Genomic DNA, 71,609 nt, shown 5'->3' with positions numbered 1-71,609 from the left:
ACATTCAATATTATTTTGTACTAGAGGCCCAGTGCATGAAATTTGTGCACAGGTAGGGTCCCTAGGCCTGGCCAGCAATCAGGGCCAATCAGGTTCCTTGCCTCCCCATCTCCCCACCTCCTCCTTCCTTTGCTCCCTCAGTGCCCCACTGCTGCCACCACCAGTGCCCGCCATGTTCTGCGCTGCCCCCTGATCATCAGCACATGTCATAGCAAGCGATCAAACTCCCAGTCTCTACTTCACATATTAGCCTTTTATATATGTAGGTTAGTTTCAAGTGTACAGCGTAGTGGTTAGATAATCATATACTTTACAAAGTGTTCTCCCTGATATTTCCAGTACCACTTAGCACCATACATAGTTATTGCAATATTATTGACTATATTTCCCATGCTGTACTTTACATACCCATAAATATTTTGTAACTACCAATCTGTACTTCTCAATCCACTCACCTTAAGAAATAGATTAATTTGAATTTATCAAACTAAAAACTTTTGTGCTTCAAATTACACTATCAAGAAGTGAAAAGACAACCTACAATTTTTCTATAAAGCTAATGGTGCTCTAAAAAAATAAAGTCTAGTCGTTGTCTTTAAAAATTCACAAAATGGCCGAAACCGGTTTGGCTCAGTGGATAGAGCGTCGGCCTGCGGACTGAAAGGTCCCAGGTTCGATTCTGGTCAAGGGCATGTACCTGGGTTGCGGGCATATCCCCAGTAGGAGATGTGCAGGAGGCAGCTGATTGATGTTTCTCTCTCATCGATGTTTCTAACTCTCTATCTCTCTCCCTTCCTCTCTGTAAAAAATCAATAAAATATATTTAAAAAAAATTCACAAAATGAAAGGAATATTGCAAATCATATTTCTGACTAGGGACTTGTATCTAGAATATAAAGAATTATTTTAAAATGGGCAAAGAATCTGAATAGACATTTATCAAAAGATATTATAGAAATGGCCAAAAAGCCTATGAAAAGATGCTCAGCATCATTAGCCATGAGGGAAATGCAAATCAAAACCACAGTGACATCTCACTTCACACTCACTAAGGTGGCTATAATTAAAAAGACAAAAAACAAAGCACAGAAAATGCCAATTGTTGGTGAGAATATAGAGAAATCAGAACTCCCCGACACTGCTGGTGGGATGTAGAATGGTGCAGCTATTTTGAAAAACAGTCTGAAAGTTCCTCAAACAGTTAAATACAGTGTTTAAATACTATAGGACCCAGCAATTCTGTTCCTAGGTATGTATCCCAAAGAAATGAGCACATTCTACAAAAACTCCTGTATGAATGCTCACCGGAGCATTATTTATAATAGCCAAAACAACCTCATTGATGAATGGATAAACAAAATGTGACATATGTATCTTTGTGATGGAATGTTATTTGGCCACAAAAAAGGAATGAATTTTGATACATGCTACATACATAGATGAACTTTGAAAATATTACACTATGTGAAAGAAACCAGTCATAAAAGATCACAAATTACTATATGATTCCATGCATGTGAAATGTCCACAATAGGCGAATACATAGAGACAGAAAGTAGGTTAGTGCTTGCCTGGGCTGGTGAGAAAGGGAGGAGGCTGTAGGGGAGGCTTTGGAAGTGATAGCTAAAGGGGTTTCTTTTGGGGTGATGAAAACTTTCTAAAGTGGATTGTGGTGATGGCTCACAACTCTGCACATACTGAAAACCGGTGAATTGTACACTTTAAATGGGTGAATTGTATGGTTTGTGAATTATAGCTCAATAAAGCTGTTACCAAACAAACAAACAAACAAAACCCCCCAATACATATTATGTCAGGTGGTGCTACGCCCTATGAAGAGAATAAAGCCCCAGCAAGGATCAGTGCTGGAGCGAGCTCTGCACATGTGTGGGGGGAGAACGGGCCAGGCTGAAGGAACAAGTGCAAGGCCCAAAGCCACAGAGAGCTTCCAGGGCCCAGGGGCTGTGGGCACGTGGCTGAGCGGAAAGGGCAAGGAGGAATGTTAGGAACTGGAGTCGCAGAGGAAGGCACCAGGCGAAGCCAGATCACATAGGATCCGAAGGCCCGAGGGTGGGGTTCAGACTCCATAGTGTGAGGGAAAGCTGCTGGAATCTTTGAAACAGCAAATGGATTCACATTTTTAAAGTACTCTGATCGTGGAATGAGTGAAATGTCAGTAAAACAGCTCTCTGGGAAAAAAAAAAGAAAGAAAAAGACGCTGGTTTGTAATATTTTCTCATTTCTGTGGTGTAAATGCTCCTGCCATGGCCCATTTAAAACTACCAACAGACTGGCAAAATTCCCAAAAGCTTAGCAGTGGATTCTTGTGAGCCAGTGTGAGCTCCGGCACACCACTGGCAGGACACCAACGGAGAGCCTTCTAGAGCAGTAGCAGCGAGGTGAGAAACAGGAGTGAGATTGGGGTCTATTGGTAAAGTTTCCTTCTATTGTGAGCCGGAGTAAGTGATGTTCTTGTTATATCTCTGTTAATCCTCAGACCAGCCCAGGGCCACCTTTAGGCCACAGAGTACAAATTAGAAAAAGACAGCCCTTCCCCTGGCAGTGAGCAGCCCTGTGCCAGGTGTGGCGTTCAGGCTGGATGTCAGGGTTTCCGCCTCACTCTCGCTGGCTGCTCTGCAACCTGTCAGTCCATAACGCGGCAACCCTTCAACAATGCTGACGACGGTAATGTTACGGCTCCCGTTTCATAGATGAGAAATCGGTGGTCCATATTAGTGAAGTAACTTGCCTGAAGCAGACGAGTTGGAATTTAAATCCAGTTGGCCCAGTCTCAAAGCCTTGGACAGTCTCCCTTAAAAACATAACCCTAAGAGTCTGCTTCCCATCAGGACCCCAAATGCACTTCAGTGTAGCCCCACATTCCAAAGGGAATCTGTACGCAGGATTGCAAGGGCAGGGAGGTGAAAGGAACAGAAAGAATGGAGAAGCCGAGGTCATGGATTTTTTATGGCAAAATTTTATTCCTAGAGCTGTGGCAACTTAAGGTAAAGAGAAGGGATTACAGTTATTGAATTTCCACGTTATGTAAAGCATTCTAAATATATTCTCCACCATGTCAGGGTGAATTGAGCAGTACTTGCATGTGTGGAGAGCACAGGAAGCAGGCTCCTTGAAAGGGCTGTCCAATCCCTTTTCTTCACATTAATTTAGGAAGAAGAGAAATTTTAGATATGAGAACACTAAGGCTCAGAGAGGTTAAGAAATGCGCCCAGGGGCACCCAGCTGGTGATTGGCATCTGGGGCAGTGGTCTGTGCTCTTTCCCAGAAGGTCCCAGGCAAGCCAGCCCCTTACTGAAAGGTATAGGAACTTGACATCAAGCCAATGTACAGGGATTTTTTATTCACTCCACAAACTGTGAGTGTCTATTATTTATCAGTTAGGTATTAGGGCTGCAGTGATGAATAAGACATTGTCTCTGACCTTGTGAATTACTCTACACCCATGCCCTGTTCCCCTTTACAAACTGGGACACAAATCCCATTGCTTACTCCCATCTATCCTTGGCTTTCAGGGAACCCAGCAGCTCACGTGGTTTGACATTTCCCTAAGCAGCTGTGGGAACTGGAATCTGGACACATGGAAAGTGTCAAAAATTGCCACTTCTTTTTCCTTTGCTCAAAATGTTGTTTTGCCCCTTCCTTTGCCAATTCCTAAGCTGAAAAAAATCAAGAATGCCAACGGCGGGATTTCTAGACAGCACTGGGCCTGCCCTCCATTTGCACCTGCTCCTCCATTCTTGGTCTCCTTATTTTTGACCAGGGGGCAAGAACCTGTTTTGTGAGGATTCAGGGCACTTCCCTAGAGCAGGGCCCCTTCCTGGCTTTGGGAAGGACCAGAGGATTAGGCTGGAAGTTTTCTGTTTCTTTTTCATGGAAATGGAATTCAAATTGAAACCTTATGTCTGGTTCCTCTGTGCTGCAGGGCAGGGCTAGAGCCAGATCCGGCATCTGAAGGTCCCCTGCCTCTTGGATTAGCTAAGCTTTCTCCCGAAATGAGAGAAAGGGTATACCCTTTCCCTGTAAAGACTCATTTCTGGTGATAAGATAGTGAAACACCAAGCCTAGGGGTGTGTGTGTGTGTGTGTGTGTGTGTGTGTGTGTGTGTGTGTGTGTGTTTGTACATATATTTTGCCCCCTATTAGATAGACTGTCCTTGGGTTCAGGAACCATGACTATTTTGTTCATATTGTATATCCAGTGCCTAACAAAGCATCTGGTGCACAGAAGATGCTCAATAATCGTTTGTTGAATAAATGGATGAATTCCACTCAAGTCTCCATATGCATGGGAAGAGACAGCAGGCAATGAGCATGGACAGCCCTTTCAAGGAGCCTGCTTCCTGTGCTCTCCACACATGCAAGTACTGCTCAATTCACCCTGACATGGTGGACAATTCTAGTTCTTTTGCAGTTAATACAGCTTGAGGAGTTCAGGGCTCATAGAGTCCTATCTACACTATTGGCTAGGATAATGTAAAATGCCGGCAATAATTAATTTTGGCTTTTCAGATTAATAAGTTCTGGGAACAAATGGGAGACACAAAGTACTTTGAGATTTTTAGACGACAAATCAGTTGGAAATGTCCTCTACTACAGTTTTCACTTCTCCATGTTTTGGCTGTTAGTATAAGATCTTGTAGCCTCTGCCACTCATCTTATCCTCAGATGAGCTAATCCAGAAAGGTACAGGGACACTTTTGAATAGAGGGGAATAGCACCTGGGGTGGTAAGTGTGTTAGCTTTCTTCCTCCCACCCTCCCTCCTTCCCTCCCTCCCTCCCTTTTACCCTTCTTCCCCCCTCCCTCCCCCCTCCCTCTCTCTGGGGCTCTGTACACTGTAGCTGGTAATATCTGTCCTCTGCACCGCCGCTAAGAATGAGGTCCTGGCCCTGCCAGGAGGGGTGCAGAAAGCTCACTCCTCACCCGGCCTGAAGGGCCTGGTGGGTGACATCTGGGTCCCAGTGTCAGTAGAAAACTCTCATCAGGAGTCGCTGCCACTGTTGCTTTTGGGAAAATGCAGTTCTTTTTGCCGGTCGGGACAGATGCCCAGAGACCCTCTGACAGTGTATCCAGAATCTGAGGTTATCGAACTAGGACTATAATTTACTTCAGGCCGCAGAGTTCTCGCCTATAAATTCTTCTCTGTGCAAGAAAGGACACTGAGGCCCAGGGAAGTGGTGACTTGGGTGAGCCGTGGGAGTGCCAGGCCTGGAAGCCAGGCTCCCTGACTCCAACTTAGTGTTCATCCTTTGCGACCAGCTCACCGGGCCCTCTTCTCCCAATGCCCCCTCTGCACTCTGGCGCCCTCTGCCTCTGGACTCTGGCGCCTCACTGCTGTTCTGAGTGCAGGCCTGGATGGAAACACATGAACATTTCAGAGAAGAGGATGCAGAAGGGAAGAAAGAGTATGAAGGGTGCTTGGCGTGGCTTTGACCTGTTCAGTGTGAGGACGCTAAAGAAGCACATCTTCCAGGTCCCCATCTCCCAGTGACCTGGGAGTGTAGTCCCGTGGGGAGCAGAATGCCAGAACCCGCACTCTGGCTCAGGTCAGCACCGTCACCCCTCAGTGGTCAGAGCCCAGCTGCCCTCTGTAAGTTGTGTCTGGGAGGAAGTGAGGTCCTCCTTACACCAGGCTTCCTGAACTACCCAGAGCACTGGGAGGAGGAATGAATATTTTATAAAAGGCCATAAAACATAATTTGTTACTTGGAGTGAATTAGAATCTGTAGTTAAAAAAAGAGAGAAGTTACCATCAGTGGGCCAGGAGTTTTGCATTATTTAGGCCCAGCTATTTCATTACATCAGGAAAGCAGAAGAACCAGAACATTAAATCACACCCTCTGCTCCTCAGGAAGGAAAGCAGCATCTGGGAGGCCCAACTCCATGCAACTCAGGCTCACTCGGCAAGGGGCAGTGGCCCTCTGCCTGGGCACCGGCCACCCAGCCTCCCCTTACCGTTCCCATGTGTTTACATCAAAGAAAGGTGGGGAGGGGAGTGGGCGATGCTAGAGGAGCCTCCTCTTTCTATTAGAATCCTCCCTCTACTCCCCCTTCTCCTCTCAAGAAGCAGCCCTTGCATTCCCCAAAGATGGAAGGGGAACTCAAGCCCAGAAGAGAGAACAGCCTAAAAGTGGACATCAGACACCCCTGTTCTAATCTCTGTATTCTACCCGACACAGTGCCTTACAGGGGACTGGCTTAGAGCCTTGTTGACCCATCCTATTTGGGGACTTGTGCTATTCAACAGAGAGCCTTCTCTAATTTCTTCTCTTCTATAACTGTAGGCTTCCAAAATCATTTCATTTTTGATGTGAAGTGGTTTAATTTATTTTGTCTTAAGGCCTCCTTCACAAATCATACCCTGGGGTTGGCCATTCTTCCATATAAAAACAAAGTTTTCAGAACCAAAAGAACTTTCTATTCCATGGACTCCACATTTAGCAAAATCAACAATAGATATAAACTTTGAGACTTCATTTTCTTTAACTGTGTCAAAGGTTCCAGACCAAACTCTTTGTGATCTTATTCAAAGAACTTGTACTTCACTTTGGTTATGGAAAAGGCAGGAATACATTTTTTTCTTCTTTCCATATTCTGCAAGTCATGGCTCTTTGTTCCTCCATTACTGACTGGCTTTGGCACCCCTTTACCTATATACCTGTTATTTGGGGCAATGTCTTTAGTTAGATGTGATTTTCTGTGTCTAGTCCAGCTCTCCTTTCTTCTGCCATCCAACCCCTTGCTCTGTGACCGTATGTATGTGCACACACACACACACACACACACACACACTCATGTTCACATATACAGCTCTACAGGATTTGCTTTAGCTCCATCAGTGCCCTGAGAAGGATGGTGTTATTCTAGGTGAAGAGAGATACTTTTGGATCTTGTGGCCTTTATGTCACATGTCACCTGTTTAGTAACCAACACACTCTCTGCATAGGCCATGGGCTCTCTTCATAACTTCTTTCTGGTTACATTGTCCCCCTCCCATTCCTCCTTGTTACTCATCAACTAACATGAGAAGCAACTGCTATGTGAAGGGTATTGTGGTAGGCCAGGAGGAATAGATATAATAGACAGGGTCCTTGTCCTTATAATGATTGGAATCTGTGGGAACTTGTACTTCTTTCTGATCTGCACTTCACCGCAGGAGAGTTTGCTATTGCTAACCTGGGGTAGAGACATCATGCTGACAGGAAGCGAGAGATCTGGGTTCCAATCATGGTGCCCTAGGCGGTGGAGAAGTCATTACTCCTGCTGAAGTCCTGTTCCAGCATCAGCAAAACAATGCAGCTGAGTGAGGTGATGTTCACTGTCACTCCTAATGCTTGGTTTCTATGATTCAATTTTTTCAAATTATGTTCTACAACACACAGATCTTTCAAAATGTAAGCTTTGGTGAAAAATAGGATCCCATAATTGGGTTAAATAATGTTAAGGGGTGCAGCAGAGCCTTTTTTTTAATTGTTGAGAGTATTACAGATGTCTCCCAATTTTCTCCTCTTCCCCTCTTCTTCTAGCCCCTGCCCACCCCAGGCCTTCACCACACTATTGTCTGTATCCATTGGTTATGTATACAGTATATGTATATAAGTTCTTTGATTAATCTCTTCCCGTCTCCCCCTTTCCTCCTTCTGAGATACGTTAGTCTGTTCCCATGCCTCCATGCCTCTGGACCTACTTTGTTTATCACTTTATTATGTTCATTAGAGTCCACATATAAGTGAGATCATGTGATATTTGTCTTTTTCTGCCTCGCTTATTTCACTTAGCATAATATCTTCAGGTCCATTCATGCTGTTACTAAGGGTAGGAAATCCTTCATTTTTACTGCTGCATAGTATTCCATGGTGTAAGTGTACCACAACTCTTTATCCACTAATCTACTGATGGCACTTGGGCTGTTTCCATATGTTAGCTATTATAAATTGCACTGCTATGAACATAGGGGTGTATACATTCTTTCTGATTGATATTTCAAGGTTCTTGGGATATATTCATAGAAGTGGGCTCACTGGGTCAAATAAATAGCTCCATTTTTAATTTTTTGTGGAAACTCCATACTGTTTCCTATAGTGGCTGCACCAGTCTGCATTCTAACCAGCAGTGTTAGGGTTCCCTTTTCTCCACATCTTTGCCAGTACTTGTTTGTTGATTTATTGATGGTAGCCATTCTGCAAGGTGTGAGGTGATACCTCATTGTTGTTTTAATTTGCATCTCTCTGATGATAGTGATGTTGAGCATTTTTCATATGTCTCTTGGCCATCTGTATGTTCTCTTTGACGAAGTACCTACTTGTTAATTGGGTTATTTGTCTCCCTTTTGTTGAGCTGTATGAGTGTATCAGAGCCTTTTTAAATAGCCTTTATTATAATGTCTATTGTAAACCTCTGAGTCAGTTGAAGTATCAGATTCTAAAACTCATTGAATTGGGGAGTGTGTGTGTGTGTGTGTGTGTGTGTGTGTGTGTGTGCGCGTAAACATCTATTAACATGATGTAAAATTAGAATTATATAAAACACAGTTTGGGAATAAAGAACAGGGTGCCTGTAACACAAGCTCTGACAATAAGACTGCTTGCATTTGAAGTCTGCTCTGGTACGCACTAGTTCTGCAACATGGGAAATATGTAATTTCTCTGTGCTTCAGTTTTCTTATTTTTATAAGGAGGTTAGGGAAAGTTATTGCCTCACACCTTCTAGAAAAGTGCTTAGAATACAGTAAGCATTCACTAAATTCATATATATAGCTATTACTATCCTTAGTTAATATTTAATAAACACAACATTTTATCATGAAGATTTAGCATAGTCCATGATCCCAAGATGTCAGCTAGGACACCAGAATTAGACAACAGGGTTTTGTTACCTTAGTGGTACAGAGTTAGGTCAGAAAATGGACAAAGAAAAACAAAAATGTAGACTAGTTCCATATAAACACATGAGAAAATCTCTACAGAATGATATGGTGGGGGGAGAAGTAAGCAACAATAAGAACAAAAAAGTTGGCTAAAGTTAAGCTTTTGAAATGAATTTCATGATCCATGTTCAATTTTCTTTTGTAGCCATAGAACATTATGATTTCTGTGTCATATGTATCTTCCAAGAAGGAAAGCAAGTAAGTGTATTGGTCAGGAAAGGCTAAGTTATGCTCTAGTAACACAAATACCATAAATCTTAACTCTCATTTATATCAATTAGTCTGTGGTAAAGTTGGCTGTGTTATACGTTGCTTCACTTAAAGTCTTAGAACCATCAACAATGCTAAGTGAGGACATACTGTACATATCCATGACTGACGTTCTTGGGATTCTGCTTTATGTCTTCCAATCTGGGTCATAGATTGGTGGGGCAGCCACATTCTCCACCCTCTTGAGTGCTCTGGATCATTATGGCAGAGAAAAGAGCTCTGGTAATGAGTGCTGCAGGCCAGATATAGCACATGGCACAACTCATCAGCTAGCATAAGCCACATGATCTTACTCAACCACACGTGGACCAGGAAGGACACAATCCTAGCACATGTCCAGAGTGGGAAGTTAGAATGTATTTAGTAAATAGCAACAGTGATCAACTGTCCTTCAAATAAAAAAATGTTTGGCTTCCATGGCAAAATGTACTAACTCCCTAAGGGAGACAACCCAGAAGTTCTATGCAGTCCTGGCATCAAATTGAAGTTCTAGGATCTCTAGTAATATAAAGTATGTTATATTAGGGGGTGACATGTTCTGGTCTCTACATCAGTAATGAATGTGGCTCCTCCTAATTCAGAAATGGAGGGAATAAAAAAGACAGGGTATCCTTCCCTCTCCCAAGATATAACAAACAATGGTTGATTGGGAAAAGGAAAGCTTTAATCAATATTCCTATTCAGAAATGGGAAAGACAGAGGAAACACAGCCATCGCTGCTTTGCTGTGATTCTGAAACCCCGCTAAGTAAAATTGGGTCTCATTTGGCTGCTTGGGAGGGGCTCCCCACCCACTGTCCTCTGCCCCTTAGCTTCTCCCTCCTGAACATTTTTTTCTCTCCATTGTTCTCTCATTGGTCATGTCTGAGATTGGCATTGCAGGTGATACCCTCTGTGGGAATTGAGCAACTTTCTCAATTTGCTTCTTGAACATAAACATTTAGGAGCCTAATGTTTTTTTTTAAGTCTTGAATAGTCATGAATAATTTAGTCCAGGTCATGGTTCCTTTAGCAATATGATTGTCTTAAATATTCTCAGGCTTTTTCCTATCTGTATCAGTTTTCTGTAGGAGATTAAACCTCTAGCCCCACCCCACCCCAAAACCACTTTGTCCATCAAGTGATTTGTCTGGAAGCTATAGTTTCAAAACTTTAATTAGGTTTTGCTCTAAAACACCTCATTCCATTCAGAGGTATTAGCAATGGGCATGACTGCACTATGCTGATTTGTTCCATAAATTAAGCCTAAATACTAATCAGCCTGCCTCATACAGAGATGTTTTTGTTTGTATACTTGTTTTTTTTTTTAATTTCCTATTGGGGATGAGAAGCAGTTGCCTCTGTCGACCCTAAAAATCCCAATATTTTTGGACTTTCTCTTTTCCATTTCATCTCTGCTTGTTAACTGGCCAGTGTTTTTCTGAACTCATCAATATCTTGTATTACATTGTCAGAGTCAGCCAATAGCAGCCACTATACAATACTAACAGCCTGCTTTTGAACTTCTTCCAAGATATGCAAATTTTAGGTAGATTATCTGCCTTCTAAGTTATCACAGATGACAATTTTTCAAATATTTTGCCACTCATGACAAGGATTGCCCTTAGCAGCCTCCAGTGAAGTTTCTGGCCATTAAACCAATGTCACTAAGTTTCGGTTTTTGGTTATAGCTGCTCCTCATTTCTGGGCCCTACTACTGAGTCAGTTTGAAGAGCTAGATTATGTTTTAGTAACGAGTCAATCCCCAAATATCAGAGGCTTAGAACAAGGAAGGATTGTTTCTCACTCGTGAACATTGCTTTTGCTTCAGCTGGGCTTCCGTCTCCATGTCACCTCACTCTGGAACGCCCTCACTCTAAAGAACAGCCACCATCTTGAGCCACACTGGCCATTGTGTCTGGGATACAGAAAGCTCTGGAGGCTTCCTCATTGGTAATTAAATGTTTTGGTCTGGAATCGACACATATATCTCTGCTTACAGTCAGAGCTGCTTGCCTGGTCCAACCGTAAGTGAGCTAGAGAACTGGAGACATTTAGAAAACAGCACTAATGACTACCACAGTAGGGAAATGAGGTGAAGAAGCAGATTGCAAACTTGTGCTGCTAAGAAGCTCTCTTGGGATGCTCCCTGAAAGATAAGGAGTCCTTTACAGATTTGTTTCTTGGCGTGGTTAGTCATTTCACAGGCCGGGTGATTGGCATGGCACAGATGTCTAATGCATTCCTTTTTTCATTATACAGCTTCACTCAAGAAAAAAGCTGTTAGATTTTTCTCTGGTGAATTCATCATCACCATCAGCACTTCATAGTTGATGTCATCATCATCATCCTCCTCCTCCTCCTCCTCATTCTCCTCCACCTCCTCTTCCACATCATCAAAACTTTGTCTAAGCAGCTAATTATAAGTGATGCTTATTAACAGAGTATATATTTGCATTTGTCCTTCCCTTTCTCCACTTTAGATCCAGAAGGAGGGAAGTGGTCCTTGTGCTTCCAAAGACTAAATTAATAGAATGGACATTAGGTGAAAGAGTTATCCTATTAAGCATGGGCAGTGGACATCAATTAGTTTGAATAATCAATAGGTGCTATTGGCAGGAAATTAGCCCTCAAAGTTCAAGACATTTATTTCTTTTAAATGTAATTTATTGATGACCAAATTTGTGCGTGTGTGTGTGTGTGTGTGTGTGTGTGTGTGTGTAGAGGGAGGAGAACAAGAGGAAAATAGCAAAAATCCTGTGCTAAATATAGAATTGCTCATTATTCTCCCATTTACTCCAGGATTCAAAGCCTCCTTCCTTTATATCCCCAGCAAAGAAAGTGGGGGAAGGTTAAGAGAATAAGTATAAATGACCCAGGAAGAAGGGGGCTGGAGCACGAGGGAGACCGTCTTCTGGTCAGAGGAACTTCCACATTGCCCATCCTGAAGAACAGAAGGTCTAGGGCAGTGAGCCTTGCCCAGAGGTGAGACAGAAGATGAAGGACACAGTGTCTGACTCATCTCCCTGCCCTCAACAATCACTGTGTGGCTTGCCCTCTACAGTGAAAAACAATAGAGAGAGGCAATTCTTCTTAACGAGGGTGTGTGTATACTTGTGCACAGGTGTTTACTCAGTGGGAACTGAGGGAGTTGGCCACTTACCACTCTTTCCTTCCACAGGGGCCTGTGGGTGCTAGGACACTGAAAAGAGCCATTCCCAGAGATGATTCAGAGGAACAAGGCGAAGCTTATGACCACTATCCTCTCTCCCCAGAGAAAAACTGAAAGGATCTTACTGCTGGGGTAATGACAAGTGAGTGTACATGTGTGTACACACACACACACACACACACACACACACACACGCGCGCGCGCGCGAAGAGCAAGGTAAAAATGTACTAAGAGAAGCCTGGAAAATAGAATAAAATGATCACTTGTTATACCTGGAATAAGTACATTTTAAGGTTCAGGGCAGAGATAACAATATAAGTAATTATCAAATTATGTGCACATTATATGCACTCATCTTGGATGGTACATACATCCACCTTAAAATGATTCCTCCTTGATGGCACCCTTTTCTTCCCACCATATGTTCCTGATATGATATAATTTGTGTTCAGCTGGAAGGTCAGCATTGGCCTGGGAGGATGGGAGCCCTGGGGTCTGGTCCCAGTTCTTGGTTTTGGACATCTCCTTCTCTTGGTTTTCCTTCTACCTCATGACATTCCCTTGGTCTCCTTTGCTGGGTCCTCTTCCTCCTAAACTTGAACTGTAAATTGTTGAGTATGTGAAGAACTTGATCTTGGTTATGTTCCCTTTCATTGTCCACATTCTGTCTCTCTAGGAGACTTTAGTGCCATCAGTTTAAATATTTTTAAGTATTTTAAATTTATAAATCATAAATTTATCTATCATAATAAGCAATTCCCTCCTTGATGCCTTCATTTGCATGTCTAATTTGCCTCTTCAATTTAATACATCTAAAAATGAGATCTTGATTGATCCCCACTTGTTTAACCCTTTCTCTCCCCTTTCTCAATAAATAGCACCTGGCATTCATTATTTATTTCTCATGCTCTATTTATGACAAGTTCCTGATAATTTTATCTCCGAAATACCCTCCCACCCTCTCTCCTGCCTCCTCCCCACTCTATCTCTGTTCATCCTTTACCTTTGTCCAAGTCACCATTATCTTTCCCCCAGACTACTACAATTTCCTGGTTTTTTATTTATTTATTTTTGCCCCTCCATAATTTATTCTCTGGACAGCCTCTATGTTAATCATACCATGTCTCTCCTCTGATTGAGAACCCTCACGGTTCCACACCCATCACCCTTAAAGCAAAACCTGAGCACCTCACCCTGCAAGAATGTACCCTTTGCTTCCTCTTCAGCCTTGTCTTGCAGGTCCCTTCTGGTGTCCATTCTCCCAGCACATCACCTTCTCTGTCATCCTTGAACACCCACGACCTTTCTAGCTCAGGGCTTTGCACTTGTCTCCCAGAATGCTCTCCCCCTGTTTTTAGCAAGGCTGGCTCATTCTTGCTTTTGAACTCTCAGTTGGAAGACTATCTAGTCTAGCAGTTGTGGATCAGTGGTTGAGCGTCGACCTATGCCCAGCTGGATTCCTGGCCAGGCACATGCCTGAGTAAGGGCTTGATCCCCAGCAGGGGTTGTGCAGAAGGCAGCCAATCGGTGATTCTCTCATCAATGTTGCTCTCTCTTTCCCTTTCTCTCTTTCTAAAATCAATAAAAACATATATTTTTAAAAAGAAAGATTCTCTCTTCAGAGGGAACTTTCCCAACCACCTTTCTCAGGGTTGAATCCTTAGGTTCATTTCTGACATAACTTGTCATTTATTTTCTTCAAACATCTACTACAATATATTGATATCTTCTTTAATGTTGACTGCTGAAATTTTATACCTAGAGTGTATTCATTGAATGAAAATGTAAACTCATTAGAACAGATATTTTGTCTAGGTCACTCCTAAATCTCCAGCACTTGGCACCATGATGGGCACCTAGTAGCTTCTCAATTAATGCTTTTTAAGTGAATGAATGACCCCTACTGTCATTGCAAATATTCTTCTTGTATATTGAGACACAACAAGAAAAATCTGTGCTGTCATGAAAAATGGGGCAATGCTGCTGGGAGGGGGCTGTATCCCTTGTCTTCCTTCACCTGGAACTGGCAGTTCTGAAGGTGTGATTTGACTCACCCTCACTGTATGCTGGGCAGGAATCATCTAGGCAAAGGGCTTTTCTAACGCTAAGAAATGAGTCTCTTCCACAGAAGAACTAAGAACAGATTCTGATTCATGACTTTGCTAATGGCTTTTCCTTCCAGGGGAACCTCCCTGTGCACAGTGAAACCTCTCTTGGGGCACAGCCTTATGCCTCACATGAAAGTAACCATGGAACATCAGCCCTGCTGGTAGCTTGGCAGGCTTAACCCGAGGGGCACTCAAATGGTGGTTCCTGCCACCATGTTAGACTGAGCACCTTCTGGAAGAATGCCCGGTCCTTCCCATGTTTCTCCAAGGTTTGTTTGGAGGAGTTGTTGGCCTAGTTGATAAACTGGTGGATAAAAATGGCAACAACAAAAACAAATATGCAAATGAATATTTCATTATAAATTTTGAAAACAAAGACAAAAAGAATCATAAGTAATCAATTTACAACCCAGAAAATATTTTCAAATTACTGGACAAGGGTAAAAGAGTATCTTCTATGTGTCGTTGTTGTTGGTTTTCTTTTCCTTGCCTTAAAATTATTTTTGAATGAACAACATAGTTGAGTGAAGGCTAAATTGCCCAATTACATAGCCTGCAAATGGGAAAACTATTAACTGGATGACTTGGAACACTTGCTCTCTCTCGCTTTTCACTGAAACATGCAAGGTGAGAGTAGGGAGTGGGAATGAACAGTACAAACACAGAAAGGAGACAGGCAAGCCTGGTGAGGGATGAGACTGGAAAAAATAGATGCCATGAGATGCCGGTCTCTCTCCTACCCCCTCATCACGGGACCTCTTTTCTACACATCCAGAAAACGTAGTTCCCCACTCCCCCACTCCCCACTCCCCCACAACCCCACAACCCCACTCCCTCACTCCCCTGGGAGCTAGCCACTGTGGTTTTAAAACACTGTGCAATGCAAAGCATTCTTATGTGTATCTTGTGGTTTGAGAGTACTTTTATGAATCATTCCCATCATTATCTTCAGTGAACTCTTACTAATGATCTAATATGCAGAAGAAGAGACACAAAAACACCCCGTATTTGTCAGCCAATTTGGTCCTAGATGCCCCCAAAAGAGAAAACTGGGGCACAGAGAAGCAATTGTTAAGCCTACCTGGAAGTGGCAGTCTTAAAAATCAGACCACCTCTCCTCCACCAGACACTAACCTGTCTATTCTAGTGACAAAAGACTATATGGTCTTTGGCCAAAATGGATGGAAAACCATTCTCACCACCTCCCTCCCGGAGAGTTCTGGAAAGAATCTTTAACAGCAAACTTTGGTCCCTACCCAAATATGGCCAAGTGGGTCATGTAACCTAGAGCAGAGGCCATCTTTGTCACAGGGTTGTAAGGCCTGAGGGAGAAAGCACCTAGATTGTAGCTGGCACATAGTAGATGCTCAGCAAACACAGTTATTTATTTATTTATTTTTTTTATCAACACTCTTACATATTCTTTCCACTCACCCCTTTTCTTGTCTGCACAATAAGCAGACATCCCAGATGCCTTCCCAGGGAGGCTAGGAGCAAATGAATTCCAGGCCGTACTTCCCTGGACCACAATACCTCTGAGATGCCACCATCTTTGTTTGTTTGTTTGTTTGTTTTTTCTTTACCTGGTCTGCTGCCCAAGTTCCCAGTACTCCTGTCAAAACTTCTGATGGGAAAGACAACAGGAGGCCTCCTATCCCTTTCTTTTCTGGCACTATGCCTAAGGAGACTTGCAGCCTCCCAGGTTTGCAAAGGGAGGTATGGGATTCTCTGGGGGCTTACATGGAGTCCAATTTAAATTGGAAGCTCTCAAGACATCTCAAAAAGCTGCCTTTCCTTTTTCCTATTTTTTTTTTCACTAGAGATTGGAGATGCTGGCAAATCGGTCTTTGTAAACACAGGCGGACAAAATAGGATTTGATTTTCTCATTAAATTTCTGGATGAGTGGAGGCACAGTGCTCCGTGCATGTGGCGAGTGGGGTGTGTTTTCTTATTGATGAAATGCACTGCGCAGGTCAACGCTGTAAACTGGCATTGAGAAAAGCTGATTGGGGGTGTGGAGGGGGTGTGGTGTGAGGCCATTAGTGCTTGTTTAGGGGCCTGGAGTGTGAATGTGCGAAGGGGAGAGGCGTGCCCGCAGAGCGCGGGAAAGATTACCTGAGGCAAGTGTGTGTGTCTATATATTCTCACAGCGCCCTGGCTCGCGGCACCCCTGGCTGGGCGAGGGGTGTGCTGTGGGAGTGGGGTGGGAGGGGGCAGCAGGCGGGGCCTGCCACGTCACTCCGGGAGTGTGTGTTGGGAGAGAAGGACAGAGCAGAGAGCCGAGCCGCTGCCGCTGCAGCTGCGGTGGCTGCAGTCAAGGCTTGAGCGGTGGGGAGGTGGGTCCCCGCGCTCCGGCGCCGGGGCAGCCCAGGGCCCTCTCGGAGGCCTGAGGGCAGACCCACAGGGAGGAGGTGGCGGCTGTGGCGCGGGAACGGCGACCTTGGCTGGACGGAGCCAGCCCGCGGTGGACGTTGGGCGAGGCCGAGCCCCGCCAGGAGTCTTTGCGGAGCCGGAGGGGGAGGCGCATCTGGCGCTTGGGTTCCCGCGGCAGTGGCGGGGCTGAGCTGTTGGAGGCGCGCAGTGGGAGCCGGGGAGTGCTAACCCTGCGTCCAGAAGCCCAGTCTCAGGCACGGAGGTGAGGGGGTGAAGCGCCGTCTTTTCGGGCACCCGGTGTCACACGCGCCAGTGTGCGATTTCAGGTATCCCAGTAAGCTCCAGCCCCAGGCGCGGACCGCTGGAGGCGCGGGGCCAATCCTCTGCGCCCAGGGCACCTCCCCGGACCTACCCTTGCAGGGACCAGGGGTTCAGGGCTCACGGATCCCACCGCAGGTCAGCCCGCCAGCTCGGAGGACCGCGGGCCCCACCCTAGACAGAGGGCGCCGCCGGCGCTGGGAAGCGCTGCCGCTCCAGAGGTGGCATCGGGGGCGCTGTTGCCGTGGCGGGGAGCGCACCGCGGAGAGGACATGAGATCGGAGAAATCCCTGACGCTGGCGGCGCCGGGGGAGGTCCGCGGGCCGGAGGGCGAGCAACAGGATGCGGGAGACTTCCCGGAGGCTGGCGCGGGCGAGGGCTGCTGTAGCAGCGAGCGGCTGGTGATCAACATCTCCGGGCTGCGCTTCGAGACTCAACTGCGCACCCTGTCGCTGTTTCCCGACACGCTGCTGGGGGACCCTGGCCGCCGCGTCCGCTTCTTCGACCCGCTGAGGAACGAGTACTTCTTCGACCGCAACCGGCCCAGCTTCGACGCCATCCTCTACTACTACCAGTCGGGGGGCCGGCTGCGGAGGCCGGTCAACGTGCCCCTGGACATCTTCCTGGAGGAGATCCGCTTCTACCAGCTGGGGGACGAGGCCCTGGCCGCCTTCCGGGAGGACGAGGGCTGCCTTCCCGAGGGCGGCGAGGACGAGAAGCCTCTGCCCTCCCAGCCCTTCCAGCGCCAGGTGTGGCTGCTCTTCGAGTACCCGGAGAGCTCGGGGCCCGCCAGGGGCATCGCCATCGTCTCGGTGTTGGTCATCCTCATCTCCATCGTCATCTTCTGCCTGGAGACGCTGCCCCAGTTCCGTGCAGATGGTCGAGGCGGTAGCAATGGTGGCGGTGTGAGCAGAGTCTCCTCAATTTCCAGGGGGAGTCAGGAGGAAGACGAGGAGGAAGACGATGCCTATACCTTCCATCCTGGCATCCCCCCCGGGGGAGTGGGCCCCTCCTCACTAAGCGCTCTCGGGGGCTCCTTCTTTACCGACCCCTTCTTCCTGGTGGAGACCCTGTGCATCGTTTGGTTCACGTTTGAGCTGCTGGTGCGTTTCTCCGCCTGCCCCAGCAAGCCCGCCTTCTTCCGCAACATCATGAACATCATCGACTTGGTGGCCATCTTCCCCTACTTCATCACCTTGGGCACGGAGCTGGTGCAGCCACAGGAGCAGCAGTCAGCCAGCGGAGGGGGTGGCCAGAACGGGCAGCAGGCCATGTCCCTGGCCATCCTCCGCGTGATCCGTCTGGTGCGGGTGTTCCGCATCTTCAAGCTCTCCCGCCACTCCAAGGGGCTGCAGATCCTGGGCAAGACCCTGCAGGCCTCCATGCGGGAGCTGGGCCTGCTCATCTTCTTCCTCTTCATCGGAGTCATCCTCTTCTCCAGCGCTGTCTACTTCGCAGAGGCTGACGATGATGATTCGCTCTTTCCCAGCATCCCAGATGCCTTCTGGTGGGCAGTGGTTACAATGACCACAGTAGGTTATGGGGACATGTACCCCATGACCGTCGGAGGCAAGATTGTGGGCTCACTCTGTGCCATCGCTGGGGTCCTCACCATCGCCCTACCAGTGCCCGTCATTGTCTCCAACTTCAACTACTTCTACCACCGGGAGACCGAGCAGGAGGAGCAAGGCCAGTACACCCACGTCACGTGTGGGCAGCCTGCGCCGGACCTGAAGGTGGCCGACGGTGGACTTGGCAAGCCTGAATTCTCTGAGGCTGCCCGGGAGCGGAGACCCAGCTACCTTCCCACTCCACATCGGATGTATGCAGAGAAAAGGATGCTCACTGAGGTCTGACTGATGCAGGCAGGTTCTACACGAGAAGGGTGACACTGAGCAAATAATTTCTTAGGCTGCCTTCTCGTTTTCCATGACTCTCACCTGAGCTCTGGTTGGCTCCCTGACTCCTTCCCTTACCCTAGTGCATGGCGTCCAGGACCAAACACCTGGACTGTCAACCTTGTTACTTGGGCCCCTGCAGCATTCAAGTTTTAGCCATCTAAGTGATATTTTTGAAATTCTAATGGTGCCACCCATTCATGCCATCTTCTGTTATGTGGATGAGATTTCTGTCTGACTTTCCTTCAAGATTCTGGTTTTTTCATGTCTGAGACTTCTAACAGCTGTAGGTACAGAGATGCCAATAGGATGGAAACCAGGTTATTCCTGGGTCTCTTTTCTCTCCTCAGTGCCCTTTGCTTTGGGGCATGCACCTGTCTTAACTTCTGGCCAGGCGGTACCTGGCAGAAGCTGGAGGACAGAGACAGGACTCATCTTGCTGTTTTATTCCAGGGCCCTGTAACACCTGCTGGTCATCCTGTAGAAGACCCATTAGATGCACAGTCTCAAGTGGAATTAGAGAAACTGCAATTAAACTTGGCCATTTGGAGGACGTTAGTGTGAGTCCCGGACCAAAGGGGCCGATGTTTTCTCCCAGGTGTGTTCTGGCACAGTAGACACCAGGCTTTGGTCTACATTTAGTGCCCCCGATGCTGAGCCCCTGACTCTCTTTCCCTTCCAGGAAGGTTCTTTCTCAGATCCAAATGCTCGGTGTGCACGTGCCTTCCTGTGCAGAGGGACTAGCAAAAGGCAACCACAGAGCCGGGAGAAATGGCCGAATAGAGTCAGGCAGCTGGCATGTCCATGTCATCTGAAGAGAGGTGGCACTTAAACAGATGCTGTCATCTCAGAGGGGCAGTGGACTGTTGTTACAGATGGCAAGTTTCTCTCCCTCGCTTCCCCGCAACCTCTCTAGCCCTCCACCCTTCTTCTTGGGAATTTGATTTAGAACAGTTGAAGGCTTTCTAAAACCAACTCCAGCTTAGACCTGCAGACAGGTAAAGCACACATTGGATGCTAGTGCGGGTGTCTTCCCATCTTGTTGGGAATGGAATAGCTGGTTTAGAGTAAGGAGGAAGCCTTATGTCTTTGCTGACAACCACACAATTAGAGGTTTTTGGCCGAGTCAAGCAAACACTCGCCTGCTCTGCCCCTCAGAGCTGCAGCCGACTTGCTCTAACTGGTAAGGTAACTTGGTGGTGTCACCACCACCTGGACTAAGCCATCTCCTGCCATCGTGAAATCCCTGCCTTCCATCACACTGCCCACTTCCCCTCACTTCCCTCCTGGTAACACCGTCATTTGTTTGTTGCCTTGATAAACTGTGATGTACTGTTCTGAGCTCTTTTGGGTACAGTTCAGAAACCAAAAGGACTGTTAACATATTTTTAATTTTATATCTATGCTTTAAGACTCTTGGATAAGATTTTTTTTTCTAAATTATTTTCTTGAAGAGCAACTTAGGAGGGGTGGTCTTTTGAGGGTTTTCTTGAGATACTACAGCTCTGTGAGTGCCAGATCTCAGTCTGGATTTTGCCACAGCTTTACAGGATAACTGGCACCATCCTCTTAATGCCTCAGTTTCCCCACCCATTACATGGGAACATTAATGTCTTCCCCTCCCTACCTCATGGGGAACGTTCAATGAACTCATGTGGGAAGTCGGGGGTGATTCTATGCAAATGTGTGAATTTTAGTAATAGACTTGACTTTTAGTTCATTACCCTGTGTCCCACCTCCCATAGGCCAGGCCTCCCCCCAGAGTTTCTGCCTTGGATCCAAAGCCCAAGAATAGGCCATTCTGGACCATGAGCTCCTTAAATCCCTTCTTAGCCTCTTGAGCTGGGCTGCAGTCTTTCTTCTTACCCTTCAGAAAGGAGGGTGCTCTTTAGGCAGGTTCACTGTGATCCTTAGGACTGGAGGCCACTTTGATTGGAGCTCAGCTTCTCCAAACCTGAAATACAGTGGGAGATAGAGGAGTTCATGATTCAGAAACCTGCTCTGAGGCCATGAAGTGCTACTTTTCCAAATCTCTTCAGTTTCTCTTGGGTATTTAGGGAAAGGAGAAGGGCCCAGCTGAGGGTAAATGTTGGACCATGCAGGCGTGTATCTCCACATGTGTGTATGTGATCACCTTCATCACCATTCCTAATAAATTTCTGCTCCAAGTCCGAGCATGCCCGGAAGTAAAGGGTTTGTGGAGCACTGGGCTCTCCAGGGACTCTGGTTGCCGTAGCAACCTTCCAGACTGTTCTCTCTATTTTCTGATTTGGGCAGCAAGGGAGACCGGGAGACTACATATCCCCAGCTTCTGAAGTGGGAGCACCTCCCCCACACTGGGCCAGGGACTGGGAGCGCCCGGACAGGGATGTGTGACCTTTGAAAAAGCAGGTCCCTACAACTTCTGCCTGGACCTTTCTTCCCGGTTTCCCCACCCAGACATGGAAGCTGCCTCATTTCACCTCTGATTCTTCAAAGAAACTTGAATCCTAAGTAACTGCCAGTTAAACCAATGTCAATATGATCTTTTTCAAATGACAAGGGGAGCGTTGCAGGGGACTTGATCCTCAGGAAGCCACCTGGGCCTCGAGAAGTCCTAGTGGTTTCAGTCCACCCTAGCACCAGGAACTTTCCATCTCCTAGGAGAGAGGCTCCTCCCAGCTCTGAGCGATGGAGGGAAGCGACAATTCTTCCCCACCAGGGAACAGTCTAGCTCCTGGGAGGAACTTCATAGGTGGCTCTTCTTAAGATGTCGAAGAAAAACCGAGAGGCTGTGACCTGCCCTAGTTTCTGTGGAGGATTTTGCCAAGTGATCCCTCTCTGACTGGGCCTCTGTGCGGATTTGTGCTCTGAGAACCAAGAGAACAGCACCCCATGTTGCTGTGACAGCTGGGCTACGCTCTCACAGCTGCCGGCACAGGCCAGGACTCGGCCCGCAGAAGCTCCTGGAGGCTGTCCTGGACCTGTTAGGCTCCACAGAGACACAGGCTAGTCCTCCCGCCTGACTACCCCAGGATGTGAGGGAGGTGCAGCTGGCCATCTGTGCATCTGAGGTAGGTCCTACTGTTGGGGAATGTTGCATGGGCTCAGTCCCTTGGGCCAAATTAGAATCAGGGTGGGGAGGGGCAGAGAGAGGGTTCGAGGGAATGCGTTTGGGCAAAATCAGGGTTTGGATTTCCACAGCGTCAGCAGCACCTCGCTCTCAGTCTGTGTATGTATTTTATTCCACCTGCTTTTGTTTCTTCTTCTGTTTTTCTTTCCCTGCAGCTGTGCCCCGCCCTTCCCAATCATCTCCTTTTCTCTGCATTTTCCCTTCCTTTCATTCTTACTCTGCGTTTTTTTTTCTTCTCACATTTCCCCTGTGTTGTTTTTAATCTCTTCTTCCCTCTGTGTGTATCTTGTCTATCTTTCTCCCCCTCTTCAACTTTTTGGTGGCTGGGAGCCCCTTTGGGGTTTCTGTGGAGCTCACACTTTGGACTCTAGGACTAGCTGTGTTTGCTGAGACTGTTGTTTTCCAGCCGGAGGAGACCTTTTCCCTGGCATCTCAGTAAACCACCTTTTCCTACCCTGCTCACCTCTGTGGAGGGCAGTCCTGAACTTACGAAGCAAGAGGAGATTGCGGTGGGGTCAGAAAGGTGTCTCCCAGAATTTCCTCAACCTGCAAGGAAGAGAGAGAGAGAGAGAGACAAACACAGAGAGACAGAGAGAAAGAGAGAGGATCTTATAAGTGTCTGATAAAATACTCGGCCATGTTGCACTAAATATATTCACCTTAGGGTCCCTCAACCTTGAGAAGCTTACAGAGATGTTTAAGACAAAGGAACAGTAGAAATAGTAAAATACACAGAGAAAAGATGACTTAGGAAGGTGTAAGATGGGAATTAGCCTAGAAAGAGCCTTAACTCAGGGGTGACCCTCTAACTGCCTTAGTTCACTGGAAGGTTCTCACAGTACCCAGCAGTCTCTTGTGCACTGAAGGCAGGACAAAAGCTAGGACATGAATCCCAGTGGTGCGAGGTGCAGGGGCCTCTCCTTGACCAGCTGAATTAAGATTCCCCAACCAGTCTGTGAGAGAGCTGTGCACTCTCCTTGCTGGAGGTCCGAGAGCATAGGGTAAGTCCCACCTGCAGTGGGACATGGGGAGACTTTGGGAGTGGGATTGGAGGTTTTCTATTTTTTTAAAAATATATTTTTATTGAATTCAGAGAGGAAGGGAGAGGGAGAGAGAGATAGAAACATCAATGATGAGAATCATTAATAGACTGCCTCCTGCACGCCCCCTACTGGGGATGGAGCCCGCAACTTGGCCATGTGCCCTTGACCAGAATGGAACCTGGGACCCTTCAGTCCAGAGGCTGACGCTCTATCCACTGAGCCAAACCATCTAGGGCAGTGGTTCTCAACCTTCTGGCCCTTTACATACAGTTCCTCATGTTGTGACCCAACCATAAAATTATTTTCGTTGCTACTTCATAACTGTAATGTTGCTACTGTTATGAATCGTAATGTAAATATCTGATATGCAGGATGGTCTTAGGCGACCCCTGTGAAAGGGTCATTCGACCGCCAAAGGGGTCACGACCCACAGTTTGAGAACCTCTGATCTAGGGCGACTGGAGGTTTTTTAAATCAGGATTGTGGCAAGAGTTGTACAACTCTATAAATTAAAAAAAAACTCATTGATTGTGAAAAAAAAGTGACAAAGCTAATACCAGGGAGAAGTCACAGCGTGGCTGGGGGAATGGCTTGGATCCCTAAATCTAGGAGTGCAGCATTTTTAAAGATGGACCAGACTGAGTATCCAGGATGGAATAACAGTTTTTCTCTTCTGCCGCAGGGGGACACTTTAGATCCTTCCATACAGTTGCTCCTTGCTCCTCATGTACAGCGCTAAAGACTGATTTTTTTTTTTAATACAATCAAATCATGGTGGGATTTGCGTATGTGTTTGTTTGTTTTTGCTCTAAAGATAGGTCAAACTGCTTTTGGTAGATGCAGAGCATAATTATCATCATTAAACTGCAATAAGTATGTTGCACATTATTTATTACATGGGACTAAGGCAGTGAATTTGCCCAAGGGATTTATACTTTGCTGGCAAAACAGAAATAAAAACAACAAAACCTCCACAAACAAACCAAAACCCCGCCTAATCTCTGCACCTGTGAACACAGACTTCCTGAAGAAATTGCACAGGAGTCAGGACTGTACTCCCCGGACTCCTCTCTTTCCCTGCGGCACCCATTCCCTTCCACAGCCCCTGGGTGGGGTCCCGCAGTGGGGTGCTGCCTGCACACAGAAGTGGGGGAGCCGCCTTCCCGCAGACAGTTCTCTCTGGCTCTTACTTGCCTTTCGCTCATGAATCCCTGCTTTCCTCCCCTTGGTGCTTTTCCTCACATGACACCTTCTAGTCCTCTGCTTATCTTTCCTCCTTCCACTGGCTGAGCCCTGGCTCTTGGCAGTATTTCTGTCACCGGCACCTGCACGTAAATGCCAAGTAGAGAATTTTGTCCTCCCGGGACAGTCTGGCTGGAACTGGTGTCCGGCTCTGATTGGTTTTGACTGCGTGTTGTTGCCCCAGGAAGCAAAGTGTGGTCTCACTCTAGCTTGTCAAGATCTCTTAGGGGAGGAAAAGAAATGCATTCTTTAAGCTGTAGGATTGCCTCCCTCCATCCCACTTACACCCGCCGCCCGCCCCAGGTTGCACAGATGCTCAGGCCTGGAGCTTGGGCTTAGCGGAGACAGAGCGTCCGGGATGAGGCCACGGGAATAACGGCAGATGGGCTCTTGGTTCTCATGTTACCCTGCCTCACCATGAACCACTTCCCCTTCTGGACTCGAGGACTCTGTGGGGTTGGGGAGTGTCAGGCTCCTTAGGTCTGAACTCCCAGAGAAAGGCGTCCACCCTGCCTCTCCATCCCTCCTTGATCGTCATCTCCTTGGGACCCTGAGGAGAGTGGTTTAAACCTAGCGGTGGCTGATCCAAACAGAACAGTGACTCCCTTCTTTCCAGAACAGAAGAGAAAAGGGGCCTTCATTATAGTCAGTATCATCAATATTGGTCTCACCGTGGCTACCACTTCACCTATCTGGGGCTACCCTTGGTGGGGTTTATAACAACAACAACACTTTTAAACACAACTCCAAGCTCATCATGGTTACTGTGGAGAGGGTTTCCCCAGCAGACACTTTCCGCCGGCCCCTAGCAAACGTCTTGGAACCTTCAGCAGCCTCCGCTGCCGCTGCCGCTGCCGGCTGCAGGGAGCATAGACAGACCCTGGCTCTTTTGGCGAGAGCGAAGCCGACATTTCAAAAGGAAATTGCAGCCACGCAGTCTGCTGGCGCTGCTATTTTTGACATGCTTGCTGTTCTGGGCTTGACAACCGCTGTCTCCAAGAGACGGACAAACCCGCTCTTGGCAGCAGAGACACTTTGCTTTGAAAAGGAGCATAGGAAGACAGCCCTGCACTGGGACGGCCGGAGACCTGCCATTCCTGCCCCCTCCCTGGGAAGCCTGGCCCTGAGGAGCTGGGCCAGTTCTAAAGCTGGAGGTGCGGTTCTCTCCCCAGGAATTCTCCCTCTGCTTCCCTCCCCAGTGGGAGTAGTTCTAACAAGAATGACCATGCACCGTTCATTTAAAATGCACAGTATGTCATACAGCAAAGAAGTTAGGAGCATGGACTTGGGCCAGATTTTGGGGTTCACATCCCACCTCTGCCACTCACCCCACTGGCTGACATTGAACAAGTTCTGAAATCTCACCGGTTTCCTTCTCTGTCAGGTGGGGGGTTGTAAGAGTACCAATTTCACAGAGCTGTTTTGAGGATTAAGTGAGTTAGTATATGTGTAATATGTAACGCTAGGTACATAGTGTAATATGGAACAATGTGTAAGCACTATACAAAGATAGGCTGTTATTGTCATTGTTATCTTACAACAACCAGGAGAGGTGGGTGGGGGAGGCACTGTTTTCCTCTTCGGCAGGTGGGGCAGCTGAGGCTTAGAGGGCACCATCAAGGGCAGTAGCTCATGTGTGGTCCATCGTCCTCAGGAGAGATATAATAGAACAGAATGCAGTGAGGGTCTGGTTGGCAGCAAGCAAGAAGGCGTAATGGACCTGAGGTTCCTGGAAGTCTATATGAGCTTTTATTTACATGCCAGTTTCGCTCCAACGGAGAACCAGTGTGTGTGCTCTGCTTCTTCCCCTTGGGCGCTGAGAGCCCGTAGCTGTCTCTACATCTGTCCACGGACTCTCCTCACTCCCCTCGCGCTCCCCTCGCCTCACAACTTAGCATTCCCAGGGGTTGGCACTCCACCAGAGCCTTCCTCACCCATTTCCTAGCATCTTCCTCCTGGGGACAAATGCAGGGCCTCACAATTAGCCCTGGGGACAGAATCCATAAGCCAGACCCTGGCTCAGACGTTTCGTACACTGTTCCAGTGGCTTTCCAAACCTGCCCTGGTTCTCATCCTCGGCACCCCCCTAGGCACACCCCCGTCTGTTCCCCGGTCACCTTCACACCCACTGCACCCTCCCCCTCACTGCAAGGTGGGGACACCCTGGGACATGCCTCAGGTGTGTCCCAGGTTCCCTTTCCTCCTTTCAGGTAGAGGAGTCAGGAGACTCCGGGGTCAGGAGAAGCCGGCTCCCCCTACTCCTCTGTGTCCCTTTGATTCCACTGTGACTAGAGAACTTCGTTAGCCTCATCGGGGGTCCCACCAGGCCAGAAGGCCCTCGTCCCCCCAGCTTCCCACAAGGACCAGCCCAGGAGGGCGGAGCGGGAGGGACTGCCTCCCATTTCAGCTCAGAGCCTCTTGGCTGGCTTGCCTTAGGAGTCTGGTCTGAATCACCGCCTAGTAGCTGCACCTTATTTAACCTTTCCAAGCTTCAGTTTTGTCGTCTGCAAAATAAGAAAGCTAATTCCATTTGCTTTCTGTGAGGTTGTGAGGCTTACATGAGGCTGCAAGGGAGAGGGTTTAGCAGGAAATAAACTCTCTGCTGAGTAGGCTCTTCCCTCTGCCAGGCAGCTGGCGGGGGGGGGGGCGGGGGCCACTCCAGACTCTGAATAGCCACTGGGGTGGGGCTGGGCCACCTGCACTCTCAGAGAAAGGCAGGGTCCCTGCGACTTCAGCTTTGTTCTCTCAAACACACATTGAAACCAAATATGACATAAAAAATCAACTCAAGATAGCTAGCTGTTTTACCAGAAGGCTCTTTGCCTAAGGATTCACAGCAGCATCTCTTTAAATAATTTCACTTACCACGTGATGTGATATGTAGAAATGCAATCTGAATATATCTTGTAAGGATAGAATGATATACTGGTAACTAGAGGCCTGGAGCACAAATTCGTGCGGGGGGGGGGGGGGGAAGGGGGGACACGGACCATGGGAGGTTGGCCCCACCCCAAGGAGGGAGACGGCCCTCACCCCCCTGGGAAAGGGGCCACATTCGCTGCCACCTACCCCTGGTTCCTTGTCCCAGCCTAGGCCCAAAGGCCCCAGTGGGGTTGGGAGAGGAGGCGACGGTTGCTGGGCCAGGCGTGGAAGGAACGGACACCAGACACCGATGCCACCATTGGCACCCCACCACCACATGCGGTTCCCTGCCTCTCCTCCTCCTCCTTCCCTCACCGCTGAGCTGTTACCATGGTAGGCAGGCGGCCCCAGGGGAAGGGAGAGGACGGGAGAAACCCTTGTGTCGAGGGCTGACTTTCAATAGATCTGTGAGGGAGCTGCTCTGCTATGAACAAAACCCCGACCCAGAAGCAGGTCTCTATGAATGGTTTAGCACCAGGGGCCACAGGAGGTTGGCTGTGGGAGCGCACTGACCACCAGGGGGCAGCTCCTGCATTGAGCATTTGCCCCCTGGTGATCAGTGTGCGTCATAGCAACTGGTCAACTGGTCGTTCTGGTTGTTTGGTTGTAATGGTTGCTTAGGCTTTTATATATATAGATTTTTTTTCAACAGTTTTCAACCAAAGTAGAATGAGAGATTCAGTTGCCCCTTCCCAGGAGCACCAGAGCATTGGGAATGACAGTGCTGAGGCCACAGAGGGACAGAGTGTGGGAACTGGAAGGGGCCGGAAATGCCTCCCTCATGGAAGCAGAATCTGAGGCCAGTAAGTCGGATGCTAGCCTCCCCTCACACAGGCGATGGGGCAAGGCTGAGTTTAGGACTCTGTTTTCTGACTCTGACTTCAGTATATTTTTTCATAGAAAACAGAAACCTAGGGATTATTTAACCATTTTTTTAAGCCACCTTTATTCATTTCCTTCCCAACCAGGCTCCTTACCTGCACTGTCCACGGGAAATGGTATTCAGTGCTTTTATATTTCATCTCTCCTCCCTGACTTTCCTGGGCACAGAGGCAGCAGGCCTGGCTAGAGGAATCCTTAATCAGATAACCAGCTGCTGGATGTTGGAGGAAAGATTAATAACTGTCCCTCAGTCTAGACCAGTGGTCGGCAAACTGCAGCTCGCGAGCCACATGCAGCTCTTTGGCCCTTTGAGTGTGGCTCTTCCACAAAATACCACGGGCACGCATGTACAGTGCGGTTGAAACTTTGTGGCCCATGCGCAGAAGTCGGTATTTTGTGGAAGAGCCACACTCAAGGGGCCAAAGAGCCGCATGTGGCTCGCGAGCCGCAGTTTGCTGACCACTGGGAGAGTACCAAAGGTACCTGCCCTGTGCAAAGAGAGGCTGGGCCCGGGCTCTGGCGTGGGCGGCATGCCCTCAGCACCCAACCTCACTGAGTGAGGGCCTCTAACCTTTCAGGCCTTTACTCTTTCTGCTAAGTGTCCTGGCGGGGCTGCAGGACACTGTCATAGGTTGGAAACCAGGAATGCAGGGGTTACTCAGACTTCTGTGTTTTAGAGAGGAAGGAAGGAATGCAGAAAGTTAGCATCTTACCCACGCGTGCCGGCTTCTGATGCCCGGGGAACAGAATCAGCTTCGAGGCTCTTCCCTGCCCTTTGTTGTCCTGGTAGAAAAAGAGAAGTCACTGCTGTGTTACAGATCTCGGTTATAAATCACAGGGAGAGCCAGGTTTCCAGAAGCCATGGCAGCTGAGCCATAAGTCAGACAGGCACTCCCCAGCGCTGTGGAGGCAGCTGGCACGGCTGGGAGGAGAGAAGCCTGGCGTGCTGGACACACAGCGTGTGTGCCCCCAGGACTGCTCTCTGCGCTCAGCACGTGCGCATGGGAACCAGGCCCTCACTCACTGGCCAGGCTCCGCTGCTGGTGGTCACCCTCTCCCATCTGGAAGTGTGCTTCTTTCTTTGTTTTGTTTTATTTTATCTGCATCTGCAACCTCTGACTCATACTTTCACATGCCTGCAGAATTCCAAGTAGCAACCACAGAGCGTGTAGCCTAACACTGTGCCGGCTGCTCCTGACACCCAGGCTGGGGTCACTGACTCCCGGCCCAATGTGACACGACATTATAAATACTGAGTATGACAATTACGTTTCACTAAAGCCGGGAATACATACAATAAATGTTGGAATATTTCACATGCAGTGCAGGATTTTTATTTTTTCTTGAAAAGCTATAGGTCTGGCCTCATTGTTCTTGCATTTTGACTTTGCAGCACCAGCCAGCAGGAGCTGAGCGCAGCTACACCTTCAATGGGGTGTGGGCTGTCTTTAGCCCCGCGCCCACTGAGGCCGGGCCATCTGTCATTTCATGAGTCCACAGTTGTTTTCCTGTCGGTGGGAAACACTTCCCTCTGTGCGCATTTCTACTGCAGGTTAGAAAATCAGACGGAAGGGCGCCACTTTTAGGGCAGCTGCACCCGGCCTGCCTCATCTGGTGACTCTGTGGACCCCGTGCCAGAGCCTGCTCGTGAAGGCCTTCCTGGGTGATGCCATTTCACAGAGTCACAGTGGACTGTTAAATGGGTGGAAGCAGGTGTGGCTGTTAGAGACAGACAGTGAGAGCAGAGTGAGGGCTGGCAGCCTGCGGAGGCACAGTCACAGCTCCCCAGGGACAGACTTACGCGATGGCCTGGAGAGCAGGGGCCTCCTGGGAACCGGCATGTGCTCAGTTGTGCTCTCTGCCCGATGCAGAAGGCGGGGAGGTGTGTGATGCAAATAAGGATTTCCACCTAAAGTGATTAACATGAGAAACAGGCAAACTTCGGTGTTTGGGTATTTCCTATTTGAGGATGACGTCCTACTTGTGTGATGCCATATAATGAGATGTCACTCTGTTCCTGCCCCTGAGGAGGGGAGAGAGCAAGGAGCGGGGTTCACAGGCGGGATGTGTGGCTTTCCCGGCGAACGGGTGGCCGCCAGCCACCAGCTCTGCATCTGTGGGTTGTCTGCTCCCCGCAGGAAGGTCTGCTGCTCTTGTCTGCTCCTCCACCCGCTGGCCCAGGATTCAGTTCTTTCTTCCAGGGCTTCCCTACTGTGCTCAGAGATGAAAGGAGAGAGGATGTAGCTATTCTTGACCTGCTGTTGCCTTGGTACCTGATCCTTTTCTGGACATCTTGGGCTGAGGAGGAGTTTCTGATATATGGTTGCTTCTTTCATCATTAAATCCACTAAAAGTTAGAGCAGGTGGACTCTGGGGAAAGTGGGAATAGCATCTAATTCTGGGTCCATCGCTCACCTGCTGTATGACCCTGAGCAAGTTGCCTGCCTGGCACGCAGCAATGTGAGCTTTAATGTTATTCTCTGGCCCATTGTCTTCATCTGTAAAGCGAGATGGTTGGGTCAGACAACTTTTGAATTTCTGTTCAAATAAGTCTATGGATGCTCAGCTTATTCATTAAATGTACAGCTGGGTCCCTTGATTCCTTGGCTTTTGCCGCCAGAGTGATCTTTTTGTTGTTGTTAATCCTTACCCGGGGATATTTTTTTCCTTTGATTTTAGAGAGACTGGACGGAAGGAATGGAGGAAGAGAGAGAGAGAGAAATATCGATATGAGAGAGACACATAGATTGGTTGGTTCTTGCACGTATCCTAATGGGGCCGGGCATTGAACTTACAACCCAGGTAGATGCCCTTGACCAGGAATTGAATCCGTAACCCTTCGGTCTGTGAGCTGATACTCTATCCGCTGAGCCACACTGGCTAGAGCCAGAATGAGCTTTTAAAAAGGAAGTTGAAGTTACTAAAATTCCAACTTTACACAGAATCACTGAATTTCAGAGCTCATCTTCTCCAGCCTCTTATTTTTTAGACAAAGATCAGAACTTAACACTTAAAAAAATATCCTGAGCAGTTCATAGCGCCGTTTTGAAAGAGATATAAAGTTTTTATGTAATACATTGCTTTGCTCTGCTTTGCTCTTACTTTCCCGCCCTCCTGCCTGCCTATTTTTCTTTGATGAGGTCCATCTTAGTTATTAAGTGATTCCAGATCTCTTCTTACTTTAAGGTTGCAAAATAAACATTCCTTGGTTTCAGTTGTGTCAGCACCTTGGCCTCATGATTGGAAAAATGTTGGGTACAGAAAGGAAAGGCATTTCTATATTAAAGCAGCAGGAGAATGCAGACCGGTAGGGGTGCTAACCAGTATTTCCTGGGGCTCTGGCTGCCCACTGCAATGGAGTCTGTTAACAGACAAAGGGTAAGAAAGTTGGTACAATTTGTATCCTCAGATAGAGTAGAAGCTGGCTCTGTCCATTTCTGGGAAAGAGCAGTGACTGCTCTCCCCGGGCCACCCAGGGGACGGGCATCGAATTAATGCCCCTTTGTGACCCGCAGTGGCCCTGGACCGAAAAGGCTCAGCTGGATAGAAAGCATCTGGCTCTGCAGGCCCAGGCCAGGCTCCCCTCTGAGCCGCGTCCCAGTCCTGCCCGGCTGCACCAGGTCCCACTGCTTTTCGGTGTTCGGTCACCCCCCTCACCCATTCAGCGTCCCTTCCTCCTGGCAGCGCAGGCTGCTGAGGCAGCAGGCCCTGGGAGGGATGGAGGGCCCTCCGGGCTGCTGAGGCACTGCCGCACCTTGAGCCAATTGCCTGAAATAAACGTTTTATTTTCTGACTTTAAAGAGTTAGCACACTTCAGAAAAGTATAAGGGAAAACAGTGAAAGTCCCCACGACCTCACAACCAGAGACATTCAGTGTTTGCCTTGTATTGGGTTTTTCTTCTGGATTAGCTCTGTATCTACATCCCTAGAGAGATCATATTGAGTTTTATTTTAGAAACTTTATTTAGAAACTCAATTCTGCTTACAAAGGTATAATTGCTCTAATTCATAGGTTGCTATGTATCTACATCCCTAGAGAGATCATATTGGATTTTATTTTAAAAACTTTATATTATGTCTCTAACTTTCTCAAGCATTTACTTATTACATAACCATCCTATAGATCAGTGATGGCGAGCCTTTTGAGCTCGGCGTGTCAGCATTTTGAAAAACCCTAACTTAACTCTGGTGCCGTGTCACATATAGAAATTTTTTCATATTAGCAACCATAGTACAACAAAGACTTATATTTTTGATATTTATTCTATATATTTAAATACCATTTAACAAAGAAAAATCAACCAAAAAAATGAGTTCGCGTGTCACCTCTGACACGCGTGTCATAGGTTCGCCATCACTACTATAGATGTACCATTAGTTTGGTAACCTATCCGCCTTATTGGACATTCAGTTTATTCTAAAACTAAGTGATGCTGCCGTGACCATTGTTAGCATGGATACTTGTTCACATGTATGACTATTCCTTAGGTTGTATTCCTATGAGAGTCAAAAAGTACGAACAAATTGAACGAATCACTTTCTAGACTTCAGCTTCCTCGCCTACCATAAAATAACAGAAGCTACAGCAACTGAGAGCAGCTGTCACCTCTCGGCAGACATGTGCCAGGCACACTGCTGGGACCTCTGCACCTACTAACTCATTTAACCTTCCTGCAGCCCCGATGGTGTTTCCATTTCACAGGAGCCGCTTGCCCCAGTCACACAGCCAGTGAGGAGATGGTGGGATTCAACCCGGGCCTCTGGTTCTGGAACCCTAGCTCTGAGCTGCTGTGCTAACGCTGCCCCTATGAGAGGAGAGGACTAAGTCGAACATAACCCCCAGGGCCCCTTTCGGTCCTAACATATCTGCCTTCTTCACTTCTATACTCGTGATGTTTCCAAGTAACACACTTGCCTGGTATCAGTTCTCTGGCTCCTTTAATCCTCTTCATCCCCCCATTTGTGTGTTTAATGAGGTTGCAGTCTCTGTGTGTGTGAATGTGTGTGTGAGTGTGTGTGTGATGTGTGTGATTGTGAGTGTGTTTGTGAGAGTGTGTGTGTGAGTGTGTGTGTGTGAGTGTGTGTGTGTGAGTGTGTGTGAGTGTGTGTGTGTGTGTGTGTGTGTGTGTGTGTGTGTGTGTGTTTATATAATCTTATGAATGGGACAGAGTCAGCAGAGAGTGTGAAGCAGGAAAGCCTGGACAATCCATGGGCTAATCAATAAAACACTGGTAACCTGTGCCGTTACTTATAGAACACTCATTATGGTTTCTTTTTTATCTTAAGGCTCTCAGACTCTTTGGCTGGGAAATTTGTCGTTTTATAATTGGACTGTCCCCAGGGGAGCAGGAGTGAGATTGGATGTGGCCATCTAGTGCCACCTTCTCCCGGAAGCACACGTCTGCACACGTCATCTAAGGAGGACCCCTCCCCTGAGCTGCTGCTCTGCCCTGCTGCCAAGAGCATTGCTGGGTGTCACTACTCATCCTGCAGGGAAGGGGAGCGCTGACGGACTCGCCCCCGAATGACATGTCCATGCTGTTTTCAGATTGCCGGGCCTCCTGGAAATCCCGATTCCCTGGATCTGAGAAAAGCCAAGAATCTGCTTTTTAAAGATGTGCTCACAGTGCTTTCTCTTCAGGAAGCTTGGGGAGTCTGGGCAGTAGGTCTGAACCTTCCCAGGGCATCAGAATCACCAAAAAGTATTTTTTCTTTTTAAGTACCACTTCCTACCCCCCTCTGCTGTCTTATCTTACTCCTCTCCCAATTTGAATAATTGATCTAGGGTGGGGTCCAGGTGTAGCATTTTTTATAAAAGCTCCCAAGCGATTTCAGTGTGCAGCCAGAACTGGGTACCACTAGTCTAAGAAATTCTAAGGATGATAATAAAAGAGCTTGCACTTCACATTTTACAAATCTCTTTCACGGTTGAACATCATAGCAATCCACTAAGGTCAGTAGAGCAGACATTATGATGTTTGCCTTGGGCCCAGAGAGGTTGATGGAGTTGCCCAAGGTTGCACAGCTTCTCCCTCAGTCAGCAGCAGCTGTTCTCTGCCAGCCCAGGCCAGTCCTGCCAGGCCCTTTGGAAAAGAGCATCTCCCACCCCCTGAAGACCTTCCAGGATGAAATCACCTTAGCTCCCATCAGCTGCCTCTCCTAGTGCTGCCGGGCAGGAGGCCCTTCCTTTTCATTCTCAGCCACATCCCTTCTACTGCAGGGAGCCGCTTGTGCAAAGCACAGTCAGGTTTTTCTCCCAAACGCCACCCCACCTCGCAGTTAGAAAATGGCACCTGAGGACAGGAGGCCTGGGCACCAGGACAGTGCACGGCACCCACGGCAGCGGTCTGACCTGCAGCCCCAGACCTAGCCCCTCACTGCTGTCTGCTGCAGAAAGCACAGCCATTGCAGGAGCAAGGTGTGTTATTTCCAACAGCAACTGCCCAGGGCCAAGTTCAGTATCCTCAACTGTCACCTTCCATCCCGAATAATTTCTCTCATTCACCACCTAAACTTCTCTCCCCTGCACCCCCCTGCCCTGCTGCCCTGCCCCAAGTAGTCTGAAAGCCCACCTGCGTCCATCCTGTGAGGCGGCTCTGAGTGCTGGAGGCCCTTGCAGTGCTGCGTCCCCAGCCGGGACATCTGGAATGGATTTGAGCTTAACTAGGCAAAGAAAAATCTAACCAGGTCACCGCATGCACCCTCTACCATCCTCCACCAGCAGCCAGCGATTGGCTCAAACTCTCTCCTGACTCAAACCAAGGACTGTTTCCCTTCACTCTTCCTCTCCTTGTTCAAACCTTGTCCTTTGCACAGGCCAGTCCTGGAGAGGCTCCCAGAGACTGCAGGCGCTCCTGTCAGAATCCTGCAGATTCTCTCCCTGGGGTGCTGGGAGGAGGGACTGGAGGAGGCGGGGTTTTGCCTCAGGCAATGCAGGCAGCAGAGCTGCATGCTGCACCAGGAGGGAAGAGGTCAAATACTGATCCCCTGACTTCCCTTTATGTACCCATTTAGCAGCCCCCTGACTAAGATAGAACCACTACCCAGCAGATTCCTGCCGCAATGGCATTCTTCCCTTCTCCCAGGGCCTGCCCACCCTGGCTTGTTAGTTGATGTGCTGGGTTAGTGCAGAGGATCAATCAATGTCCTTCCTTGATGACTTTTGATGCCCCACCCCCGATGACTTTCTGGAGAAACACCTGCTACGAAGGCTACCCCCCACCCCTGTGTGGCTTTTCTGCCAGGTGGGAGGATTGGAAGGAGGGAAGAGGAGGATGGGAATGACAAGCTCTTTTCCCCAAAGCAAAGGATGCAGTGCTGTAGTTTTCCATGGCCCAGAATGACTGGCATGGTGAAATTTTAGCATTCTGGTTGGATGTCATCAGATAGAATGGTTTTCAAAGGGTCCAAGAGCCCTTCACAGTCACTTCCTTAACTGCCCTGTCACCTATGAGGCTGGGCCTCCAGCAGCCAAGCGGGCACTGTTGACCTGTCCTCTGACGTGGTGGAGGGCTGCGGCTGAGGCACTCTGAGCCTCTTTCCTAGAAGCCCTGACTTAGGACAGAAGGTTCTGGTTCAGCCTGGGCTAGTCTCTCTGTGGAAAACCTCCCAGCCATGGGAGTTGAAAGGGGTCTGCTCCACCATTCAGCTTCACTTTCTCATTTTATAAATGAAAAAAAATCATTGAGGTCCTGAGAGATCATTTGATTGGCTCAAGGCCACATGACTATCATGGCTCCTTTATGACAGAGTTGGTTCTGAAGTCTCAAGTGTTAGCTCACTTATTCCCTTGGCTGAGATGGGACACCTCTACAAGTAACCTCCTAGGAAAGCCTTCATTCAGCTCAGACTTGGAGAAAATCACAGTAGCCAGGCACTGCGTGGGGCTTCGTTGGGGGGAGCACAGGCGTCAACTGTAGTCAATGGAAGCGGAGGGGTGGACTATGCAGTAAGTGATAGTGTGGCATGGAGCAGGGCTCTAGGTGAGGCAGGAAGAATGATGAATTCTTCCTGGGCTGGAGGCAGTCAGGGAGGTTTTCCAGGCAAGATTACTAAAAGGAAAATTCTAAATAGAAGGAATGGCTTGAACAAAAAAAAAAAGCATGGGAGCCTGAAAACGAGCTGATGTGTTCAATGAACCAGGAATTTTGGACACGTGAGGAGGGAGAAAGGATGCAGAGGAGGCTAGAAAAATCGGCTGGGCTCAGATTGGGAAGAGCCGGAAGCTGTGAGAGGTTGGATTCATTCTGAAGGCCGAGGGAGAAAGCAAGAGTGTTAAATTACGGGCTTCTCATGCTCAGATCCCATTTTGAAGTGATCCTTCTGGCTGAAGTGAGACTAGGAGTGGGAAGGAGAGGGAACAGTGGCTGGCATCGCCATAGCGGGGAGAAGTGGTCCACTGTAGTCTGGAGGAATACTGTATCACTGACATTGTTTATAATTGCTGGAACATGTGAAAAAAGGCAGTTTTATTCTCGTTTTTAAATTCTCTGTGGACAATGTGTCCCTTTATTGCAGCCGTGGGCAAACTACGGCCCGCGGGCCGGATCCGGCCCGTTTGAAATGAATAAAACTAAAAAAAAAAGACCGTACCCTTTTATGTAATGATGTTTACTTTGAATTTATATTAGTTCACACAAACACTCCATCCATGCTTTTGTTCCGGCCCTCCGGTCCAGTTTAAGGACCCATTGTGGCCCTCGAGTCAAAAAGTTTGCCCACCCCTGCTTTATTGCCTGTATGGGGCAGACCTCTCTCAACACACTGACCTTGCTGTGCCACTAATGGAAGGCTCTTGCAGGAATCACGGTAGAAGAGGTTACAGTCACTTACTGAGCATCTGCTAGGAGCTCATGGGTGGATGGGCTGAGTTGGGCCCTGAAGTTCAGAGGTGGATTTGCAAAGAACCTTTGTATTTGGGGTATTGCTAGGCCAGGCTGCAGAAACTCTTCTCTACATTTCTCAACAGTGAAAAGCACGCCTGTGCACTAGGAAGCATGGAGTGGAGGTGGGGTGGGGTGCTTGTCATCATCCTATTGACCTTGGGGGTGTAGTGTCACAAATTCCATCCCCTTCAGCCATACTGGTCGCCTGTTGACCCTCTCTAGGAGGCTGCAGCTCTCCCCCAGCCCTCTGGGATGGGGCTGTAAGGAACAACGTCTCTTTTGTTCCTGGAACTTCCTCCATAAAATATTCAGGGCTGCCAGGAAATTGGCAAGTGGAGATGTTTGACAAGTAGATTTATTCAGAAACAAACCAAAAAGCTTCGCCTGCCAGCCTCCATCCCTCCAGGCTTCTATAGGAGCCCCTGGTCCCTGCCTTTGCTGTCTTTCAGGGGAAGTAGCAGCATTATGCCACTGACACCCCAGGTTGCAAATGATGATTGTGGGTGCTATTGCTGGAGAGCAGAGACTGAGGACGGCAAGAGCACAATGAACTGTGTATGATGACCCAGAGGATTCAGTCACTTCTGGAAAGTGAGAAACTTGGTTGTATGTGTTTGCTATTGACCATCTGACTTTGAGCAGAACTAACTAATCCTCCATCTGCTGTACCTGAATTTCTTGAGAGGTATGTTGGGTTACTGTGAGAAATAACTAACACAAGATGATTGCACATAGAATGTCATGTTACAGGTTAATGTGCGTGAATCATTTTATTTATATACTAGAGGCCCGGTGCATGAATCCGTGCATGGGTGGGGTCCGCAGCAGCGCTTGCCAGCCATGAGCCCTGCGTCTGACACCCTCTCGAGGGGAGTGGCCTAAGGGATCGGGTGAAACCGGCTCCCTGACATCCCTTGAGGGGTCCTGAATTGTGAGAGGGCACAGGCCAGGCCGAGGGACCCCACTGGTGCACGATTGAAGCTAGAGAGGGACTGCGGGAGGGCTCCAGGGCATGTCCAACCCTATCTCACCCAGTCCCAACCAGGGTGATTGGGGCTGGCTGGTTGGGGAGGGACGCAGGAGGTTGGCCAGCCGGAAAGGAACCGCAGGAGGGCTCCAGGGCGTGTTCGGCCCATTGGGCTCAGTTCCAATCGGCTGGACCCCAGAAGCAAGCTAACCTACCGGTCGGAGCGTCTGCTCCCTGGTTGTCAGTGCACATCATTGCGAGTGATTGAATGGCCTTAACATATCATTAGCATATTACACTTTGACTGGTTGAACAGTCGACTGGTTACTAGCTGACCGAACACTAGACGACCGGACAGTTAACATATTAGGCTTTTATTATATAGGATTTTTATATATTTACTAGAGGCCCAGCATGTGAATTCACGTGAGACCCAGACCCCTGCTGCACCGGCGGGACCTGGGCTCCTGCTGCGCCGCAAGACCCAGACCCGCCGCGCCACGAGACCCATCAATGCACCTCTTGGCAACCGGTCATTTGGTCATTACGGTGTTACAGCCTCTGGCCTTTTATAATATAGATAAGAATCAAATTATTTCTTGGAAATCTAGTGATTTCCTTGTCTCAGGTCTGCATGCATATGTTCATGTCCAGCTTGCACAGTTTCAGGCAGTGTTCATATGAAGTGGAAAATTTGCAGTTATCCAATTAACTTCAACAATGGAGTTGACTTTAATTAATGCTTTGAGATTGCAATGATGCTGATTGGTATTCAACATGACTCAGGTGAGCCAACTAGTTGCTTTTGTATCTTTTTTTTTTCAGCCTTGCCAAAGCAAGGCCTCCAAAAATTAGGTTGCCTCCCCCCCCCCTCAAAATGAGAGAAGATTAGAAATTAGAGAAAATGGTAGTAATAAGGTGACTTCCTTTGCCCACTTTAAACTGAGGCTATTTTTATGCAGTTTTCATATACTTGGCTTCAAATCAGAGCTATTGTGGGAAGCTAGATTTTCTGGTGGTTATTTTAGCTCAACTGGTAGTGAACCCAAGCCCAGTAAAAGAATTCTTTCTGTGGTGTGAGATCTGAGTGCAGAATCCAAAGTCTAGACTAGATGGTTCAGTGGAAGAGTATAGATTGGAGTCTGACATCCTGGTTCCATCCATTTAGATGAGTGATTTTGGGGGAATTATTTAACCTCATGGAGTCTCACGTTCTTCATTTGTGAAATAGAGAAAATAATGTCTATTTCAAAGAATGGGTGGCCTATGCAAAAGATAATGTATTTAAAATGTCTTAGACACAGTAGGTGATTAATAAAATGTAGCTATTATTATAATTAGACTAGAGGCCCAATGCATGAAAATTAGTGCAAGAGTAGGCCTTCCTTCCCCTGGCTGCTGCACCAGCTTCCCTCTGGCACCCGGGACCTGGGCTTCCCTCCTCCTGCCACCTGCAGGCACCCAGGACCCGGGCTGGCTTCCCTTCAGCCTGGCTTCATCAGGAAGGATGTCTGGAATGATGTCTGGAAGACATCTGGTCTAATTAACATATTACTCTTTTATTATTATAGATTATAGAGCTTAGTTGTTGATGGTCCTGTAATTAATTGGGTCCAGTTAGCTTTCTTTTGGTTATAAGAGAGTAAATAAGGTTTAAAACAACTTAATCAAAAAAGGGAAATTTATTAACTCATATAACTGTCTAAACTTGGGTTTCAGTTGGCAGAGATCTATAGAGCAGGGTGAAGCATGGGAGGTTGTAGGAATTGAATGACTGCTCAGTAAAGCCAGCAAATTTAGTAAATGCCCAGATTAATTTGAGATATAGCTCTAACTGCTGAATTTTTGGAATTTATTGAAAAAAGCTGAATACAGGACATTTAGTGTGTCCTGAGAAAGCCAGTACAGAAAGTAAGGCAAAATGATTAAATACAAGACTTGTCTTGTATATACAGGATGCTCACCAACCCTACTCGTAAGGGTGTTTCCGCCTATAAAATTCTACTCATACCTATAAGTAGTGTTTTCACCTAGTACTAGTAGAACCAATTAATTTTATTCTCATATCAATTAAATTAACTATAGCCTTTGTTGGAGAATTCGTGATAAATCTAAGGTCCATGCTAAGTTACTTGGAAATAATGAACTTCTTCAAAAATGAAATAAAATTGGGCTTCAGGTACAGGGTGATCCAGGAGGTAAACTTTCCCCGTCTCTATTAATGCAATTCTGCTGTTTGTGTTGGCTTCAGAGGGTGGTAAGATGGCTAGCAACTACAGACATATAGCCTCTCAGGTTCTGGTCCAATAGAAAGAGTGCTTCTCTTGACCCCCCAAAAATCCATGATCTGATTTCCATCAGTCAGAATTCCACTTCATCCTCTTATCTGGGCAGATTATTAGGCCAGGGGAATGGTATGCTCTGATTGGACATATCTGGGTTACATGTACACCCCTGGAGCCAAAATTGGACATAGTTTTACCCACAGCACATGGAGTGAGCATGGGGTGTGGAGAGGGTTTCTCCGGAGGAATATTGGTGCTTTGTAATGACAAGAGGGATAACACAGATATAGGGTAGCCAAAAGAAAAAGAAGAAACACCTCCCCCTAAAACACAAATAAACAAAAATAGCAAATATACATCCAGGTTCTTCTGTGGCTTAGGCAAGAGAAAGATGACATAGCTTAGATAAATCAACACCAAAATAGAAGGAGGAACACATCCACGACTTTAGGTAAGGAGGTCCTGAATCTATCTACACATGGACTCGCTGCTTCAGATTGTAAGATTACATAAATATCAAAAAATACTTTTGCATAATTCTTTTTGGAGCGTTACTAGTACTTTTACTTTCAAAATTGTAATAGCATTATTGTTTTGTTTTGATTATTAAAATAATGTATGCATGAAGGCATATGGAGCCAAGTAAAAGTGACCAATAATCTCACAATTTAGAGGTGACTCCTGTCAACATGTTGGTATAATTATCCAGATTTTTGTGTGTGTGTGTGAGTTGCACATATAAAAGATTTAGTTAAAAATGAAATCAAACTTAAAATTATTTTATTAGCTTTTTAAATTTAATTTTAAATTCTAGATATCTTTTCACATTAATAAATATAGATTTAAAAAAAATAACATTTTAAGCCTGTATACATTTGAAGAAAAATACCCTAACTATGTACTCACTCATTATAAGCAATATGGTAATAATATGCTTACCTGTATGTGTTTATCTATTATCTAATGATTTTTTGTGACTAAATTTTTAGAAGTGGAGTTGTCGTGCTAACAATTTTGTATGGCTTAACCGTTTTGATGTGCATTACTAACATGCCCTTCAGATCATTGCTCCCATACAGGGTAGGGTGGCCAGATAAAATATAGGATGCCTAGTTAATTTGAATTCCAGAAAGTAGTGACCACTTTTTTGTATAAGAAGGTTGCAAATATTCCAAAATCATCTGAAACTGCAATTTACCTGCAGCTCTTGTACTTTCATTTGCTAAATCTGACAACTCCAGGACTGGATAAATCTCAGTTCACAAACCCAGCAGTGTCTATGCAGCTTCATTGCCTGGCGGGGAGCCCGAGCCTCAGGTTCGGACAAATGTATGCACCCAAAAGTCAACCCTCCAAATGCTGCCCATCTTCAGGGATGTTAACCATCTAGTGGTGTTTGGATCCCTGCTCTTTTCTTACTGCTGTCCTCTGACCTACCTGCTGTGCCTTCACATGACCTTTCCTCTGTGCAAGCTCCAGTGTCTCACTCTTTTATAAGGACACCAATCCCATGGGACCAGCCTCACTCTATGACCACACTTAAGCTTAATTACTTCCTTAAAGTCCCCATCTCCAAATATAGCCACACTGGGGATTAGGGCTTCAGCATATGAATTTAGGGACCATGAACATTCAATCCATAATACAAACCCTTCAAGGAGTTCTCTCTTTGTTGCTTTCAAACTCTCTCTAGGAGCACAGGCTTTTGAAAAACAAAAGAGGCAACCTCTGCTTATGAATAGAGTCATAAAATTTGTCAGTTGAACTCAAAACTTCAGGAAGAACTTGATTTAAAGATTTAGAACCGTAGTACATTATTTATTTATTTATCAAAGTAATATATTTGCTAAATAATCTTTTTGTCACACAAAAGCCACTTTGTGGGAACATAAGAAATGCACATGATATATATGTATTTATGCATAAAAAGACTGGAAGTATATCAATAATAGTAATGGTCACAGCTAGCAATTACAAATATTATCTTAAATCCTCACACTGTGAGCATCTTCAATCATTATTCCCATTTATCAGATGAGGTACCAAGTAAGTGACTGGGCTAAGACCAGCTCTGTGCAATTGCAAAATCAATGTGTTATTTTCTGGGTTGAAGGGATATACATGAATTTCAGTTTCTTTTTAACATTTTATGCAGTGCCTGAATTGTTTGCAATGAGAGAGTATCTTTTAGGACCAGAAATAATTATTTCCATCTTGAAAACGGGTAATGCTGGTTATAGAAACTGAGAGACAAACAGACCAAAGAAATCACCAGCTCTGAATGAGTGTTTATGTTATCCAACCAGTTCTGAATAATCTAGTTGTGGAGGGGGACTGTTAATTTGATAGACATGAAATAGTATCTTGTTTAATTTGCATTTTTGTTGACCACTAGAAGCCCAGTGCATGAAATTCATCCATGGGTAGGGTCCCTAGGCCTGGCTGGCTATCAGGGCCAATAGGGGCATTCAGCTGCTGACCAGGGCCTTCCTTCATTCCACACCACCCCCTGGTGGTCAGTGTAAGCGATTGAACTCCCGGTCTCCCGGTTGAACTTCCAAGGGAACAATTTGCACATTAGGCTTTTATATATATAGATTATAACCTACACTTGGTCTTAAAGACAATGGTGGAATATTATTTGGCCATAAAAGAAGGAAATCTTGCCATTTGTGACAACAGGGATGGATGTTGAGGGCATTGTGTTAAGTGAAATAAGTCACACAGAGAAAGATAAATACTGTATGATCTCACTTACATGTGGAATAGAAAATAAATAAATAAATAAACAAATAACACCAAACTCACAGAAAAAGAGATCAGATTAGTGATTATCAGAGGCAATATAGAGGGATTGGTTGAAGGTAAAAGCTTGTAGTTATAAAATACGTAAGTACTAGGATGTAATGTGCAACATGATGACTACAGCTGACACTGCTGTATAGTAGATTTGAACGTTGTGAAGAGAATAGATCCTAAGAGTGCTCAATACAAGGAAAACAGCATTTCTTTTCTTTTGTAGCTATATGAGATGATGATGTTAATTAAACTTATGTGGTAATCATTTCACAATATATGTAAGTCAATCTTAAAATTATATAGTGCTGTATGTCAATTGTCCTATATAGTAAAAGCCTAATATGTTAAGTGTTCCACCGTTTGACCATCTGACAAGTTGCTATGATGCCCACTGACCACCAGGGAGTAGATGCTCTGACTGGTAGGTTAGCTTGCTTCTGGGTTCCAACTGATTGGGATTGGGCGAGACAGGCCAGACACTCCTTGGAGCCCTCCCACGGACATTTCCCAACTCTAATTGTGCACTGGTGGGGTCCCTTGGCCTGGCCTGCACCCTCTCACAATCTGGGGCCCCTTGGGGGATGTGGGAGAGATGGTTTCAGCCCAATCCCCACAGGCCAGGCCGAGGGACCCCACAGGTGTATGAATCCATGCACCAGGCCTCTACTATATCAGTAAAACTGCAAAACATATATAGTGGTGGACACAAGGCCTGGAGAATATCCTGACAATTTTTCTGTGGGTGTCTACATATAAACCATAGTCCCCAACGTGCCACATGCCACTTCTCCACCTCTCTGGGGATGCACAGGGATTTGGTGATGTACACGAGGGGAATAAAATTTTATGAAGCTCAAGGTTTCAAGGAATGCCAGATTCCACATCACTCACAGAAATGCCAAGAATGGTTGTGAAACAGCTGTTGAGCCTATCTCTGAAAACAGTGACAAGAGCAGTGAGTATAGACAGGAGATTGAGAGGGCCAGTGATTCACACTGGGTCCAGCAGGAGGGAGGAGTGTCCAGATCATGGTCCCAGATTTCCCCTGCTGATGTGGCAAGGTCCACACTCTGGGACTGCAGCCCATTGGAAGACATGATCCCTCATAGTTATTTCCAGAGACTGCTTTGGGGGCAACGGAAGGAGTATTTTAATAATACACAAATGAAAACTCTCAGCTTTAGTTGTGTAATTGTATTATAATGCAGACATTAAAAAATGTCTGTTAGTTTGTGTCTGAGGGGAGTTAATGTAAAAGAATAAACCTGATAGTCTTATCTATCCTATCTAATAATACACAAACATGGTAATTGACCATACCATCGCTACGCCTCCCATTGGCTAATCAGCATGATATGCAAATTAACCACCAACAAAGATGGTGGCTAATTTGCATACTGCAGGCAGGGTGGGACAGCGCCATCCTGCCTGCTTTGCCACCATCTGGGCCTGCTATCTGTGATCCTGGGGGGGCAGTCCCGTGTGTGACTAGACCCAGGGCAGCCAGGCGGGGCAGCAGCGATCCACCGGCCCACCCAGGTGTCCCGTGTGCGACCTGGGGTGGCACCCCAGCCCCCAGATCGGTCCTGCCCTGTGCAGGACCAGGGGTGGAGCCCCAACCCCCTGATCGGCCCTGCCCTGTGCGGGACCGGGGGCGGCACCCCAACCCCCTGATTGGCCCTGCCCTGTGCGCAACCCGGGGAGGCGGGGCAGGCACCTAGGGATCAGCCTGCCATCTGCCACCTGGGGAGCAGGCCTAAGCCAGCAGGTGGTTATCTCCCCACGGGTACTAGACTGTGAGAGGGCACAAGTGGGGCTGAGGGACACACACACCCCCTGCCATTGCACAAATTTTTTGTGCACTGGGCCGCTAGTATCCTATCTAATAATAGTATCCTATCTAGTATCCTATCTAATCACAAACATGGTAATTGACTGTACCTTTGCTACGCCTCCCATTGGGTAATCAGCTTGATATGCAAATTAACCTCCAACAAAGATAGCGGCTAATTTGCATACTGCAGGCAGGGCAGGATGAATTCAAACTTGTTTTACTCAGCAAAGGCTTATATTAGTACTGGATTATCAGGTAGTGTAAACAAGTGAGCTCAACATGGAGTCCGTGTTAATGAAAAAACCTTGCTGGCTGCAGTGACTGGCAGTGGCTGCAGCAGCGGGTGATGGGGCTGGTGCCTTCCCCTGATCAGCCCGGTCACCACCCACAAAGGGAGGCCAGACTGTGGCTTAGGCCCTATCTCCAAGGGGAGCAGGGAGCGGGCCTAAGCTGCCACTAGGACATCCCCTGAGGGCTCCCAGTATGTGAGAGGGGGCAAGCTGGGCTGAGGGACACCCCCCCTCAGTGGGCGAATTTCGTGCACCGGGCCCCGAGTATCCTATCTAATAAAAGAGAAACATGGTAATTAGCCATATGTCCACTACCCTTCCCATTGGCTAATCAGGGCGATATGCAAATTAACTGCCAGCCAAGATGGCGACTGGCAGCCAGGCAGCTTGAAGCGAACATGAGGCTTGCTTGCTTCAGTGACGGAGGACTCCAACATTCCCCGCCTGCCGCTGCCGGCCTCTGAGCTTGTACTTTGAAACATTGTTACAAATATAGAAGCTAAACAAAACCCCAGAAACCTGCTTTCAGCCAGCCGGGATCTCAGAGCTGGAGTTGAAACAGTCTTTCGATTATAGAACCCAAACAAACCAGATACCTGCTTTCAGCAGCTGAGGCCTAAGAGCTGGAGCCAAGCCTCAGAGCTAAAGCTGGCCCAGAATAAAAAAGAAAAAAAGGAGCGGTTGGGAGCTTCAGTCACCTGCCAGCCTGAAAACAGCCCTCAGCCCCTCACCCAGACTGGCCAGGCACCCCAGTGGGGACCCCAACCTGAAGGGTGTGTGACCAGTTGCAAACAGCCATCATCCCCTCATCCAGGCTGGCCAGGCACCCTAGTGAGGACCCCCACCCTGATCCAGGACACCCTTCAGGGCAAACCAGCCGGCCCCCACCCGTGCACCAGGCCTCTATCCTATATAGTAAAAGGGTAATATGTCTCCCAGCACCGGGATCAGCGTGACAGGGGGCAGCGCCCAAACCCCCTGATTGCCCTGCGGCTCTGTGTGTGACAGGGGGCAGGGCCACAACCTCCCTATCCGCCCTGCTCTGTTCATGACAGGGGAAGGCGCCCCAACCCCCTGATCAGCCCTGCTCTATGCCTGATAGGAGGGAGCTCCCCAACCCCCTGATGGGCCCTGCTCTGTGTGTGACAGGATGCGGCGCCCCAATCCCCTGATGGGCCCTGCTCTGTGTGTGACAGGGTGCAGCACCCCAACCTCCCCCACCCCCCCCCCCCCCGCCACAGGCCCTGCTCTGTGTGTGACGGGGTAGAGCCATAACCTCCCCATCGCCCCTGCCCTGAGTGTGACAGGGGGTGGTGCCCCAACTCCCCTATTGGCCCTACTCTGTGTGTGACAGGGGGGAGCTCCCCAACCCCCTGATCTGCCCTGCTCTGTGTGTGACAGGGGGCAGTGCCCCAACTCCCTATCGGCCCTACTCTGTGAGTGACAGGGGGGAGCTCCTCAACCCCCTGATGGGCTCTGCTCTGTGTGTGACAGGGGGGAGCTCCCCAACCCCCTGATCTGCCCTGCTCTGTGTGTGACAGGGGGCGGTGCCCCAACTCCCTATCGGCCCTACTCTGTGAGTGACAGGGGGGAGCTCCTCAACCCCCTGATGGGCCCTGCTCTGTGCGTGACACGGGGGAGCTCCCCAACCCCCTGATTGACCCTGCTCTGTGAGTGACAGGGTATGGAGCCTCAACCCCCCTCATGGGCCCTGCTCTGTGCGTGACGGGTTGGCGCCGCAACCTCCCCATCGACCCTGCCTTGAGTGTGACAGGGGGCGGTGCCCCAACTCCCCAATCGGCCCTACCCTGAGCATGACTGAGGGTGGCATCGCAACCTCCCAATCCACCCTTCATGACAGGGGGTGGCGTCCCAACTCCCCAATCAGCCCTGCTCTGAGCCAGACCAGGGGCTGCACATAGGGTTTGGGCCTGCCCTCTGCCACCCGGGAGCGGGCCTAAGCCAGCAGGTTGTTATCTCCCGAGGGGTCCCAGACTGCGAGAGGGCACAGCAGGCCGGGCTGAGGGACCCCCCCCCCCCCGAGTGCACAAATTTTTGTGCACCGGGCCTCTAGTCTATATATAAAAGCCTAAGTGACAGTTCAGCCAGTCGACCGATAGCTATGATGCTCAACACAGGGGCTGTCCCCTGGTGGTCAGTGTGCTCCCACAGTGGGAGTGCCACTCAGGTGACCCAATGGGTGCCAGACGCTGGGCTCATGGCTGGCAAACACAGCTGTGGCAGCACGAGCCTCTACCTCGGACACTCCCCTTGTGCACCCCTGCCCCCATTTGGACCAGGCTGGGATCAGGAACAGCATCAGTACTGACTGGGAGGCAGCCTGCAGCCTCTTCTTGGTTATGGACATGCCAGAATTTCTCTAGGATGGGTGTGTGGAGACTGCAGTGGAGTGGCTGCGAGCCTACTGAATGGCAGTGGTGGCAGGCACAGCGGGGCGGGATGAGTGGGAACAACACGGGGCCCTGCCAGGGCTTGGGCTCCTCCCCGGCCACCTGCTGCTTCGCACACTATTACATCCCTCAGGGGATGTAGAACTGCTGGTTTCTCCTGATCCCCACAGGCCAGACCGAGGGACCCCACCAGTGCATGAATCTGTGCACCAAGTCTCTAGTTCTTTAGAATGAACTTTAAGAATATTTGGTTTATCATACAATTCTAAATAAGTAGAAGTAAAACTGGGTGAATTCAAACTTGTTTTACTCAGCAAAGGCTTATATTAGTACTGGATTATCAGGTAGTGTAAACAAATGAGCTCAACATTAGATGCTCACATTTAGAACCCCCGAGTCCTCTACCTTACGCTGGATTTAGAATTTTGTTCATTTGCTGACAAATGGTCATTCTCATGGTGGCCCTGTCAGCCAGTCAATGTCGCCATCTTTTCTATTTTTGTTGCATTTGTGCCCTTATTTTATAAACATAAGGGGAAAGAGAGCATAGGTGTTAAACTTAGTAGAATTGAGACAAGATAAAAATCATTAGTTTTGCTTACAATGGGGAATCTCCAGCCTCAATCAGTTGTGCTCTGGAATTCAGCCAATGGAGTCTGAGCTGAAATATGAAGGAAGATTAGGTATTTGAAGATCATATGGAAGTGCAGGAGATATATCGTGAATGATTGTGTTTAAATGGCAAAGTGTGAGGTAGGGTTTATAATATGTTAGCTTGCCAGGATAGAAACCCCATACAACACATAGTCTTTTGTGTATTTTATGTGAATACACATTTCCAGAATTTATGTGTGAAGATGGGAACTGGATGTCTAGAGAGAGTGAGTGGCAAGGCTTTAGAGAAATAGCATGCGGTCTCCTAGTCCTAGAATTGTAGGGTAGGAATGAGACAGATGACTAATTGTTATACCCAAGCAGTACATATTGGTTGTTGCAGTAATAAAAGGAAGTATTTCAACAAATTATTCCATATGTATTTATTGAGCCTCTACTATGTATAGACAATGAGGATATAATAATAAATAAAACAAATGATTTCCTGCTTTAATGGAGCTTATGATTGTGTGGGGGTGTTAGTGTCGATAGTGGGGGTGGAAGCAGATGTTAATCCAACAAGCCCAAATGTAAAATTGCAATTGTGGCAAGTGTTACAAAATACGGAGATCCACATACCTGTACTACAAGAACTGAAGATAGGGGGCTTTGATTTAATGGCTCTTTAGCTGATATTTGAATGATGGACAGGAGGTAAATAGGGAAAGGTTCTAGAAACAGCATTTCAGGCAGAGAGAACAGTGTGCCTAAAGGCCCTGTGGTGGGGGAACGTGGTGAGTATGAGGCTGGGGTGACAAGGGAAAGGGCAAGCATGGCTCAAGGTGGAAGGGCTAAGTATTTTATCTCTAACGTGAAGGACGGGAGGAAGGCCCCTGTGGGTGTGTAGAGGGAGGGTAGTCTAAGCAAAGGGAATAGCAAGTGCAAAGGCCTGAGGTGGGAGGGCATATGGTGTAACTGGGGAACAGAACAGGAAAGTAGCCCCTGTTGCTGGAGCAAGGTGTCAAGGGGACAGCAATGAGGAATAAGATTAGAATGCAAAGTTGGGACAACTCTGTTGTGTAGGGCCTTGCGGGCTGCTATAAGGACTGACTTTACCTGGGGTGACGGGACATCACCTTTTATTTTTGTATGAAACTATGTGCCCACTTTCTCTGCTTCCAACATAACTGATTGGTTAAATCTATGTTTAATGTATATATTTATCATTACTAGAAAATATTATTTTCCGCATTGCCAAGCAGTATACCATGACAATGTTCACTTAATCTCTTGTAAACATGTTGTTGATAACTCCCTAATTTTCTTCACCTGCTTAATTTTCTGGGTAGCTATTTATAACTCTTTCTAAACCCCCAAAAGAGTTGGAAAACCCATCTAAACACCATTGTCCATGTGATTGAAGCGTCAGGCTTTCTCCGGGTTCCTTTCCCCTGGAGTCTTGCACTCCGGAGCCTCCCAGTCCCCCTCTCTGGTCTTGCCTGCTGTCTCCGCCCCAGCACCGCTGTGTCCTGGGATTCACTGCCTCCTCTCTGGTGTTGAGTCTCCGTTTCCCTGCACATCTTTTCTTCTTTTGTGGTGTTTCTTCTTTCGGTGGGGCAAACCCGCCACACATTTTATAGGAAAGGGTAAAGGGCAGGTACATTTTTGAAACTTTGCATGCCTTCATTTAATTCTCAAACTTCATTAATGATTAGACGGTGTAAAATTTCAGAATGGATGTCATTTTTCTTCAGAATTTTGAAGGCATTGCTCTGTTGCTTCTGAACACCCAACCTTGCCATGAGAAGTTGATACTTTTCTGATTTCTTTGTATGTGACATTTCTTTCCATCTGGGAGCTAACATCTTCTCTTTATCCTTGGTGCGTTGCAATATCATGACTTTGTACCTTAGTCTGCATATATTTGGCATAGAGGATACCTATTATATTTAAATTTCAAATAAACTATGAGTACTTTTGGAACATACTTTTACCGCAAGTTTATTCACTGTTTATGAAATTTAACTGGAAAACCATTTCTGTTTGATTTTTTTTGCTAAATCTGGCAAACTTAGAACTTGGGTCTTTTATTTTTCTTATTTTTATTTCCATTTATTTATGTATTTATTTGAGAGAGAGAGAGAGAGAGAGAGAGAGAGAGAGAGAGAGAGAGAGAGAAACATCAATGTGAGAGAGACACATTGACCTGTCCTGCAACCCAGGTACATGCCCTTGACCGGGAATTAAGTCTGCAACCCTTTGGGAATCTAACCACTGAGAAGCACTGGCCAGTGTGGGACTTGGGCCTTTTAATCCGGAGACTTGTGTCTTTTAGTTTAGGGATATTTTCATGTATTATTTCTTTTCCTTTAAATTAAAATATTGGTCTGAGTTTAGAAAGATTAATATTCAACAAGGCTAATAACCCAGGTTATTTATTGTTATTTTTATAATAGTCCCTGGCTCCACCCCTCCCATCCCTATCTTCACTTCTCAGAAACAATCTCTTTAAACTGTTTAGCTATTTCCCAATGATTCACTTATTCCTTCTTTTTCCATTATCTATCAAGTCTCAGAAAAGTTGACGTCTTATATGGAAGATAAGGATTTCGCTTTCTTACACCTTGCACCATTACTCTCCATGTGCTTCTCAACCCCCTGTGGTATGAATATCAGGGCAGCCTGGGATAAAGGCCACAGTGTTTATTCCCACATCCTGAGAACAGGGCCTAAAGCAGGCTGTTGGCATTTGGAAGTTGTGTCCAGACACCTGACACAGCTCCACAGTTGAATGCAGATGTGCCTGTACAGGCTTCTTTCAAACATGAGTGTGTGAGAAAAGCAAGCAGATTTCTGTTCACTCTCCTTTGACACAACAAAAAACTGCATTTTTACCATTTGCTAAAGTGTTACCTTCCACTTGATGACCAGTGGAATTTCACAAAGAAAATTCCACTGTTTGATTGTGTTTTTAACCGCTTTGCAGAAGTTATTGCATATGGATAAAGCCAGAGGAAGCACTGGTTATGTCCTTGTGACTCTAACGCCAGATGGTCAGTGACACTTGGCTACAAGCAGGCTGCTGCCCCCGGAACCCAAGGCTTACAGTACGTGTCTGGGTCACCTTTGTGCTTGAGTAAAATTACCCATTACTTACTCCATGTGACAGATCTTAGGGCTTGCTCTCACATAATTGATATTACAAATGTTAAATCTTTTCATTCCACAGGAGTTTACTGCATAGGCACAATAATACCTATTGTAAATCTTTACCTTTCCTAAAGTGGTTTCACAAACATCTGGTTCTTGTGGTAACCCTAAGAATCTGGGAACACACCTCACATTGTCATCCCTGTTTTATACGTGTGGGAACAGAATTGCAAGCAAGTATTGATTTTAGCCAAACTCTGGCCTGCTCTTGAAGGGCATAGGGATAGTTACAGAGTCACATACATCATATGCAGATGGGCAAGTGAGGGGCCCAACTTCCTTGGCCCAGGACGTGGGAGAGGCAGAACTTGAGTGCAGGACACTAGGTCCCACATCCCACATACTCCCTAATGGAAAACCATCATGTATAATGTCTTGGGGGAAGACTGTAAAGGCGGCAGAATATCAGGTATATCAGAAAAGAGAGAGATCCATCATGTTGGGATAGCCAGAGGAGCTCCCGGAAGTGGGGGCTGGGGCCGGGCTGAAGGATGGTGGGACGAGGCAGCGTGGGAGGGAGAAACCAGCATTCTGGTGGGAGGGCTGAAGGAGGAGCCAGGCCATGGCCGAGGGGAGAAATCTTCCCCGGAGGGAGGTTATGCCTGACACACACTGAGGGTCAGAGATGGGTCCTGGGACCAGGGTGGACGGTGCTGGGTGTTAGACAGCTGGGGCCCCAGCTGGGTAGATTGTATGGAGCCTTACTCCCCAGGCCCCCGAGTCAAGCCGAGTGCTATCCCTGGAGGATGAAGGGGCCACTAAAGGAGGATAGCTAAAGACGCAGTATACAAAGGCAACTTCCGCAGGACGGCTTCCGGCTGCATGTGCTCAGCAGGGCCCGATGGGTTTGCAGGGGCCCTTGTGGGGCCCATGATGTGGGAGGTATGGTTTGAGCAAACAAGAATAGGGGCTGAGTGAGGGACCACTGTTCAAATGCCAGGGGAGCTGAGGGAAGAGGCCAGAGGCATTCCCAGGCTTCTTGGTGCCATTCCTCTTGCAGCTCACCCTCATGTCACTAACTACACTCCTTATGTTCTGATTCCTCCCTTACAGGGAAAAGGCTGGCACAGTGGTCCAAGCAAGGATACCTACACGTAAGTCTGACAGCGGCTGGACAGAGGGCCTGGACCCTTGACTTCTTCAGAAGATGGGATCCCTTCTTAGGCGATCTGGCCTGACACCCCTCCATGGCCTCCAACAGTAGTGACAGACTACAAAAAGCTGAGCCCAAGCCCGCCAGTGTTAAAGATGGCCCAGAATTTTGGAGTGAGGTTGTATGGGGAAGTGAAGCTGGTGGTGTGGGCAAGAGACCAGGTACGGGGAGGTCAGAGGTCAAGGGATGCCAGAAAGTGCATGCCACAGACCCATCCAGGAAAAAAGTGGCCATGGAAGGCTAACAAATAAATATATGGCAAAGTCTCAGAGGCTATGTGTTTTGCTGCATGAACACATCAACAGCTAAGTTAAGCAGACAAATTAAGTAGGCATGACAAAATCAGGTGGGTCTCCAGCATGCTAGGACACCTGGCCAGCTTCCCTGGCACCGCCTACAGATCATCAGAATAGGTGCTTGATTGCCCTGGGCAGCAGCCTCTGCCCTGACAGGGGACACTCTCCAAGAAGGAAAAATGTGTAACCCATGGTCTAGGAGTTGTCTGCCTCTTCTATGTACAGGACTGCAGGCAAATGTCAAGGTCGGAGTTCCATTCCCATGGCTCTCCCAGGGCCTAGAGGTACTGCGTGCAGGGTCTCCCAGTAGCAGGTGGGCCTGCTTCCTAGTGTGTGACCCACACTGCTCTTCTTGTCACTGACAGCCCTTCCCTCCTGGCCTGTCCTCAGGGAAGAACCGCAAGGTCACTTCTGGGAAGTCCCTCCTTCTCACCCACTTACCTCCCCTCACGTCCTGCCAGGCTGTTCCCACTAGTAGACTCTCACCCAAGTAGCTTTTCCTCTTAGTGACAAAACACAAGGTTGATTTTCCTGCCCTGAATTAACTTTCCCCTTAGTGTTGCTGGAGTAACGGTCCACTTTCATGTCAAGAATCCCCCAGATACCTTCTGAGGGCCGGGCTTCGTTACCATGCTGCAGAAGCCTCAGCAGCAGGGACCTGAGCCTTAGCCACAGGCCCACCTGATGTCCAGCAGAGCTCCTGACACGGAATTTTCACTCACTAAGTGTCTGGTGAACCAGTGAGTGAGGACATGAGTGGATAAAGTGTTGACTCTGGTTAGTAGATGCAGTTAAAACACTTTTATACTGAAAGGGCTCTGCACCCAATTCCAACGCCAGGAGAGGGGTTCCTCCACACCAACAAGCAATTCTCAGACACTGCTCCCCCCACTCCCTTTTGGATGCCAATTGCAAGTCCAGGTTGTTACCAGTGCTTCTGACGACTGGCTTTAAATCAGAGGTTCCCATAACCTCCTCCTCAGGTTTAATTAATTCGCTGGAGCAGCTAACAGAGCTCAGAGACACATTTTACCTACTAGATCACTGGTGTACCATTACAGATATAAGCCAGCAACAGCCAGATGGTGGAGAGGCATGGGGCAAGGTGTGTGGAAAGGGGAGTGGAACCTCCATGACCTCTCTCAGAGCCACTCCCCCCAACCTCCACATGTTCGCCAACTGGAACCCCTCCGAACCCCATGAGTTTTTGTGGAGGCTTCGCACATAAGCCTGGAAGTCAGGGGGTGAGACTGAAAGTTCTAACCCTCTAGTCACATGGTTGGTTCTCCTGACCACCAGCCCCTACCCATAGGTGCTTTCCAAAAGTCACCTCATTCACATAGCAAGACACCTCCATCCCTCTCATCGCTTAGGAAATTCCAAGAGATTTAGGAGCTCTATGCTAGAAATAGGGACAAAGACCAAATATGTGTTTCTTATATAAATCATAGTATCAGATGTACAAATTAGCAAGAACTCACACATTGTTTACTACAGGTGAAGGTGGTTGTCAAACACCCCAGCAAAACACACAGACACACATACACCCTTTTCTTTCCCAGGATTCTCTTCGAAGTAAAGAAACGCCATTACTTTGACATCTCCTGTGTGAAGGTCTATATCCTAAGCTGTATCTTTCATGTGCTTGTTTCTGTATTTAACAATGTTCATTGAGTGCCTACTCTGCACTGGGCCAATGAATAAAACCAAAAAACACCCATACCCTTATGAAGGTTAGGTTCTGTTAGGGAGGCAGGCAATTGGCACAACAAATAACTAATATATTATTTTATACACAAGTACAAATACAATAAAGGAAAATACTAAAGGAGACTATGAAATACAGCAGGAGTGGGCGGGGGGGGGGGGGGCGGCGGGGGAGGCGGGGGGAAGATTAGCTTAAAATAAAGGAAATGAAGAAAGCCTGACCTAGAAGGCTATGTTCGGTAAAGAGCAGGCGAGGTCAAGAGTGAGCCATGTAGGTACCTGGGGAGGGCGGGGATGGGGTCAGGGAGGGAGTACTCTAAGCAGAGGGCACAGTACATGCAAAGACCCTAAGATGGGAGCCTTGCTGGCACCTTCTAAGAACAGCAAGGTGGCCAGAATGGCTGCAGGGCAGGGAGCAAGCAGGAGAGGAGCTGGAATTGAGGCCCATGACAGCTGGGTGGTGGAGGGAGGTGCTGGCCACACAGGGCCTTATAGGTGCCTAAAAGGACTGTGCTTGTACTTGGATTTGGAGTGGAAGCCATTCCTCCAGGTCTGATCAGAAAAGTGACATAATTGGACATGAATTTTAAGAGAATGACCAATTAGTAAGCTGTTTCAGTAATCTAGGTGAGAGTGGATGGTGGTATGGGCCAGTCTGTCCACAGCAGAGGTGGTGAGAAGTGGGCAGATTCTGGAGAATGTGAAGAGAGAGCCAGCAGGATGAATTGGATGTGGGTGTGAGAGAGAGTGAGGCAAGGAGGCTCCCGGGGTGTGGGTTTGAGAGCTGTGTGGAGAAAGGAAAGGCTGGAGGCTGGACCCTTTCTGGTTGTTGCTGGAAGCCTGGTGACGCCCCCGCCAGCTGGCCTGTGGGCTGGCCTCCTCCAGCTGAGCAGGCTCTCCTCCCTGACCTCAGCAAGCCCAGCAGAGTGTGCCCGCCCCACCCCCAGGCCCTCAGCCTTCTCTCTGAAGCCACTGGAGACTGGCCATCGTCATTTCTGTCCTGTCTGATTTCCTGACCCCACATGTAGGATGGACTGATCTGAGTTTGTGATTCATGCTCAGGCTCTTACTCTTCCCTCCCTCTATACACCCACCCTCTGACTTTATTCACTACGCTCTGCACGTTTCTCAAACTAGAGCACAGGGAGTCTGTTTCTCCGCCAAGTGACAGACCACCCAGAGCCAAGTGCCCAGAGAGCTCTCAAGCACCCTCAGATCAGGGGACCACCAACCAAATCATAGCCCTTAGGGTGGGACCATGGAGGCCTCATGCAAAGTGGATGGATAAAGGAAGAGGTCACCCTCATGCTGTGAGCAGAAGGCCTGATGTCATAGGCTGCCCTCAGCCTGTCCCTGCTCTCCCATCTGTCTGCCTTTGGAATGCACCATTTCAGGGTGACTTTGTCTTTGTTTTAGGTGAGGTGGCCCAGGACTGGTTTAACAGGCCTCTTTTGGGTGCCCTAGGCTGGTATCAGAACGATTGTACTTCTTGAGCTCAGTTGTGCTTGCTGAAGACCAGGGAGCTCCCAGGGCCACTGCGGGGAGGTCTCGGAGCTGTGCATCAGCTCATGTGTGTGGCCACAGCATGGAACAGCAGAAAGAGCTTTGAGCTGAAAGTTTGGAGACCTGGGAACCAGTCCTGGCCCCGCCACTAAACCCACTGTGTGAGAAGCAGCAAGACGTTTCACCTTTGATTTCTCCATTTCATTTGAGAAATGGAGAATTAGGCCAAATAATCTCCAATGTCTCTTCCCAACTCGTAATTCTGAGATTTTTAACTCCATCACGCGGGTAACTGAGGACAAACTGATTTCCAGGTTTATGATGGAAAAGAAAAACCCTCTCCTTTTGCCTAGGGCTGTGGTCGGCAAACTGCGGCTCGTGAGCCACATGCGGCTCTTTGGCCCCTTGAGTGTGGCTCTTCCTAAGCCTTAGGAGCACCCTAATTAAGTTAATAACAATGTACCTACCTATATAGTTTAAGTTTAAAAAATTTGTCTCTCAAAAGAAATTTCAGTCGTTGTACTGTTGATATTTGTCTCTGTTGACTAATGAGTTTGCTGACCACTGGCCAAGGGAGATCTGTGTTGATTAAATTATTTTAAGCATCTGTAGCTGGTGGCAGGCTGTTATAGTAACCAGGTGACTTTGGCTCTTGTTAAAATTATTCTGGTATTCAGGCAAGAATGGCACATTTATGGATTACCTATGACATAAGCTTGTTGTGATGATTAAATGAGTAAATATACAAATGCAGTGATTAGAACTGTACCTGGTCTATAGTAAATATATATGTGTTAATCATCATCATCATTATTTAACTATTATGGGATGAATCACATGGACATTCTTTTTCTGCAAAGGAGGAGTGAAATTCTCACTTTCACTGGCTCTAAGCTCAAGCCAACAGACATGATTGAACACTTGATATGGACTCTTTGGCTCTGTGTCCTCAGAGGGGATCCTTCATCTCTTGAGCTTAATCTCAGAAGACAGAGTCAACATGGTGGTCAGAGCAGATGGAGAGATCAGAATAAGGTGCATTAGATGGCCATTATGGGAGCAAAGTGTGTGATGTTTGTGAAGCTGTGTGGCGACTGTCAGGCTCTCTCCAAGCAGAGGAGGTCAAGCTGCAGCTTCCTCCTGGATGAGCAATAGACTGTGAGCTCATTGGAGAGTCACGGCCTTTTAGAGCATCTCAGATACGGGAGAGAGGCTGGTTGACCTGCACACAACCACCACCAACATATGGAGAAAAACAAGCCCCAGAGACGTGAAAGAGATTTGTCCCCAGTGTTGCAAAGGCTGGAAGAGACTTCCTGTGTAGGAGGCTAGTGCTCCTGGCCCACTGGCTGCTGGCTTGTTACTGACCCTGAGGCCTACAGCCAGAGCTCAAGACTGTTTGTCCCAGCAGCCACCGCCTTCCATGCTGGAGGTGATAAAAGACAAAACAAAATGACTTCCTCCAAAAACTTTAGCTGTTACTTAAAATGACATGCATAAGAATCTTTGGGCCACCTTCTCAGCTCAGTATTTTCCAGCAGGTGCCTTCTTCATTTAAGATTCAGAGCCACCTTCCATTTCTGACAACTCCACTAAAAGGAGCACTGTCACTTGTATTTCTTTCACAGGCCTGATGGGAAACAAAGGCCCTCAGAGCTGCCCTTGGGGGTCCATGGCACCTCCTGGTTGGAAGAGCTCCTGAGGCAACACTTGGGTCATTCTATGAGGTCTTTGCATGACCAACCAAACGTCCTGTGTGAATCCATTCAGGGCCATGAGTCTGCACTGCCCTTCCTCTGGGGCCACCAGGGTCTCTTCCCCAGCAGCCCTGGTGTGGCTGGATGTCCAGTGAACTGGCTGATGCCTGCCCCATTGTCCATACAAAGAGGAGGTGCCATGTGCAGTAGTAAACAAGCTGCTCAGAGATCCTGGGCAGATGTAAGGGAAGCCCAGGCTTCAAAGGCTCCCCGGTCTCCTGGTCTGTGAAGTCTGGTGGGCAACCCTTGCCTATGAGGTGTCCTCAACCACCCAGAAGAGGCAACAGAGCAGCCAGAGGCAACTGCCCTGGAAATTCCACACTGAAGCCCGGAATCCGGGGAACTCTTTTCCCAATTTGCTCTCTGTGGAGGGAAATTATCCACTGAGGCTGGGACATGATATGACAAGAGATCAGGTTCTTTTGATAAAACGCTTTCCCAATTCAAATACCACCCAGTCACAGAGACTTTCCAGAATCTCGCCAGGCTAAGAATCCGGCTGAGTGATCTTGAACTCCTGCCAGCTAATTGGACCTGGGGTTAGGAGGGAGTAGGTGGTTAGGGGACCTTGTGCACAACTTTTTTTGCCTCTAGGGTAAACCTTCAACTCTCGACCTCAGTTTCCTCCTCGGTCAAACAGGAGGTTGATTTCGATGACCTTCAATATCCCGCCTGAAAGGAACAGTGGCCAGTTCAGTGTGGTGTCCTGCACTGCGGCTCATTTATCACGAACTCTTTTCTTTTCAAAAACTTGAAACATGTTAAAAGTCATTTCCCTTTCCCGCATAAGCATCTTTTAAAAATACCAGTAAAATTAAAATTAGATTGACCTCCTAGAACCAGTCAACTCATCAAAATGATTCGGAGCCCTCTGCGCTTAACCGTGTCAACAGTAATTGGTACATTTCACAGCAAAGGGCTAGAAAAGTCCAAAAACAGGGCTAAGGTTTACGTTTTCTGTGTCAGCAATCACTTGCCTACTGTCTGGTTTCTTTCTCAGTCCTGCTTACTTTTGACGGCTGCAGCCAGCTTGTTGGGGTTCTGCAGGGTTGCCTCACATCCTGGTGACAGGGTCCTCATTGCTCTTAATTTCCAAGCATTGCTCAAAGATGCTTCAGTGACTAAGACTTCATTCCAAACTGGGTTTTGACAGGAAAAAAAGTGGGTGACAATGGGAGGGGGATGTAGAACTTCCTTAGTTGCAAACCTGGGAGAGGTATTCCTTATTCCAAACAATACGTTACTTCAATCAATGCATTATTGGTTAGAATAAGGAAGAAGTATCTTTCAGTTTCCTTTTTTTCCAGTGCCTCAGTAGTTAAGAAAAGGTACTGGACATTAATAGGAGTAAAATACGAGGGCTTGCTTGGTCTAAGCCAGACCTTTCTCAGAATCATCTGGAGAACTTGTTAAAATGCAGGCTCCTGGGCTCCAAACCCCAGAGTTACTGATTCAGTTGGTGGGAGAAGGAGCCCCCAAATGTGCATTTCTATCAGGCTTCCAGGTAATGCTGATGCTGCAGGTCAGGGCACGTCATTTCGAGTAGCACTGGCCTAGAACACAGTGATGACACCAGGTTGTCATCTACATCCAGTGCAGTGAGCAACATGAAGACTATAACCTGGGGTTTTTGAGCTCATAGGGAACAGTCAATGCAATGGGTGCATGCATAGCTGAATCCTCAAGGAAGCAGGGATGGCCCCTTCTTCCACGTTAGTTACTAGTTACGGAGAGTGTGGCTGTTAACCAAACTATTGGCTAATTACCACCTTGGTGGGAAGCATCCCAGGTTAGTGCTATGGGCTACTGGCCACTAGGGGGAGCCAGGACTGAGGGGCTGAGAAGAGGAAAAATACTGGAGAGGGTGAGCAAAGCCCTTCAGAGAATGTTGCAGCTCTCCGTGTGGAGCCACACACGCCACTGCAATCTCCATGTGCGCAGGCACCATCAAGAACTAGGGTTCAGCGGGGAGAGGGGTTGTCTCTGTTTCACGTTGTTTGGTTTTCCTCCCTCTGTCTCACAATGCATTCACGTTCACCCCGTTATGCAATAGATGACTTGTAAGTATGAGGTGGAATGAAGATTGCCATCCCAATTTTGCAGATAGATCAAGGGAAGAAGAGGGAGAAAAGAGCTTGTGCAAGATCACAGTAAAGTCGGGCTGGGCTGGCTCGATCAAAATGTTTCCTGCCCAGGTGTGTTGTGGAGGGAATGCAAGCCTGGTGCGGGCTGGCCAGCTCTGAGGCCTCTGTTGACCGCAATGCCATGGTGCTGGTCAGGCTGTGATCCCTGGGGTGGGCAAAGCAGAGGGATTCTTTAGGGGGAAAAGACTGAGTAAGGCAGTCCTGGAAGCTAAGAAGATAACATGGCCAAGAGGGCCTTTTCCTTACTCTGCTCTTGTAAAGACGTGCGGTGTCGGAGCTCTCAGGTGTCCCCTTTTCACACCCTGTTAGCTGATCTCATCTGGGGACATGCATGTTAGAACCTCTGACCACGAACTCACCACCTAACGTTTCTGTGGCATCCCTGCCTCTTCCTCCTCACTCATTGCATCCTCTTCATCTAAAGTGTGAATGAGCCCTGACCAGTTTGGCTCAGTGGCTAGAGCGTCGGCCTGTGGACTGAAGAGGTTTGATTCCGGTCAAGGGCATGTACCTTGGTTGCGGGCACATCCCCAGTAGGGGGTGTGCAGGAGGCAGCTGATCGATGTTTCTCTCCCATCGATGTTTCTAACTTTCTATCCCTTTCCCTTCTTCTATATAAAAAATCAATAAAATATATTTAAAAAAATAAAGTGTGAACGAGCTTTGGGAAGAGCTTAATCTCCTATAAGTTATTTGGAAGGGGTTTGCATTTTAGTCATCAAAAAGCCCCTTCTTTCTTTTCTGGGCATGAAAGTGGCCACCTAGTGGTTTAGAAGAGAAGATATGAGTCCAGGAAACATTGGGACATGTGGAATCATCAGTGGGTTAGGTGTGTGTTCTGAACCCTAATTCATGTGAGGAACACATTTCTACATGTTTCTGTGTATGTAAGTGTGTGCCTTTGTGTGCATGCCAGTGTACAGCCTCTACGGTGATGGAACATCAGTTGTAAAAATTTAGTTTGGGGACATGGTGTGTATTTCCTGGGTCCACCCATACCTCTCCTCAGGGGTGCTCCCCTGGCCCTCAGTAATTCACTAGTTATTCTTCTGTTCCTGGACCAACACAGGCAAACCAGTGGGTCAGATACAGCCCCCGTTACAACCACGTGGAGGGCCAGACCCTTTTTTTTCTGGCTGCAGCACGAGCTTTCTCCAGCTCCCCGTGCTAGCTTTTTGGCATTAGCAAAGGGGCTGTGTGTGTGTGTGTGTGTGTGTGTGTGTGTGTATGTGAGTGTGTGTGTGTGTGACGCTATAAGCTCCCACCCTGAGCACTCTTCTTAAAGCGCTCTCAGTAAGCAAATCCATGTCTCCGTGCTGTGCCAGTCCCACACGGCTCTGCGTACTGGGTCTTACATGAGGTCATGGGATTTCCCTTCCCCTGTGCTGAGGTCCTGGACATACATTCTGACTTCCCTAATGACGTTTTCCAAAAGGGTTTCTTTGTCCCTTGTTGAGTGCAAAAGCAGTAGCTCTTTGAGCCAGCACCTCTGCACGCACCCCTCAACCATTCTGCAGCTGTCTGGATGGGAGGTACTTGCAGCATGAGACCCTAGCCTGATCTACCGCTCCCCTAAACTCTCGTTTTGGGGGACACTGCTGTGCCTGCCCCCGGTACCCTGGCCACCCTGCACAGCGTCCTATTTGGGCCACCATGGCTGGCCCCTGATGCTGTTTTGAGTGCTGCCTGGTTGCTGGGACCAGTAGGGTCCAATGACCCAAAGCCAGGGAACAGACACAGCATCTGCTCTGGATTGCCATCAGGGGTCCGTCTCCTGTCCTTGAAGAACCCCACCTGCCGTCCCCTCGCCCTCTCGGTGCTGGAACTGACCCGGAACATCAGAGGCAGGAAAGTCACTGGTCCTGTTGAATTTTGCTGCAGTTTCTTTTTTCCTCCCCTAGATGCTGAGAGCTATTTTTAGCCAGGGATTTTTTTATTTTTTTGCAGGGGATCCACAGTCTATTTATAAAGCCCTCACGGAGCCCAAATATTGCAGTGCTCCTCATGGGACTTGGCGGTAGGTGGGAGAGACCAGGGCGTGGGGATGGGCGTCTTCCTGTAGATGGAGGTGGTCAGGAGAGGCCTACGGAGTGTTGGCAGAAGCTGGATCCCAGGCAGGGGGGCCCATGAAGAGCCACCATGCCCCTCCCTCTAACCACCCAGGGCTCGGGACCAGGCAGCCGGATTCTCATCCAGCCCCTGCAATGACATTGCCTTCCAACATGGCAATTGATTTGATTCACTGCGTTTGCCTTTCCTTTCCCCGGATGTCCACACTCACGTCTCTTGTCTCTCTCCATCTCCCTTTCCACCATGGCACCTTGCAGAGGCAAGCTGAGTTGGGGAAGGTTCTGGACAGTGGGGTGGGCAGGAGGCCAGTCCTGGGGGAGGAGAAGGGCCCAGGTGTGCACAGACTATCACCCGGGTCAGAGGGCTGCCTCCGCAGTCTGTGGGGAGAAGGCAGCAGGCAGAGTTCTGGTGGCCACAGGCTCCACAAGATGGAAAAGAAGAGAAAGAAAAGAGAAAACGAGGCCTCAGAGGGCAGGGCTGCTTGGGCAGAGCTGCTAACCGGGTGGGGTGCCGTGGCCTCCCGAAGAGCCCCATAGACGCCGCTTTCCCCCCAGCCCCATTCCTGGCACTCAGCCTTCCACTGCGAGGCCTCTGGGACTGGGAGGGGCGTCCACAAGACCTGGATGGCGCAGGTGGGGCGAGAGGCCTGAGTGGAAAATTCCAGACACGGTTGGTGCACGTGCTCCGAAACTGAACCAAGGCCTCCCTACCTCTGCTTTCCACGCAGGGAATCGGCAGAGGGCCTCCTTGTGGGCTGCCTGAGCCTCTCCGCCAGCTTAGCTGATCGCACCCCTCCTTGCCCTCTCCTCCTTGCACTTAGATGGGACCTGGCACTGCCCTGCAGATGATAGGGGCTCTTGGTGTCCGCCTGCCCCCAGACCCCTTCCCCCCATCTCCAGCTGTACAAGGGGAGAGGGGAGAGGAGGGAGGAGGCAGAGAAGCAGGGAGTCTTTCATCCAGCTCACTAGCACATGATCACATGACTGTCCCCACAAGTGCCGGTGGAGATGCTGCTGCGCGGTCTGCCTGGGGCTGGCAGGCCCCCTGGGAAAGGCTGCTCTATCGGGGCGGGAGCTGAGGCCTGGCTTGGCTCTCAGCCCTGCCCACAGCTCAGCATGGCCTTCCTTCCTGGCTTCATCATCAGGGATACAGGGTCAGAGCTCTGTATGCCCCCATAAAAGCCCCTCACATTCCCCACACTCATAGCCGCTCCACCATTACCTGCCCAAGACCCAGGCCAAGCTCACGGTGCCCTCTGTGCCTGTTATATCAGGGTCCATGGAAGCCTAGAGCCCTGGGACACCCCTCCTCTAATTCTCATCTCTGTGATACCCTCGCGTTCGTTATCAGTGGTCACTTTCTCGGTAGGGCCTTCCCTGCCCCTGTATTTGAAATTGCCGTCTTCCCTCTCTTGGCACCCCTTTGTTCCCCTCCTTGCTTAATGTTTAGTTTACCACCATCTGGCATACCAGTATCTTTCCATCCCTTGTTTATTATCTGTCTCCTAACCTAAGCTCCATGAGGGTAGGGATTTCATTTCCCTTGTCACAACAAATTCCTCAGTGCCTAGACCATGTTTTAATATTTGTTGAATTAATGAATAAAAAAGAACAAAGTGGGCCATGGTGTAAGCATCCTGGGAGATTTCCTCTCTGACTCTCCTAGCGGACTCTCTGGGCCAGCAGAGAATTCAGGGAGGTGATGCGGGAAAATAGAGCCCAACACCCAGCAGACATGCAGAGATCAGTGTGGGCTCCGGGATAACAAACAATTCAGAACCTCAGCAGGAGAGGCTGAAGAAATCATCAGAGCTCAGCCCACATGTGTGCAGGAGAGGGAACTAGAGCCCAGAGAAGTGAAGCAACCTGCCCAGAATCACACAGCCAATCAGGGTCTGAGTGGAACCCGGGTTCCTTGCTCCCAGGCTATGACTTCAGCAGTTCCAGTGGCCGCTAAACCCTCTCTGCTTTAAAAGACGACAACAATATTACATTCCCTCCCGGGCCAAGGAGGCAAGTGTCTTCCTTCTTCATGGGGTAAGATTTCTTCCCAAACTCGGGGCAAACAAGTCAGCAAACAGAGTCCCCAGGGTCTCAGCCACCTGGAGGGGAGCAGGGAGGCCATGGAAAAACCTACCTCTGAAGACGGCTACTCTCAGCAGGACCCGCACTGTGATTTGTAAAGAAACTGAGGCAGCAAAGAGACAGACACTCTGCTCACAGGGAGTGATCAGGGCTGCGTCACCCTCGTTCCTAGGGGGTCAGCGTCCTCACCAAGGGTGATCTGCGGGGTGGGGCGGAGGGCTGCACTCGCATGTCCCCACGCCTGAGGTGGCACGAGTGGAAGTCACTGAGTTGTCAGCAGAGGCAGCTGTGTGAGGACCAGGCACTGAAGCACCCCTCGTTCTGGGGACAGCAGTCTGTCAGCCGGCCATCACTCGCACTGAACCCCATTACTCTGAGAAGCAGTGATGTCCCCACTCTGAGGGACTCTGTCTCGCGTGGGGAGAACCCAGGAACCATTATAACATATGTGTATCCACAGCACAGATTAGAATCATGGCAACCGGGTAACTAGGAAAGGAAGAGACCATGGAGCAATGATGTTAATCAATAACAAAAGTGAGTGTGTGTGTATGTATGTGCATATGTTTGCATGTGTGACTTGTGCCAAAACAGACTTAGGGTGATTCGATTCAATGTACCAAGTGCTGTTCTACACCCATTATGCTGCATATCTTCACAATGTGCTTTCTGAGACCAACAGCTTAAGGATTTATGGTCTGTGCTTATGGCTAAGGAAACAGAAATTCAGAGAAGTTAAGTCCTTGACCTGAAGTCTCTCCACAGGTAAGTGGCCAAGCTGGAACCTCCCACTATTGGCCAGCTGGGCCTAATAAGGGCTGGCTTTGGGGAGGCAGCTTGGAGCCCCACGTAGAGGGAGGGAAGGAATGTGCCTTTCTGGCCATGGAACATGCCAGCCTGGTCAGGGCCAGCCTCAGGAGCTGGAATAACCTTGTCTTGCCAAGAAGCATTCAGTCCAGCATAGCTGATCCATCCCAGCCTCAAGGCCCACTCCTCAGGGGCTCTCCTGGCCTGGCCCGGCCTGGTCCCACCACCTGTCCCCTCCTCCCCCAGCAGCATGTGCATGCTGGGGGCAGTTGCAGAGATAGCAGTGGTGATGAGAGAACAAAGACAGGAAGGACTGTAGAGGTTGGCAATCGTGAGAGGAGTGGTGAGTTCAAGGATGCCGAGAAGGGCCCACAGTCATTGTTGGTGTCTTGGACTCCAAGTCCCTGAGGGCCTGTGGGAGAGTGAAAAACAAACTCACTGCCTGGCCCCACCCCCTACTCACACTGACCCAACATCTGTGCAGGGGTCTCCACAGAGACAGGTCTGCATTCTAACCCCTGGCACCTGTGGATGTGATCTTATTTGGGAAAAGTGTCATGGCTAATACAACTAAGTTAAAGATCTTGAAATGCAACCATTCTAGCTTAAATCCAGTGGTGAGTATTCTTACCAGACACACACAGAGGAGAGACAGGAGGAGGAGAAAGCCATGTGAAGACTGGAAAGACTGGAGCCCTCGGGAGCTAGGAGAGGAAGGAAGGCTTCTCCCCTGCAGTCGTTAGAGGGAGTAGGGCCCCACCAACACCTTGAGTTCAGACATTGGGCCTCTAGAAATGGGAGCAACAGATTCTGCCATTCAGCCATGGACATGTGGTGATTCTACAGGAAGTCTTGGAAAACAGTCCAGCCTGGGGAGCCCTTCTCCTCTATCCCTCTACCTCAGCCTGCCACCCCGCACCCTCCAGGACTCAGCACAGCTGCCTGATTCTCTGGGAATTTCTGCTAGTTTCCCTCTCCGTGTCCCATCAGCCCCTGAGCTTATTCCTGTCGTAACATTTGTCCATTGGACGCGAATGTCCCCTCATCTATCTATCCTCCCCTTAATATGAGCCTGAGGGAAGGGACCTTTCCAATCCAGAACCTTGTCCCCTGTATCTTCATGGGATCCAATACCAAGTAGGTTCTCAGTAGCAGGTGCCTGTGGCAGAGAACACCTGGGTGCTTCTCTGTGTGGGAGCTCATTAGGTCGGAGGTCAGGCAGGGGGAGGCCACTGTGATGGAGAGACTTCTTGGAAGAGGTAGGACTTGAATCAGGTCTTAAAATACAAAAGGGAAGAGGTGAGGATATTCCATGCCGGGCGCAGTGCGGGTTGGTTAATGTGCGGCCTTGAGGCTGAGCCTTGCCCATGGTGGGGTGGGCTGAAGACAGTGCAAGGACATTTGCCAGGCCGACCAGGTGCTGAATAACAGCTATTCTTTTGGACACGGCTAAGAGTGCTCCCTGTGACCCAGGTCTGGGCCCTTTACGGGAGCCGCTGATTCTCTGGGACAGCCCTAAGGGATGGGTATTAGCATTAACCTCACGTATAGAAGAGAGGATAGGCAGCGGCTTTCAACCTGTGGGTCACGACCCCTTTGGCGGTCGAATGACCCTTTCACAGGGGTCACCTAAGACCATCCTACATATCAGATATTTACATTATGATTCATAACAGTAGCAACATTACAGTTATGAAGTAGCAACGAAAATAATTTTATGTTTGGGTCACAACATGAGGAACTGTATTTAAAGGGCCCAAAGGTTGAGAACCACTGGGATAGAGTAACTAGATTCCCAGGGTCTCACAGTCTCTAAGGGGTGGGGCCGGAATTCCAACCCTGACAGTCTGGGTTCAGGACCCTCCTGCCATTCTTTTACTCTCTGGATGATGACAGCGGTGGTGGAGATGCAGCTGACAGTGTTCACCGTGTCCCACTCAAAGCACTTTGCAGGTATTAATCTACTGAATTCTCACATCTGTGCTAGAAAACCAAGACTCAAAGAACGTAGGTAAATTGCTCAGGCAAACCACCCGCAGTTCGTAAGGGGTGGAACAGGGTTTGAACATGGGGCGCTGTGGGAATAATCACAATCCCATTTCCTCAGAACTTGGGACAAACCTGGATACATATAAGATAACAACTAGAGTCCAAAGCTGGTCCTTCCTGGGCCCTGTCTCCACATGTTCTAGGAGGAAATTGTTCCACCAAGGCACCCGGTGGTGGTGAGTGTTCCCAAACACTTCCTGTGCTCTAAGAATTTGTCCTGGCAGCGAATGCTCAGATCCCACTGCTGCTGTCCTCAAATGCCACTGGAGCCCACAATCGTGAGGCCCTCTTCTGGTTCTCCCCATTCCTCCTCCAGCTCCAGGCGCAGCTTCTGTCCCTGCCTTTAAGCATTCCAAAGGTCACCTTGACTGGGAAAGCCGACTTCAGCAGTCCATGCCTCTGCGCTGCCCTGCCTCACACAGAGCTCAGTGAAGCAGCTCCCACTCCCTGCTTCCCAGTCTCATTCCCTCTCCCCACTCCACCAGCCAGGACCCAGGGGCAGGTCCTGGGGCTGGGTGATCTGTGACGCACACAGGGCGGGGCTCTACCCTCCCTTTCTCGCTAATGCTGTGCTGCTGCTTTAGATGGGAAGTGGTCTGATCTCTGGCATCCATTTATTCCAAGCAGGCACTGCAGCCTTTCTCACGCCAATCAACTGCTGTGTTAGATTCTCCTCAGCGGTCCTACAGATATGGGCAGATGGGTCTGAATATGTGGAGAATGAGTTTCTGTTCTCCAGCTGATATTTGAGATGAGTCAGATGGGAGGGATGGGCAAGTTTGCCTGGCATGTGTCGGAGCTTAGGGGTCATTGAAGGCTGTGTACTGCTGCATTAGAATGCAGAGAGCATTTGCTACGTCTCAGTACACTGGCTTTTACTGGATCATCCTCCGCCCCTTCAAGTCTCCCGTGATGGACCACCAGATCTCCCGGGCGCTTCTGCTGCCTCGGCAAGTTCAGGAGCAGAACCACCCGACACTGAGCTGCTGGTTGGGAGACGCACAGCTTCTGGGAGGATGTGCTGTCAGCAAAATGCTCTGCTGAGCTAACACCGAGCTGAGCTGCACAGGGTGGGAGAGTCCTAGGCTAGATATCCTGCACAAAACTCCCCTGTCTCTGGATGTTTTAAACAGAGTTTTCTTATTTGTCCATTAGGATATTTATTTGACCATAGTGTGGGCTTTTATAAGGGACTGGGAAAGTCAGGGCTGTTAACATGGCCCCAGGAATCTCCAAAGTCTGTCCTCGCCAGGGTGGCAGGGATGGATGGAGGCCACCAACTGTTCCCTGAGACTTTTCTGCTCCAAAGAGATTCTAACCAAGTGCGGAAGAACACAAAGGATTGTGTGGGCAGAGACTTACTTATAGTCCAAAATGCTGCTATGGGAACAGTGATGATGATGACCTGAGGAGAATGATCTAATGATAAAGATGATGTTGATGGTGATGACAATGGGGATGATGATGATGATGATGATATCACCTTTGTTTATCGAATGCTAACTCTGTACCTGGCACTGTGCTAAGCCCTTGATGTGCAATAATCAAGAGAAGGAAACCAAGGCTCAGAGAAGTAAGTAACTTGCTTAAGATCACATACCAGGTAAGCAATGGAACTGAGCCTCACATGCAAGAAGTCTCCAGAGTCCAAGCCTTGAAGCAGTGCCCCTATCTGGTTTTTAGTGCCTGATTATCCCTCACACATTCCAGACCTTTAGTCCAGGTACTGGGCTCAACTCTCCTCCAAAACTGAAGGTGCTCATGTCCAATGAAAGGGGCATAGTAAGCAAGCAATATTGACTGGAGCTGTCAGTAGGGCCCATGTGGAGAATAGCCTGAACTTGTGACTGGAGAGTGGAGGGTGTGGGAGGGGGTGAAAGGAGGGAAAGCGAGAGGATAGGTGGGAGAAGATAGTGAGGGAGATCATGTTTTGACTTTATCCTGGAAGCAATAGGAAGTCATCAAAGATTTCTGAGCAGAGAAGTGGCAAGATCAAATCTGTACTTAGGATAAGGTCTGGATGGGGCGATCCTATCCATATTCCTTCAAGCCATACCACCAGGAAGGCCCTCTCTCCTGCCCATTTATGTGGCTGTGCCTGCCTGGGAGGTGGGAAGCAATGGTGAGTCCCTTCATTTTGCAGAGCAGAAAGTTCAGGCTCCTACGTTCCTTGCCATTTAGCTTCCCTTAGCGCTCAGAGGTGAGGGAGCGTGCTGATGCAGACAGTGGTGTGTTGGCAAATGTTTAACAAGCCCCCTCTAGGGGGAAAAGCCCTGATTTGGAGCATTTGCATATTCCCTTGGCATAAATACCCCACTATGGTTGACTTCAAGCTACCAACAGAATTCCTGAAATATTTATTTATTTATTTATTATGTTTTTTAAAATTAAAGTAGATATATGCTATTAGTTTCAGCTGTACAACACAGTGATTTGACATTTATAGACTTTATGATAAGTTACTATGATAAGTCTAGTAAACATCTGTCACTGTACAAAGTTATTATGATATTATTGGCTGTATTTCCTGTGCTCTACATTACATCCTCATGAAGGGGAATAAGAGATACAACCTTCTAGTTATAAAATCAATCAATCACAGGGATGTAATGTACAACAGAATTCCTGAAAACTTAACAATTGGTTCGATCAAACCCACATGAGCCAGCTCCATCATACCTCTGCCCACAGCTTAGTGTCCTCCCCTCACCTGTATTCACACAGACACTAAGGGAACTCCCACCACTCTTATAGGAGAGGCAGAGAAACCTGCCCAGGCCTCAGCTGGCTGACGGACATGGAGACTCAGGACTGGAGTGAGGGATAGAAACTGACTCCTCGCTCCCAGGCCATGTGTTGTGCAAGCTCTGTTTAGAAGGACAAAATTTCATCTTTGCCTGGATCCCCTTCAGAAGAGACTTTACATTCAGTGAAAGCAAAACTTTCTTTTGGCTTCTAAGACACATATATTACAACCTCCTACCAGAATTAGAAAATTACTGTCGTGGAAAATTTTTAATGGTGAGTACAAATCCCCTACAGTGATGGATGAAGTTTGAGAATTGAAGTCCAGTGACTGCTAGATTATGCACCATTTTTCAGTTTTTATAGTGCTTATATCGCCCTTGGATTCATTTAATCATTCATTCATTCATTCATCTGGCCGAAGTGTGGAGATTATGGGCAACAGAAGAGAAAGGTTGCCAGTTAGGTACTGACAAATCAGAGATCATAGGTGAGAGGCGGGAGCAGACAGTAGACCACGACTCCTGGCATGCGAGATGAACATTGAGCATGAAGCTGACACTGCAGTTTTGAGAACCAATAGATGAGGTGCTCAGGACTGGCGGTAGGAGGGAGGTGTTCACCACCAGTGAGCAGAGAACCTGGCTCACAACAGACCCGAACGTGAGGCAAGAGACTGACCCAGCTGTCGTATTTTTACCCACTTTTTGTTGGGACAAGAGATAATTCCAGGTAGGGGATTATCCTAAGGTGGACCAGAGAAGGGGAAAGGAATTGACATATGGAGAGAGACCCTGGCATACAGCAGGCACTGTATGAGGTTTTCCAAATATATATTCTCATGTCCTAGTGGCAAAAAGAGAAACTTGTGAGATAAGAGTTACTATTCCATTATTTGTTTGAGAAAACAGATACAGAGATTAGGTCACTTGTCCATGGTCACACAGCTGGTAAGTGGCAGAGCCAGCATGGATGAGAGGGTAATAGTTGAATGCAGATTCAGAGAAATTGGCGAGCATTTGGGACTTGATAGAAACAGAATCAGTTGAGTGTCTCCATGCATTTGGGGGCAGTTTGGTAGCTGATGGGCTAGGGTAGCTGGGTGGAAATCTGGGGGGAGCAGAGTGATATTTCTGTTCTTCTCATGCCAGTAGGAGCAAGGCATTCCCTGTCCTGTTCATGTGTCCTCCCTGGAGAAAGTGCTCTGAGTGTTTACACAAGGGCACATTTCGGGCACTCTAAGGGAGGCCAAACTGTAAACGAGATCATACCCCCAGCTCAGCAGATGCCCGAGAGCGAAGCGCTTGCTGACATGCTGATGGAGAACAGGGACTTCTTGTTTACCCGGTTTGCCATCTGGACAAGCAAAGCAATGTCCAAGGAAAGAGCTGTAACTGAAAGCTTGGAGGCTGTCTCGCTGGCTCCCTCTACGCCTGCTCCAAAGGGCTTTGGCTGCTTCTTGGCCAGGTGCACAGAATGAATAGTGGGGGAAGAGAAGTCAGGGGCTCAGATCTGCAGGCAGATACCGGGGCAGCCTGACAACGCGGCCTGGCCAGTGGTCTGGGGGAAGGGTAACCACACATATCTGTAGGTAAGAGCTTGAGAGCCATTCTCCTGAGAATATATAAACGCTAGGGCTTTTTCTGTTGAAAGAGGAATTTAGATCAGACAAGGGTGAGAACTTCCTCGCTAGGAGATTTGAGAAACAGTGCACTGCCTTAAGGGGTCATTTGGTGACACTCCTCTGGACAGTGG

At 48.2% G+C, this 71,609-nt stretch overlaps 1 protein-coding gene across 2 annotated transcripts; it reads left to right on the top strand.

Moving 5' to 3' along the window:
• The first annotated feature begins 16,674 nt into the window (after nucleotides 1–16,674).
• KCNA6 (potassium voltage-gated channel subfamily A member 6) lies at nucleotides 16,675–52,958 on the top strand. 2 transcript variants are annotated; one of them, XM_059683814.1, is made up of 3 exons: nucleotides 16,675–22,116; nucleotides 51,316–51,436; nucleotides 52,593–52,958. In XM_059683814.1, exon 1 carries the CDS (start codon nucleotides 17,438–17,440, stop codon nucleotides 19,019–19,021), a length of 1,584 nt encoding a protein of 527 aa, XP_059539797.1. In that variant the 5' UTR covers nucleotides 16,675–17,437; the 3' UTR covers nucleotides 19,022–22,116; nucleotides 51,316–51,436; nucleotides 52,593–52,958. The 2 variants fall into 2 exon arrangements, with proteins under 2 accessions (XP_059539797.1, XP_059539796.1); XM_059683813.1 differs by lacking the exon at nucleotides 51,316–51,436.
• The last annotated feature ends 18,651 nt before the right edge of the window (nucleotides 52,959–71,609 follow it).

This window comes from Myotis daubentonii, chromosome 2, assembly GCF_963259705.1.
Source record: "Myotis daubentonii chromosome 2, mMyoDau2.1, whole genome shotgun sequence".
In the NCBI taxonomy this organism is placed as follows: domain Eukaryota; kingdom Metazoa; phylum Chordata; class Mammalia; order Chiroptera; family Vespertilionidae; genus Myotis; species Myotis daubentonii.
The sequence above is the reverse complement of the archived record's forward strand: the minus strand, read 5'-3'. Positions and strand labels throughout refer to the sequence as shown.

Bases quoted from the DNA above. Each gene is read 5' to 3' on its own strand.
- KCNA6 (XM_059683813.1), top strand. From the start codon at position 17,438: ATGAGATCGGAGAAATCCCTGACGCTGGCGGCGCCGGGGGAGGTCCGC.